Source organism: Scyliorhinus torazame, chromosome 4 (genome assembly GCF_047496885.1).
Source record: "Scyliorhinus torazame isolate Kashiwa2021f chromosome 4, sScyTor2.1, whole genome shotgun sequence".
Taxonomy (NCBI): Eukaryota; Metazoa; Chordata; class Chondrichthyes; order Carcharhiniformes; family Scyliorhinidae; genus Scyliorhinus; species Scyliorhinus torazame.
The window spans coordinates 366,333,719-366,394,666 of record NC_092710.1 but is presented as its reverse complement, the minus strand read 5'-3'; the positions used below and the strand labels follow the sequence as shown (position 1 = coordinate 366,394,666).

The following is a 60,948-nucleotide window of genomic DNA, read 5'->3' as shown; positions in this document are numbered from 1 at the left end:
AACAGTCAGTGGCCGTGGTGCACATCGGTACCAACGTCATAGGTACAAACAGGGATGAGGGCCTGGAATGTGAGCTTCAAAGCAGAATGTAGGGAGTTAGGAAGCAAGTTGAGAAATCGGACCTCAAAGGCAGTGATCTCAGGATTACTCCCAGTACCACGTGCTAGTCAGAGTCGAAATAGCAGGATATATCGGATAAATCTGTGGCTGGAGAGATGGTGTCAGGGGGAGGGGTTCAGATTCCTGGGGCATTGGGACTGGTTCTGGGGGAGGTGGGACCTGTACAAACTGGACGGGTTACACCTGGGCAGGACTGGGACTGATGTCCTTGTGGGGGGTACTTGTTGGAGCGGTTGGGGAGGGTTTAAGCTAATATGCCAGGGTATTGGGAACCTCTGGTCAGATTCAGAGCAGGGGGAAATCAAGGACTAGGGAGAAAGGCAGCAAGGTGAATAAGGAAAGCAATCGGCATTGAAATCAAGGGCCTGTATCAGATAATAAATATAATTATTAATAATCATCTTTATTATTGTCACAAGTAGGCTTACACTAACACTGCAATGAAGTTACTGTGAAAATCCCCTCGTCGCCACATTCCGGCGCCTGTTCGGTTCACAGAGGGAGAATTCAGAATGTCCAATTCACCTAACAGCACGTCTTTCGGGACTTGTGGGAGGAAACCGGAGCACCCGGAGGAAACCCACGCAGACACGAGGAGAACATAGAACATAGAACATTACAGCACAGTACAGGCCCTTCGGCCCTCGATGTTGCGCCAACCTGGGAAACCACTCTAAATCCCATCTATACTATTCCCTTTTCATCCATATGTCTATCAAATGACCATTTAAATTATCTTAGTGTTGGCGAGTCCACTACTGTTGCAGGCAGGGCATTCCACGCCCTTACTACTCTCGGAGTAAAGAACCTACCTCTGACATCTGCCCTATATCTATCTCCCCTCAATTTGAAGCAATGTCCCCTCGTGCTAGACATCACCATCCGAGGAAAAAGGCTCTCACTGCCCACCTGTGCAGACTCCACACAGACAGTGACCCAAGTCAGGAATCGAACCTGGGTCCCTGGCGCTGTGAATCAACTGTGCTAACCACTGTGCTACCGTGCTGCCCGGCGTCAGGCTCACCATAAGACCATAAGACATCGGAGCAGAATTAGGCCACTCGGCCCATCGAGTCTGCTCCGCCATTCTATCATGGCTGATATTTTCTCATCCCCATTCTCCCGCCTTCTCCCCCAATCCGCTGATCCCCTTATTAATCAAGAACCTATCTATCTCTGTCTTAAAGACACTCACTGAATTGGCCTCCCACAGCCTTCTGCGGCAAAGCGTTCCACAGATTCACCACCCTCTGGCTGAAGAAATTCCTCCTCATCTCTGTTTTAAAGGATCGTCCCTTTAGTGTGAGATGGTGTCCTCTGGTTCTGGTTTTTCTGACAAGTGGAAACATCCTCTCCATGTCCACTCTATCCAGGCCTCGCAGTATCCTGTAAGTTTCAATAAGAACAAAGAACAAAGAAACGTACAGCACAGGAACAGGCCCTTCGGCCCTCCAAGCCTGTGCCAACCATGCTGCCCGTCTAAACTAAAATTTTCTACACTTCCTGGGTCCGTATCCCTCTATTCCCATCCTATTCATGTATTTGTCAAGATGCCCCTTAAATGTCACTATTGTCCCTGCTTCCACCACCTCCTCCGGCAGCGAGTTCCAGGCACCCACTACCCTCTGTGTCATAATCCCTCCTCATCCTTCTAAACTCCAACGAGTACAGACCCAGAGTCCTCAACCGTTCCTCATACGACAAGTTCTACATTCCAGGGGACATTCTTGTGAATCCCCTCTGGACCCTTTCCAAGGTCAGCACATCCTTCCTTAGATACGGGGTCCAAAACTGATCCCAATACTCCAAATGGGGTCTGACCAGAGCCTTATATAGCCTCAGAAGTACATCCCTGGTCTTGTATTCTAGCCCTATTGACAGGAATGCTAACATTGCATTTGCCTTCCTACCTGCCGACTGAACCTGCACGTTAACCTTAAGAGAATTGTGAACAAGGACTCCCAAGTCCCTTTGTGCTTCTGATTTCCGAAGCATTTCTCCATTTAGAAAATAGACTGCCAAAATTCCCCCTTCCAAAGTGCTTAACCTCACACTTTTCCACATTGTATTTCATCTGCCACTTCATTGCCCGCTCTCCTAGCCTGTCCAAGTCCTTCTGCAGTCCCCTTGCTTCCTCAATACTACCTGTCCCTCTACAGATCTTTGTATCATCTGCAAACTTAGCAACAGTGCCTTCAGTTCCTTCTTCCAGATCATTAATGTATATTGTGAAAAGTTGTGGTCCCAGCACAGACCCCCTGAGGCACACCACTAGTCACCGGCTGCCATCCTGAAAAAGACCCCTTTATCCCCACTCTCTGCCTTCTGCCAGTCAGCCAATCCTCTATCCATGCCATGATCTTACCCTGAACACCACGGGCTCTTAACATATTTAACAGTCTCCTATGTAGCACCTTGTCAAAGGCCTTCTGGAAATCTAAATAAATCACGTCCACTGGTTCTCCTTTGTCTAATTTCCTTGTTACCTCCTCAAAGAACTCTAACAGATTTGTCAGACATGACCTTCCCTTGACGAAGCCGTGCTGACTCAGTCCTATTTTACCATGCACTTCCAAGTACTCCGCAATCTCATCTTTAATAACAGACCAATCTTACCAATGGCCGAAGTCAGGCTAACCGGCCTATAATTTCCCATCTTCTGCCTCCCTCCCTTCTTAAAAACGGTGTTACATTAACCACTTTCCAGTCCTCTGGGACCCTTCCTGCTCCACAATCTCCTCAGCTATCTCTTTCAGAACCCTGGGGTGTAGACCATCCGGGCCAGGTGACTTATCCACCTTCAGACCTTTCAGTTTCCCCAGAACCTTCTCCTTCGTAATGGTCACTGCACTCACCTCTGCCCCCTGGTTCTGGAGCTCCGGCATCCCACTGGTGTCTTCCACCGTGAAGACTGATGCAAAGTAACTATTCAGTTCCTCTGCCATTTCTTTGTTTCCTATTATCACTTCTCCAGCCACGTTTTCAATGGTCCAATGTCTATTTTTGCTTCACTCTTACCTTTTATATATTGAAAGAAACTCTTCTTATCTTCTTTTATATTACTAGCTAACTTGCATTCATATTTCATCTTCTTTCCTCTTATTGCATTTTTAGTTGTCCTCTGCTCGCTTTTAAATGATTCCCAATCCTCTGGCTTCCCCTAATACTTGCCACTTTGTCTGCTTTTTCTTTAGCTTTTATGCTGTCCTTGACTTCCCTCGTCAACCATGGACGCCTTGTCCTCCCCTGAGCATGTTTCCTCCTCCTTGGGATGAATTTCTGTTGTACCTCCCTCATAACCCCCAAAAACTCCTGCCATTGCTGTTCCACTGTCTTCCCTGCTAGGCTCCTTTTCCAATCAACTCTGGCCAGCTCCTCCCTCATGTCTTTGTAGTTACCCTTATTTCATTGTAATACCGTTACATCTGATTGCAGCTTCTCCCTCTCAAACTTCAGGGTAAATTCTATCATATTGTGGTCACTGCTCCCTAAGAGTTCCTTCACCTTAAGTTCCCTAATCAAGTCTGCCTCACTACACATCACCAAATCCAGAATTGCCTGTTCCCTAGTGGTCTCTGTCACAAGCTGCTCCAAAAACCCATCTCTTAAACATTCCACAAATTCCTTTTCTTGGGATCCACGACCAACCTGATTTTCCCAGTCCCCTGCATATTGAAGTCCCCATGATTATTGTAATATTGCCTTTTTTACATGCTTTCTCTATCTCTTGATTTATTTTCTGCCCCACATCCTGACTACTGCTCGGGGGCCTGTACATAACTCCCATCAGGGTCTTTTTACCTTTGCGATTCCTCAACTCTACCCACAGAGATTCTGTGCCTTCTGATCCTATATCGCTCCTTGCTATCGATTTAACTTCACTCCTTACTAACAATGCAACCCCGCTCCCTTTGCCCATCTGCCTGTCCTTTCGATAGGACACATATCTTGGATATTTAGATCCCAGCCCTGATCCCCTTGCAGCCACGTCTCTGTGACGCCCACAACATCGTACCGGCCAATTTCAATATGTGCAACAAGCTCATTTACCATGTTCCGTATACTGCGCGCATTTAGGTCCAACACCCTCAGTCATGCATTGACCACCTCCCGTCTCACACTCGTCACCTTTTCTGCTCTGCCTGAGGGTGATGTTCTATTATTTTTGTTCTCTATTTCCCCTTCAGTTATGACACCTTCTCAGCTCACGCTCTGGTTCCCGCCCCCATAATAGTTTAAATGATGTGGAGATACCGCCGTTGGACTGGGGTGAGCACAGTGAGAAGTCTTACAGCACAAGGTTAAAGTCCAACAGGTTTGTTTCAAATCACTAGCTTTCGGAGCACTGCTCCTTCCTCAGGTGAATATTAGTTTAATTTCTCCCGAGTGACACTAGCAAACCTCCCAGCCAGGATATTGGTGCCTCCTGCCCCAGAAGAGATCCCAATGGTCCAGAAATCTGAAACTCACTGGTCTATACTTCCCTGTTTTCTCTCTACCTCCCGTTTTGAATAGCGCCGGAGTGTGGTGACTAGGGGCTTTTCACGGTAACATCATTGCAGTGTTAATGTAAGCCTACTTGTGACAATAAAGATTATTATTATTATCATTATAGTAGCGAAGTTGCTGGAGTCCATTCTCAAGGATTTGATAGCACAGCATTTGGAAAGCAGTGGTGTAATCAGACAAAGTCAGCATGGATTTAGAAAAGGGAAATCAGGCTTGACAAACCTACCAGAATTCTTTGAGGACGTAATGAGAAGAGTTGACCAGGGAGAACTGGTGGATGCGGTTTATTTAGAATTTCAGAAGACTTTCTACAACGTTTCATAAAGCAGATTACTATGTACAGTTAACGCCCATGGGATTATGGGTAGTGCCTTGAGATGGATAGAAAGATGGTCAGCAGATAGGAAGCAAAAAGTTGGAACGAATGGGTCTTTTTCTGATTGTCAGACAGTGACTAGTGGGGTATCGCAGGGATCTGTGCTCAGACCCCAACTGTTCACATTGTATATTAATGATTTGGACAAGAGAAAGAAATGTTTTATCTCAACATTTACAGCTGATAATTAGTTACAGGGGGCGGGAGAGTGAGCTGTGAGGAGGATACAGAGATGCTTCAGTGGGATTTGGACAGGCTGAGTGAGTGGCCACATGCACGGCCGATGCAGTATAATGTGGATAAATGTGAGGTTGTCCGCTTCGGGAGCAAAAATAGGAAGGCAGATTATTATTTGAGTTTGTGTAAATTGAGAGAGGCGGATACTCAGCAAGACCTTGCTGTCCTCGTGCATCAGTCGCTGAAAGTAAACGCGCAGGTACAGCAGGCAGTAAAGAAGGCAAATGGTATGTTGGCCTTCATAGCGAGAGGATTGGAGTCTAGGAATAGAGATGTTTTACTGCAATTGTATCGGGCATTGGTGAGGCCACACCTGGAGTATTGTGAGCAGTTTTGGTGTCCTGATCTGAGGAAGGATGTTCTTGCTATGGAGGGAGAGCAGTGAAGGTTAACCAGGCTGATTCCTGGGATGGCGGGACTGTCATATGAGGAGAGACTGAGTCGGTTAGGATCATATTCATTGGAGTTTAGAGAATGAGGGGGTCTCATAGAAACTTACACAATTCTACCAGCATTAGACAGATTCAGAAAGAACGTTCCCGATGGTGGGGGAGTCCAGACCGAGGGGTCATAGTTTGAGGATAAGGGGTAAACCTTTTAGGACTGAGGTGAGGAGACATTTCTCCACCCAGAGAGCGGTGAATCTGTGGAATTCACTCCCACAGAAAGTAGTTGAGGCCAAAACGTTGTGTAATTTGAAGAAGGAATTAGATTTGCTCTCGGGGCGAAAGGGATCGAGGGATATGGGGGAAGGCGGGATCAGGGTATTGAACTTGATGATCAGCCATGATCACAATGATTAGCGGAGCAGGCTCGAAGGGCCGAATGGCCTCCTCCTGTACCTCCGTCTGTTTCAATGTCGGAATTCTATGAACCAGATCCCAAATTAAATTCCTCCCCACCCACCCAGATTGGGGAGATTTTCCAAACAGGGAAAAAATTCCCAACACCAGGTCGATGATTGATCCATGAATTGTTGAGTGTTGGCCTCTATCTCTCCAGTGATATCCCATTGACAGAGTTAGAAAGACTGCTCAGAGTGGAGTGTGACAGATTGAAGTGTCGGACTGCACGCGGTGTGAGCTGTCACCTGACCAATATGGAGCTCGCTCTCCAAGTGTCACATCTCCCAATAAATTACTCTCTGTCTCTTCATTCTTTCTCATTCTTTAACTTTACACCTCAACATCTTAACAGAATCATTTCACTGAAATGTGCAGAGTTTATCTGATATGAAACTAGTGATGTGATCAGTGACCCAGGTTTATTTGTGAGGAAGAATCTAACACGAGACCAAATGTGTAAATGCATCACCCTCTTTATTTCACAGTGAGAATTCATTCCCAGCAGTTTGAAAAACAAAAGACAAACAAAGACTAGAAGACGATGGATTATTTACTGCACCAGACAAACCTGTGAATGGGTCACCTGTTAACGGGAGTCAGATCTGAATCGATCATTTTCTCAGTCACAGATTCAGTCTGTCGATATTCCCAAAGTCAGCTCCCAGTGTGGGTTTGAGGAGATCTGAATGGAAACTTTATTCCATCTTCAGTCTCTGGATTCTAATTTTAAACTGGGATTCTTTCTCCGGTTTAAGGACCAGTTTTAAGCTGCTTCACACCTGGGTCACAAAACTCCCACTTTCACTTTCCTGACCTGGGCCCATCTGTTTCCTGAACTTGGACTGATCTGAGTCAGACCAAACCGGGTTGAGAAACAACCTTTTTTATCATCCCCACCACAATGTCCAGTGTTTGATTCTCAGGACTGGCAGGAAAAGGGAATATTTTACTGCCCACACAGGGTGTGGTCTCCATTAGCAGGTTTCTCCAGTGAGTGACGTGTTCTTCCTACAGTGTCCAGTGTCTATTCCACACAGTCTGTTATATGGTCCATTCCCATTATATTTCAGAGCACAGGACACAGAACTATTCAAACATTGAAGCAAAACCTTCCCGATGATGTGAAGAAAATCTCATTATTTTACAAATGGTGAACACACTGTCTCTTTACAGTTTAAACATTCCCTTGTAATTAAATAATTCCATCTGGAACTAACTCCGACTGAGAGAGCCCAGGAACAGTCCCACATCTGATCACTCCATGATTTCACATTTAACAGCTTCAATACTCTGTGCTCTGTAACAAATCCCAACTCTTTTCACATCAACTTGAAACATTCTGGTCAGTATGATGGACAAATATGAATATATTCCATGGCTGTGTGAAGATAGAAAATTCTGGAACTATATCTGACACTAGGACCATCTCAGTCTCAGTCTCACAATTCATTGAAAGCAAGGTGACAGAAAAAGCAAATTAGTGCAGTGATTAATCCCCGTTCCCCAATAGAGGGCCCACCACCCGGTACAATTGAGTTTTGCCCTGTATCTGTGCAGTGTGGAGACGTGTTCAGCAATGAATTTCAGACGTTGAAGGGAAACCTAATTATAAATAATATTAACGGGAAATAGAGCAGGCGGGACTCAGAGACAGTCAAATATATCAGGGCTGGAGTCACATGTACGGTTAACGTGTGGGTGGACGATCACGTGTTTGCTCCACATTTGGTTGGTTAAGTGAGTGGTTAAGAACATGGCAGGTAGAATATGATGTGGTGATGTTTGGGCTCCTTAGTTAAGGGTGGATGATCCGGGTTTAGTGGGAGTGCATTCCCTGTTTATCAGACAGATTACACACTCGAGGGACAGTGTGGGAAGGTGGAGTTAAGGTCGAAGATCAGCCATGATCTTCCTGAATGGTGGAGCGGATTGAAGAGTCTCTGTTTTTATTTAATTTTGAGGCAGACAAAACGGTCCAGACCCAGGTGAGAACCAAGATGACCGGACAATGTGGGGAGAAACTGGACATCGAGAAAAGAACATTGTTTAGAATCATTGAGTTAAATAATCAATGGGACAGTGTGTGGAAATGAGGAAGAAATGTTCACTGTTGATATGAATGTCGCTGAATAATTTTGAATCTAGAATAAATGCTGCAGTGTGTGTGTGGGAGTCATAATTACTAACTGCCAGTAGAGGGCAATATTTCTAAACAGGGTCACAGGGATTTGGAGATGGACATTGGTGGAATTGTCCAAAATGCCAATATTGACACATATACGTCACCTGTCTGATGAGCAGACATTGCGTTCCCTCAAAGGTAAATATAACCGTCTTGAGGTAAGGAGATTAAAACTATGCTCAGTATTCCAGATTAAACCCAATGGAAAGTTAAACAGTTTTAGAATAGAGTTAAGCACATCTCACTGTTTGATGCCATGAAAGGTACAGAACCTTCCAGAAAACCTTCATTCTCCTGTCTTCATAAAACCTATTTCCATTAACCCTTCTGTGTTCAAATAAGCGATGGCAAAAAATGTGCTATTGAAGGGCTGGTTGTCTTGTTCCAAATCCTTCAGGAATTGAATCACACGTTCTTCAGTTTGTTGTTCATCAACTTTTGTGTCAAAAACCCTGCAACAGGATTAAGAACAGAGGATTTAATTTTTATCCTCCTGACAAATCCTGTTTGGAAAGTCGGTTGCCAGGACAACAGGGACAGGAGTTGACCATTCAGCCCATTGAGTCGCCTGCACCAGTCAGTTAGTCCACAGCTGGGGTAAGACCATCGAGAAGCTGGCCAAATGGGCAGACAAGTGGCAGATAGAGTTTAACACAGAGAAATGTGAGGTGATGCATTTTACAGAAAGGGTGGAGATAGTCTATCCAGACTTAATGGCTCAGTTCTAAAGAGAGTGCAGTAGCAGAGGGACCTCGGGGTGCCCGCCCAGGATAGATTCTCTGCCATTCCGGTGGGAAAAACGCCAGTGTGAGAAACATTCTTCACAATGTAGTGTGCCAAAGTCAGGATGCCTGGCGCTGCCCACAGAGTTGAGGATGGAGAGTGCCCACAACCCTGGACCCTGGAGCACCACAGCAGTGGGTTGGGGGAGATTGGGCCCTTGGATCTTCTGCATTATGTGTTCTGGAGGGGGTCCTTCTGCTGGCCTGTTTCTGGGTGACCAATGTTGCTGGAAATCGATCTGCATTTTCAGGAGGTCCACCTTCTTTTGTCAACATGGCTCAGTGTTGTTGGACATCTTTTCAATATGACACCCGGGCAGGAGGGCGGACTATACACCATCCAGGCCTGACCCACTGCTGAAAACAGCGGAAAACACCCAGGTGAATAATTAATGATGGGTGGGAAGATTCGGAGTGTTTTCCGGCAAGAAGCCACAGCAGGGACATTCCACATTCCCACCCACACCACAGCACTTAGTCTCAAAACGGGAGAATCCCGCCCCAGGCTGATGTTGATACAAGAGCAGACAGAAAGGAACATCAATCACAATATATCAGTCACTAAACTCACCTGCCATACAACCAAACAGGAGGTCCAGTTTGTAATGTAACTGCTGGATCTGTTGGTTCCGGTGGATTGATGACTTCGGGAACTATCAGGACAAATACACTGAATCTTTGTTGTATTTTGCCATTTTTCAAGTATCCAAAAACTCCCCAAGATGCAGCGAGAGGAATAACGGTACCTGTAGACAGAGAGACACAGCATTTAACTGGGTGATCAGCTTACAGGGAGTAAAAAGTTACAGGTGAGGGGGCAGGGTGACTTTTTTGAAATGTGGAAAATGTTGTGATATCACTTTAAGGGAATATGCAAATGAACAAGTAGCCAGGATGTAGAGCAGCACGTGACGAACTAACTCCACCATCAACAACCAAGAAACAAATCACCCCGAAGCCCTGACAATCGTGGCTGGAGACTTCAACCAGGCCCACCTCAGGAAGGTTCCACCCAAACTCCATCAACATATCTCCTGCTCCACCAGAGGTGCAAACAGCCTGGACACTGCTACACGGGCATCAAAGGGGCCGACCGCTCCATTCCCCAACCACACTTTGGCAAATCCGAAGAAAAGCGCGCAGTGCTGGTCCGAGGAATCGGAGGACATTCTCCGCGACTGCTTGGACACTGTGGATTGGTCCATATTCAAGGCCCCGGCAGCGAACCTGGACAAATACGCAACCACCGTCACAGACTTCACCAGGAAGTGTGTCGAGGACGGTGCAGCAAAGAAGACAATAGGGGTATTCCCCAATCGGAAACCCTGCTCAACCAAAGGGTTCACTCCCCGCTGAAGTCCCGGACGGAGGCGTTCAAGTCTGAACCCCCTGACCTCGATCAGAAATCCTGGTACGACGTACGGAAACCATCAGGGACGGCAAAAGGTAATACCGGATCAAACCAGAGTCCCAGGCCAATGACACTAACCCACGGCGACTGTGGCAGGGTCTACACAAGATCACAGGCTGTAAAGCAAGGCCAGGCGGAATCTCTGGGGCTGGAGCATCTCTACTCGAGGAACTGAACAGGTTCAATGCCCGCTTTGAGCAGTCAGCCAATGTATCAGTGCCTCCCGCCCCAACAGCCCTGGACACACCCGTACCCACTATTACAGCCTCAGGGGTAAGAGCTGCCTCCTTGAAAGTGAATCCGCGGAAAGCGACGGGTCCCGACGGAGTCCCTGGGCGAGCACTCAGAGCCTGCACAGACCAGCTGGCGAGTGTATTCGCAGATATCTTCACCACCTCACTCCCCCGCTCTGAGGTCCCCACCTCCTTCAAGAAGACCACCACAATACCAGCACCAAAGAAGAACAAGGTAGCCTGCCTCAACGACTACCGACCGGTGGCCCTGACGTCTGTTATCATGAAATGCTTCGAGCGGCTCGTCATGAGACGGATCCACGCCTGCCTCCCAGACGGTCTCGATCCACTGCAGTTTGCCGATCACCGCAACCGGTCCACAGCAGATGCTGTTTCCCTGGCTCTGCAATCAACACTCGAACACCTCGACAACAAGGACACCTGTGTAAGACTGCTGGTCATCGACTACAGCTCCGCCTTCAACACCATTATCCCAACAAGACCAATAACCAAACTCCGCAACCTTGGACTTGACCCCTCCCTGTGCAGCTGGATCCTCGACTTCCTCACCAACAGACCCCAATCTGTCAGGATAGGCAACAGCACCTCCTCCACAATAGTCCCCAACACCGGGGCCCCGCAAGGATGTGTGCTCAGTCCTCTACTGTACTCCCTGTGCACACACGGCTGTGTGGCAAGATTTAACTCCAACTCAATCTGGAAGTTTGCAGATGATACGACTGTGGTGGGCCGCATCTCAAACAACGACGAATCAGACTCCAGGAGGGAGATAGATCACTTGGTTGCATGGTGTACCGAAAACAACCTCTCTCTAAACGTCGGAAAGACCAAGGAACTGATCATCAACTTCAGGAAGTGCAGCACGGCACACACTCCCGTCTGCATCAATGGCTCCGAAGTGGAGATAATAATAATATTAATAAACGCTTATTGTCACAAGTAGGCTTCAATGAAGATACTGTGAAAAGCCCCTAGTCGCCACATTCCGGCACCTGTTCGGGGAGGCCGGTACGGGAATTGAACCCGCGCTGCTGGTCTTGTTCTGCATCACAAGCCAGCTGTTTAGCCCACTGTGCTAAGCCAGCCCCTAAACCAGATGGTCGATAGCTTTAAGTTCCTGGGGGTTTACCATCACCATTACTGGTCCACTCATGTTGATGCAACAGTCAAGAAAGTCCAACAAAGTCTCTACTTCCTACGGAAGGTAAAGAACTTCAGCATGTCTGCATCGACTCTCACAAACTTCTACAGATGTGCGATAGAGAGCATCCTATCCGGCTGCATCACAGCTGGTATGGCAACTGCTCGGTCCAAGATCGCAAAAAACTGCAGAGTGTGGTGAACTCAGCCCAACGCATCACACAAGCTCGCCACCCTCACATTGATTCTGTCTACACCTCCCGCTGCCTCAGGAAGGCAGGCAGCATTATCAGAGACCCCTCCCACCCAGGCATTGCCTTCTTCCAGACCCTTCCATCAGGCAGAAGATACAGAAGTCTGAAGACTCGGACATCCAGACAGAGGACCAGCTTCTTCCCCACAGCTACTAGACTCCTCAACGACTCCCCCTCGGACTGATCTGTTCCCTGTAAGAACACTGTTCATGACGCTCTATGTTGCTCTTGTTTGGCCTTGTTCCGCAATGGAACCAATCGCTTTTTGTTGATCTACCATTTGTTCCCTTGGCCGCAGAAAAATAGTTTTCACTGTACTTAGGTACATGTGACAATAAATATCAATCAACCAATCAATGGATCAATTCTGTATCCATGCTGCCATCCCCTTCCATCACATGAGTTTAAATTTTGCTAACAGTCTATTGTAAAAATGGTAATTTGTCAAACTCGTTTTGAATGTTTACATACATAACATCATTGTACACCCTCAACCACCATAAACCATTAAACATTCGCCCTCAACCACCATAAACCATTAAACATTCACCCTCAACCACCATTAACCATCAAACATTCACCCTCAACCACCATTAACCATTAAACATTCACCCTCAACCACCATTAACCATTAAACATTCACCCTCAACCACAATTAACCATCAAACATTCACCCTCAACCACCATTAACCATCAAACATTCACCCTCAACCACCATTAACCATCAAACATTCACCCTCAACCACCATTAACCATTAAACATTCACCCTCAACCACCATTAACCATTAAACATTCACCCTCAACCACAATTAACCATCAAACATTCACCCTCATCCACCATTAACAATCAAACATTCACCCTCAACCACCATTAACCATTAAACATTCACCCTCAACCACCATTAACCATCAAACATTCACCCTCAACCACCATTAACCATTAAACATTCACCCTCAACCATCATAAACCATTAAACATTCACCCTCAACCACCATTAACCATTAAACATTCACCCTCAACCACAATTAACCATCAAACATTAAACCTCAACCACCATTAACCATCAAACATTCACCCTCAACCATCATAAACCATTAAACATTCACCCTCAACCACCATTAACCATTAAACATTCACCCTCAACCACAATTAACCATCAAACATTCACCCTCAACCACCATTAACCATCAAACATTCACCCTCAACCACCATTAACCATTAAACATTCACCCTCAACCACCATTAACCATCAAACATTCACCCTCAACCACCATTAACCATTAAACATTCACCCTCAACCATCATAAACCATTAAACATTCACCCTCAACCACCATTAACCATTAAACATTCACCCTCAACCACCATTAACCATTAAACATTCACCCTCAACCACCATTAACCATCAAACATTCACCCTCAACCACCATTAACCATTAAACATTCACCCTCAACCACAATTAACCATCAAACATTCACCCTCAACCACCATTAACCATCAAACATTCACCCTCAACCACCATTAACCATTAAACATTCACCCTCAACCACCATTAACCATCAAACATTCACCCTCAACCACAATTAACCATTAAACATACACCTTCAACCACAATTAACCATTAAACATTCACCCTCAACCACCATTAACCATTAAACATTCACCCTCAACCACAATTAACCATCAAACATTCACCCTCAACCACCATTAACCATTAAACATTCACCCTCAACCACCATTAACCATCAAACATTCACCCTCAACCACCATTAACCATTAAACATTCACCCTCAACCACCATTAACCATTAAACATTCACCCTCAACCACCATTAACCATCAAACATTCACCCTCAACCACAATTAACCATTAAACATTCACCCTCAACCACCATTAACCATTAAACATTCACCCTCAATCACCATGAACCATGAAACATTCACCCTCAACCACCATTAACAATCAAACATTCACCGTCAACCACCATTAACCACTAAACATTCACCCTCAACCACCATTAACCATTAAACATTCACCCTCAACCACCATTAACCATTAAACATTCACCCTCAATCACCATTAACCATGAAACATTCACCCTCAACCACCATTAACAATCAAACATTCACCCTCAACCACCATTAACCACTAAACATTCACCCTCAACCACCATTAACCATTAAACATTCACCCTCAACCACCATTAACCATTAAACATTCACCCTCAACCACCATTAACCACTAAACATTCACCCTCAACCATCATTAACCATTAACTTTCACCCTCAACCACAATTAGCCATTAAAAATTCACCCTCAACCACCATTAACCATTAAACATTCACCCTCAACCACCATTAACCATCAAACATTCACACTCAACCACCATTAACCATCAAACATTCACCCTCAACCACAATTAACCATTAAACATTCACCCTCAACCACCATTAACCATCAAACATTCACCCTCAACCACCATTAACCACTAAACATTCACCCTCAACCATCATTAACCATTAACTTTCACCCTCAACCACAATTAGCCATTAAAAATTCACCCTCAACCACCATTAACCATTAAACATTCACCCTCAACCATCATTAACCATTAAACATTCACCCTCAACCACCATTAACCATCAAACATTCACCCTCAACCACCATTAACCATTAAACATTCACCTTCAACCACCATTAACCATCAAACATTCACCCTCAACCACCATTAAATATTAAACATTCACCCTCAACCAGCAATAACCAAGAAACATTCACCCTCAACCACCATTACCCATTAAACATTCACCCTCAACCATTATTAACCATTAAACATTCACCCTCAACCACAATTAACCATCAAACATTCACCCTCAACCACCATTAACCATTAAACATTCACCCTCAACCACCATTAACCATCAAACATTCACCCTCAACCACCATTAACCATTAAACATTCACCCTCAACCACCATTAACCATTAAACATTCACCCTCAACCACAATTAACCATTAAACATTCACCCTCAACCACCATTAACAATTAAACATTCACCCTCAACCACCATTAACCATTAAACATTCACCCTCAACCACCATTAACCATCAAACATTCACCCTCAACCACCATTAACCATTAAACATTCACCTTCAACCACCATTAACCATCAAACATTCACCCTCAACCTCCATTAACTATTAAACATTCACCCTCAATCACCATTAACCATTAAACATTTACCCTCAACCATCATTAACCATTAAACATTCACCCTCAACCACCATTAACAATCAAACATTCACCCTCAACCAACATTAACCATTAAACATTCACCTTCAACCACCATTAACCATCAAACATTCACCCTCAACCACCATTAAATATTAAACATTCACCCTCAACCTGCAATAACAAATAAACATTCACCCTCAACCACCATTACCCATTAAACATTCACCCTCAACCATCATTAACCATTAAACATTCACCCTCAACCACCATTAACCATTCACCTTCAACCACAATTAACCATTAAACATTCACCCTCAACCAGCATTAACCATTAAACATTCACACTCAACCACCATTAACCAATAAACATTCACCCTCAACCACCATTAACCATTAAACATTCACCCTCAACCGCCATAAACCATCAAACATTCACCCTCAACCACCATTAACCATTAAACATTCACCCTCAACCACCATTAACCATTAAACATTCTCCCTCAACCACCATTAACCATTAAACATTCACCCTCAACCAGAATTAACCATCAAACATTCACCCTCAACCACCATTAACCATTAATTCTTCCTCAACCACCATTAACCATTAAACATTCACCTTCAACCACAATTAACCATTAAACATTCACCCTCAACCACCATTAACCATTAAATATTCACCCTCAACCACCAGTAACCATTAACTTTCACCCTCAACTGCCATTAATCATTAAACATTCACCCTCAACCACCATTAACCATGAAACATTCACCCTCAACCGCCATTAACCATTAAACATTCACCCTCAACCACCATGAACCATGAAAAATTCACCCTCAACAACCATGAACCATTAATGAACCATTAAACATTCACCCTCAACCACCATTAACCATTAAACAATCACCCTCAACCACCATTAAACATTAAACATTCATCCTCAACCACTATTAACCATTAAACATTCACCCTCAACCGCCATTAACCATTCACCCTCACCCACCATTAACCATTAAACATTCAACCTCAACCATCATAAACCATTAAACATTCACCCTCAACCACCATTAACCATTACACATTCACCGTCAACCACCATTAACCATTAAACATTCACCCTCAACCACCATTATCCATTCACCCTCAACCATCATAAACCATTAAACATTCACCCTCAACCACCAATAACCATTAAACATTCACCCTCAACCACCATTAACCATGAAACATTCACCCTCAACCATCATAAACCATTAAACATTCACCCTCACCCACCATTAACCATTAAACATTCACCCTCAACCATCATAAACCATTAAACATTCACCCTCAACCACCATTAACCATTAAACATTCACCCTCAACTATCATAAACCATTAAACATTCACCCTCAACCACCATTAACCATTAAACATTCACCCTCAAACACCATTAACCATGAAACATTCACCCTCAACCATCATAAACCATTAAACATTCACCCTCAACCACCATCAATCATTAAACATTCACCCTCAGCCACCATTAACCATTAAACATTCGCCCTCAACCATCATAAACCATTAAACATTCACCCTCAACCACCATTAACCATTAAACATTCACCCTCAACCACCATTAACCATTAAACATTCACCTTCAACCACCATTATCCATTCACCCTCAACCATCATAAACCATTAAACATTCACCCTCAACCACCATTAACCATTAAACATTCACCCTCAACCACCATTAACCATGAAACATTCACCCTCACCCACCATTAACCATTAAACATTCACCCTCAACCATCATAAACCATTAAACATTCACCCTCAACCACCATTAACCATGAAACATTCACCCTCAACCATCATAAACCATTAAACATTCACCCTCAACCACCATTAACCATTAAACATTCACCCTCAAACACCATTAACCATCAAACATGCACCCTCACCCACCATTAACCATTAAACATTCACCCTCAACCATCATAAACCATTAAACATTCACCCTCAACCACCATTAACCATGAAACATTCACCCACAACCATCATAAACCATTAAACATTCACCCTCAACCACCATTAACCATTAAACATTCACCCTCAAACACCATTAACCATGAAACATTCACCCTCAATCATCATAAACCATTAAACATTCACCCTCAACCATCATTAACCATCGAACATTCACCCTCAATCACCATTAACCATTAAACATTCACCCTCAACCACCATTAACCATCAGACATTCACCCTCAACCACCATTAACCACTAAACATTCACCCTCAACCATCATTAACCATTATCTTTCACCCTCAACCACAATTAACCATTAAAAATTCACCCTCAACCACCATTAACCATTAAACATTCACCCTCAACCACCATTAACCATCAAACATTCACCCTCAACCACCATTAACCATTAAACATTCACCCTCAACCACCATTAACCATTAAACATTCACCCTCAACCACAATTAACCATTAAACATTCACCCTCAACCACCATTAACAATTAAACATTCACCCTCAACCACCATTAACCATTAAACATTCACCCTCAAACACCATTAACCATGAAACATTCACCCTCAACCATCATAAACCATTAAACATTCACCCTCAACCACAATTAACCATTAAACATTCACCCTCAACCACCATTAACCATCAAACATTCACCCTCAACCACCAGTAACCATGAAACATTCACCCTCAACCACCATTAACCATTAAACATTCACCCTCAACCACCATTAACCATCAAACATTCACCCTCAACCACCATTAACCATTAAACATTCACCCTCAACCACCATTAACCATTAAACATTCACCCTCAACCACAATTAACCATCAAACATTCACCCTCAACCACCATTAACCATTAAACATTCACCCTCAACCACCATTAACCATCAAACATTCACCCTCAACCACCATTAACCATTAAACATTCACCCTCAACCACCATTAACCATTAAACATTCACCCTCAACCACAATTAACCATTAAACATTCACCCTCAACCGCCATTAACCATTCACCCTCACCCACCATTAACCATTAAACATTCAACCTCAACCATCATAAACCATTAAACATTCACCCTCAACCACCATTAACCATTACACATTCACCGTCAACCACCATTAACCATTAAACATTCACCCTCAACCACCATTATCCATTCACCCTCAACCATCATAAACCATTAAACATTCACCCTCAACCACCAATAACCATTAAACATTCACCCTCAACCACCATTAACCATGAAACATTCACCCTCAACCATCATAAACCATTAAACATTCACCCTCACCCACCATTAACCATTAAACATTCACCCTCAACCATCATAAACCATTAAACATTCACCCTCAACCACCATTAACCATGAAACATTCACCCTCAACCATCATAAACCATTAAACATTCACCCTCAACCACCATTAACCATTAAACATTCACCCTCAAACACCATTAACCATGAAACATTCACCCTCAACCATCATAAACCATTAAACATTCACCCTCAACCACCATCAATCATTAAACATTCACCCTCAGCCACCATTAACCATTAAACATTCGCCCTCAACCATCATAAACCATTAAACATTCACCCTCAATCACCATTAACCATTAAACATTCAATCTCAACCACCATTAACCATTAAACATTCACCTTCAACCACCATTATCCATTCACCCTCAACCATCATAAACCATTAAACATTCACCCTCAACCACCATTAACCATTAAACATTCACCCTCAACCACCATTAACCATGAAACATTCACCCTCACCCACCATTAACCATTAAACATTCACCCTCAACCATCATAAACCATTAAACATTCACCCTCAACCACCATTAACCATGAAACATTCACCCTCAACCATCATAAACCATTAAACATTCACCCTCAACCACCATTAACCATTAAACATTCACCCTCAAACACCATTAACCATCAAACATGCACCCTCACCCACCATTAACCATTAAACATTCACCCTCAACCATCATAAACCATTAAACATTCACCCTCAACCACCATTAACCATGAAACATTCACCCACAACCATCATAAACCATTAAACATTCACCCTCAACCACCATTAACCATTAAACATTCACCCTCAAACACCATTAACCATGAAACATTCACCCACAATCATCATAAACCATTAAACATTCACCCTCAACCATCATTAACCATCAAACATTCACCCTCAATCACCATTAACCATTAAACATTCACCCTCAACCACCATTAACCATCACACATTCACCCTCAACCACCTTTAACCACTAAACATTCACCCTCAACCATCATTAACCATTATCTTTCACCCTCAACCACAATTAACCATTAAAAATTCACCCTCAACCACCATTAACCATTAAACATTCACCCTCAACCACCATTAACCATCAAACATTCACCCTCAACCACCATTAACCATTAAACATTCACCCTCAACCACCATTAACCATTAAACATTCACCCTCAACCACAATTAACCATTAAACATTCACCCTCAACCACCATTAACAATTAAACATTCACCCTCAACCACCATTAACCATTAAACATTCACCCTCAAACACCATTAACCATGAAACATTCACCCTCAACCATCATAAACCATTAAACATTCACCCTCAACCACAATTAACCATTAAACATTCACCCTCAACCACCATTAACCATCAAACATTCACCCTCAACCACCAGTAACCATGAAACATTCACCCTCAACCACCATTAACCATTAAACATTCACCCTCAACCACCATTAACCATCAAACATTCACCCTCAACCACCATTAACCATTAAACATTCACCCTCAACCACCATTAACCATTAAACATTCACCCTCAACCACAATTAACCATCAAACATTCACCCTCAACCACCATTAACCATTAAACATTCACCCTCAACCACCATTAACCATCAAACATTCACCCTCAACCACCATTAACCATTAAACATTCACCCTCAACCACCATTAACCATTAAACATTCACCCTCAACCACAATTAACCATTAAACATTCACCCTCAACCACCATTAACAATTAAACATTCACCCTCAACCACCATTAACCATTAAACATTCACCCTCAACCACCATTAACCATCAAACATTCACCCTCAACCACCATTAACCATTAAACATTCACCTTCAACCACCATTAACCATCAAACATTCACCCTCAACCTCCATTAACTATTAAACATTCACCCTCAATCACCATTAACCATTAAACATTTACCCTCAACCATCATTAACCATTAAACATTCACCCTCAACCACCATTAACAATCAAACATTCACCCTCAACCAACATTAACCATTAAACATTCACCTTCAACCACCATTAACCATCAAACATTCACCCTCAACCACCATTAAATATTAAACATTCACCCTCAACCTGCAATAACAAATAAACATTCACCCTCAACCACCATTACCCATTAAACATTCACCCTCAACCATCATTAACCATTAAACATTCACCCTCAACCATCATTAACCATTAAACATTCACCCTCAAGCACCATTATCCATTCAACTTCAACCACAATTAACCATTAAACATTCACCCTCAACCAGCATTAACCATTAAACATTCACACTCAACCACCATTAACCAATAAACATTCACCCTCAACCACCATTAACCATTAAACATTCACCCTCAACCGCCATAAACCATCAAACATTCACCCTCAACCACCATTAACCATTAAACATTCACCCTCAACCACCATTAACCATTAAACATTCTCCCTCAACCACCATTAACCATTAAACATTCACCCTCAACCAGAATTAACCATCAAACATTCACCCTCAACCACCATTAACCATTAATTCTTCCTCAACCACCATTAACCATTAAACATTCACCTTCAACCACAATTAACCATTAAACATTCACCCTCAACCACCATTAACCATTAAATATTCACCCTCAACCACCAGTAACCATTAACTTTCACCCTCAACTGCCATTAATCATTAAACATTCACCCTCAACCACCATTAACCATGAAACATTCACCCTCAACCGCCATTAACCATTAAACATTCACCCTCAACCACCATGAACCATGAAAAATTCACCCTCAACAACCATGAACCATTAATGAACCATTAAACATTCACCCTCAACCACCATTAACCATTAAACAATCACCCTCAACCACCATTAAACATTAAACATTCATCCTCAACCACTATTAACCATTAAACATTCACCCTCAACCGCCATTAACCATTCACCCTCACCCACCATTAACCATTAAACATTCAACCTCAACCATCATAAACCATTAAACATTCACCCTCAACCATCATAAACCATTAAACATTCACCCTCAACCACAATTAACCATTAAACATTCACCCTCAACCACCATTAACCATCAAACATTCACCCTCAACCACAAGTAACCATTAAACATTCACCCTCAACCACCATTAACCATCAAACATTCACCCTCAACCACCATTAACCATTAAACATTCACCCTCAACCACCATTAACCATTAAACATTCACCCTCAACCACAATTAACCATTAAACATTCACCCTCAACCACCATTAACAATTAAACATTCACCCTCAACCACCATTAACCATTAAACATTCACCCTCAACCACCATTAACCATCAAACATTCACCCTCAACCACCATTAACCATTAAACATTCACCTTCAACCACCATTAACCATCAAACATTCACCCTCAACCACCATTAACTATTAAACATTCACCCTCAATCACCATTAACCATTAAACATTCACCCTCAACCATCATTAACCATTAAACATTCACCCTCAACCACCATTAACCATCAAACATTCACCCTCAAACACCATTAACCATTAAACATTCACCTTCAACCATCATAAACCATTAAACATTCACCCTCAACCATCATTAACCATCAAACATTCACCCTCAATCACCATTAACCATTAAACATTCACCCTCAACCACCATTAAAGATCACACATTCACCCTCAACCACCATTAACCACTAAACATTCACCCTCAACCATCATTAACCATTATCTTTCACCCTCAACCACAATTAACCATTAAACATTCACCCTCAACCACCATTAACCATGAAACATTCACCCTCAACCACCATTAACCATTAAACATTCACCCTCAACCACCATTAACCATTAAACATTCACCCTCAACCACAATTAACCATTAAACATTCACCCTCAACCACCATTAACAATTAAACATTCACCCTCAACCACCATTAACCATTAAACATTCACCCTCAAACACCATTAACCATTAAACATTCTCCCTCAACCACCATTAACCATTAAATAACTGGACGCAGTTAGTTCCACAGGATTTCTCTTTAACAAGGTAGAATTTCCTGTCACTGAGTCTCAGACAGGAGCCAGCATTCCCGCAGCATCCACTGAGCTGAGAGAGATGCAGTTTCTCAACTTCCACAAGGGTTCATGTCGACTCCAATCGCGGGTTCATGCCTGAGAAAGAGTCTTTATTACACTCGGGAAATTCAGCAACCACAGCTGGAATCTCGCTCCCAGTGCATGTGGGAAACCTTCCCGGTTTCTGGGAACATAAAGCTGGCAGGTATCAAAGAAGTAGGGCTCAGGGGATAATGGGATATGGGGGGGAAGGCGGGAACTTGGTGATCAGCCATGATGATAAAGAATGGCGGGGCAGGCTCGAAGGGCCTCCTCCTGCTTCTATTTTCTCTGTTTGTTTCTATGTATGTAAGTAGCCCAACTAGCGCCTCATCCCACGAGTCACATGTGACCGAGGAACGCTCTGGGATTGACAATTCTTTGCTCAGTGTGTCAGTCTGTACAGAAAGTTTCAAACGTGACAGGTTAAAGAGTGAATGGCTGTTTTATAATCTGTTGTTACTTTGAAGGAACATCTGACATACCTGCAACATTCCCACAACGTGCATAACTGAATAGTTTGTTCAGACCGATCGCCAGCGCACTTTTAATATCCACGGCATCAACGTCAGTTTGAACCCATTGCCGATATTCTAATTCTGCCTCATCATAATTCTGAAACAAGAAAATAAAATCCATCACCATGTGACACAACTGAACTCGCACCAAAACACATCAGTGTTGAGGGGACTGTCCTCGGTTCCCAGGTGTGGGAGCAGTATTCATGTCCTGCATGGACTGACCTGGTAAAAGAGTTTGGAATTTTTGATGGGAGTCTTGGCATCACCACTTCCAGATTGATTTCCCTGACCCCCTCATGCACTCTGTCAACTTTAGAGTTATCCTGCCCATTGGGCCTCACACCTTCCCCTTGGGCTTTCAATGAAAACAAATATAGAGAATGTTATTGAAGGCCATCGACACTGAATCATGTCCAGTAATTGTGTTTCCCTTTGGCTGTTTTACCACATTATTGAAACAGAAAGGTTTCAATGGGTTAGAAATTGGTCCTCGTATCCAGGCACTAATCCAGGATGAAAAGAAAACAATGTCATTGGACCGTAAGAAATAGGAGCTGGAATAGGCCCAATAACTCCTCAAGCCTGTTCCACCAATCAACAAGATCATGCCTCACCTTTAACCCCAACTCTACTTGCCCCACGCACTCCCCACCTGTTCCATTGTGTTGTTGTGTTGGAGAAGTTTCCGTAACTCCCAGAGACTGCTGGCTGCAGACATTCTAACTGTATTGGAACACATTTACCGTTTGGAGAACATTCCCCGACACGAGCTTCTTTTCGTGCTGCTTTCTGCGAGACTCTCAGATCACGAGTAGATGTCACTTCCTGCCAGTGACATCACAGGGTTAACCCTTCACAGGACCTGTCCGAATATACTCCATTATACTACACCCCGAGCAACCTGGAATCCTAAATTGTACCTTGTCACCTTGTCTGTTTCAATGAGATCCTCTCATTCTCCTAAATTCCAGAGAGTTCCCGACAATCTGATTCCTTTCAGTATTGGACATCTCTGTAACCCAGGAATCAACCCAGTGAATCTTCACTGCATCATCTCCAAGGAATGGACGTCCTGTTTTGGATCCGGTGCGAGCGTGCATACCCTGGTCGAGGCCAGAGTGGGCCTCCAGGACTGGCAGCGCCAGGTGGCGGGGTTGTCTCAGGGATTACCCGCACCCCAGTCCCATGGAGATGCCTGGGGGCCACCGGGCACCCCGAGGGAGGAGGAGGTGCTGGGCCCGTGCCGGTGACTCCCGCAGGGGAGGTGTCGGAACACCGCAGCCCCTCAGACTCCACCCCTCCTGTCCCTGGAGCCTCCAGTGGGCAGCAGGCAGAACAGGGCAGCACCACACCACCTGGGACACACGGGCAGAAGCCAGGCCCATCCAGGCCCGATCGCCCCAGAAGGCACCCACCGACCGGGACCCAGGTGGCAGGGCAGGAATCACAGCAGGGCCGCCTCCACTCCTGCTGGACCGTCTGGGGAACTACCTAGACGCAATGTTAGGGCTGGAAGGCCAGAACGTTAGACACCAGTTAAGTTGGCAGGGGTGCAGGGCACAGTTTCGAGTTAGGGTCTCGGGTTTTCACATTAAACACCTGTTCACACCGTTCCAACCTGCCTCGGTGCTCTGTCAGGGTGTGAGGGGTGGGCTGGGCTGGGCTGGCCATAGAGGAGGTGGGGGGGGAATGGGCGGATGTTGTGGGTGGCGTGGGCTCCCCACCGTACACCCCCCCCCACCCCCCCCCCCCACCCCACCCCACCGATGGACTGGCCAGCTGGCATGCAGGGTTCACCCAGGTGGAAGGTGCGACCGTGGGCATGAGGCAGACATTGTCAAACGATGTGGAGCACGGAGCTCATGGCAGAGCGGGCTGTCATCACCCTCCATCCCATGGCTCCGACCCGCTGTTACTGCCAACCCAGGGCCCCCAGCTCGGAGCGCCGCAGGTATGTATCACCGAGCTGCAGGCGGGGGATGTGGGGGCCTGGTGGTGGGAGGCGGTGTCCGTGCCCCAGGCCAGGTTCCCCCCCCCCCGTCTAGTTGGTGAACCTGGAGATGATCAGAGCGTCCCGTGTCCATTGGCCCCGGTGCACATGTTGTGCGGCCCCCTGAGCTGCCCATTGCAGGGGACCCTGGGGGGTCTCACTGTCACAGGGGTCTCTGTGGGGGTCTCACTGTCACAGGGGTCTCTTTGGGGGGGGGGCTTCCCTATCACAGGGAACTCTGAGGGGGGGTCTCACTATCACAGGGGTCTCTGTGGGGGGGGTCTCTCTATCACAGGGGTCTCTGGGGGGGGGGTCTTCCTCTCACAGGGGTCTCTGTTGGGGGGGTCTCCCTATCACAGGGGTCTCTGTGGGGGTCTCACTGTCACAGGGTGCTCTGTGGGGGGGGGGGGGGTCCCTATCACAGGGATCCCTGAGGGGGGGTCTCCCTATCACAGGGGTCTCTGTGGGGGGGTCTCCCTATCACAGGGGTCTCTGGGGGGGGGGCTCTCCCTATCAAAGGGGTCTCTGTTGGGGGGTCTCCCTCTCACAGCGGTCTCTGTTGGGGGGGTCTCCCTATCACAGGGGTCTCTGTGGGGGTCTCACTGTCACAGGGGTCTCTGTCGGGGTGACTCCCTATCACAGGGGTCTCTGTTGGGGGGGTCTCCCTATCACAGGGGTCTCTGTGGGGGGTCTCCCTATCACAGGCGTCCCTGGGGGGGTCTCACTGTCACAGGGGTCTCTGTGGGGGTCTCACTGTCACAGGGGTCTCTGTGGGGGTGGGGTTCTCCCTATCACAGGGGTCTCTTTGGGGGGGTCTCCCTATCACAGGGGTCTCTGTGGGGGTCTCACTGTCACAGGGTCTCTGAGGCGGTGGGTCTCCCTATCACAGGGGTCTCTGTGGGGGGGGGTTTCCCTATCACAGGGGTCTCTGGGGGGTGTCTCCCTATCACAGGGGTCTCTGTGGGGGGGTCTCCCTATCACAGGGGTCTCTGGGGAGTGTCTCCCTATCACAGGGGTCTCTGTTGGGAGGTCTCCCTATCACAGGGGTCTATGTGGGGGAGGGGGTCTCCCTATCACAGGGGTCTCTGTGAGGGGGGTCTCACTGTCACAGGTGTCTCTGTGGGAGGGTCTCCCTATCACAGGGGTCTCTGTTGGGGGGTCTCCCTATCAGCGGGGTCTCTGTGAGGGGGGTCTCACTGTCACAGGGGTCTCTGTGGGGGGGTCTCCCTATCACAGGGGTCTCTGTGGGGGGTGTCTCCCTATCACAGGGGTCTCTGTGGGTGGGGTCTCACTGTCACAGGTGTCTCTGTGGGGGGGGTCTCTCTATCGCAGGGGTCTCTGTGGGGGGTCTCTCTATCACATGGGTTTCTGTGTGGGGGTCTCCATATCACAGGGGTCTCTGGGGGGGGGCTCTCCCTATCACAGGGGTCTCTGTTGGGGGGTCTCCCTCTCTCAGCGGTCTCTGTTGGGGGGGTCTCCCTATCACAGGGGTCTCTGTGGGGGTCTCACTGTCACAGGGGTCTCTGTCGGGGTGACTCCCTATCACAGGGGTCTCTGTTGGGGGGGTCTCCCTATCACAGGGGTCTCTGTGGGGGGGTCTCCCTATCACAGGGGTCCCTGGGGGGGTCTCACTGTCACAGGGGTCTCTGTGGGGGTCTCACTGTCACAGGGGTCTCTGTGGGGGGGGGGGGTTCTCCCTATCACAGGGGTCTCTTTGGGGGGGTCTCCCTATCACAGGGGTCTCTGTGGGGGTCTCACTGTCACAGGGTCTCTGAGGCGGTGGGTCTCCCTATCACAGGGGTCTCTGTGGGGGGGGGTTTCCCTATCACAGGGGTCTCTGGGGGGTGTCTCCCTATCACAGGGGTCTCTGTGGGGGGGTCTCCCTATCACAGGGGTCTCTGGGGAGTGTCTCCCTATCACAGGGGTCTCTGTTGGGAGGTCTCCCTATCACAGGGGTCTATGTGGGGGAGGGGGTCTCCCTATCACAGGGGTCTCTGTGAGGGGGGTCTCACTGTCACAGGTGTCTCTGTGGGAGGGTCTCCCTATCACAGGGGTCTCTGTTGGGGGGTCTCCCTATCAGCGGGGTCTCTGTGAGGGGGGTCTCACTGTCACAGGGGTCTCTGTGGGGGGGTCTCCCTATCACAGGGGTCTCTGTGGGGGGGGTCTCCCTATCACAGGGGTCTCTGTGGGTGGGGTCTCACTGTCACAGGTGTCTCTGTGGGGGGGGTCTCTCTATCGCAGGGGTCTCTGTGGGGGGTCTCTCTATCACATGGGTTTCTGTGTGGGGGTCTCCATATCACAGGGGTCTCTGGGGGGGGGCTCTCCCTATCACAGGGGTCTCTGTTGGGGGGTCTCCCTCTCACAGCGGTCTCTGTTGGGGGGGTCTCCCTATCACAGGGGTCTCTGTGGGGGTCTCACTGTCACAGGGGTCTCTGTCGGGGTGACTCCCTATCACAGGGGTCTCTGTTGGGGGGGTCTCCCTATCACAGGGGTCTCTGTGGGGGGGTCTCCCTATCACAGGGGTCCCTGGGGGGGTCTCACTGTCACAGGTGTCTCTGTGGGGGGGGTCTCTCTATCGCAGGGGTCTCTGTGGGGGGGTCTCTCTATCACAGGGTCACTGTGAGGGTCACCCTATCACAGCGGACCCTGGGGGTGGGGTCTCCCTATCACAGAGGTCTCTGTGGGGGGTCTCCCTATCACAGGGGTCTCTGTGTGGGGGGTCTCCCTATCACAGGGGTCTCTGTGTGGGGGGGTCTCCCTATCACAGGGGTCTCTGTGGGGGGGTCTCCCTATCACAGTGGTCTCTGTCGGGGAGTCTCCCTATCACAGGGGTCTTAGTGGGGAGGGGGGTCTCCCTGTCACAGGGTTCTCTTTGTGGGGGGGGGGGGTGTCCCTATCACAGGGGTCTCTGTGGGGTTGTCTCCTTATCACAGGGGTCTCTGTGGGTGGGTCTCCCTATCACTGGTCTCTCTGGGAGGGGCTCCCACTTTCACAGCGGTCTTTGTGGGGGGGGGTCTCCCGATCACAGGGGTCTCTGTGGGAAGGGGGTCTCCCTATCACAGGGGTCTCTGTGTGGGGGGTCTCCCTATCACAGGGGTCTCTGTGTGGGGGGGGGGGATCCCTATCACAGGGGTCTCTGTGGGGCGGGGGGGTCTCGCTATCACAGGGGTCTACTGTGGGGGGGGGGGGTCTCCCTATCACAGGGGTCTCTGTGGGGGGTCTCCCTATCACAGGGGTCTCTGTGGGGCGGGGGGGTCTCCCTATCACAGGGGTCTCTGTGGGGGGTGGGGCTCCCTATCACAGGGGTCTCTGTGTGGGGGGGTCTCCTTATCACAGGGGTCTCTGTGGGGGCAGGGTCTCCCTATCACAGGGGTCTCTGTGGGGGGGGGGGCTCTCTCTTTCACAGCGGTCTATGTGAGAGGGGGGTCTCCCTATCACAGGGATCTCTGTGGGAGGGGGGTCTCCCTATCACATGGGTCTCTGTGTCGGGGGGTCTCCCTATCACAGGGTTCTCTGTGTGGGGGGGGTCTCCCTATCACAGGGATCTCTGTGGGAGGGGGGTCTCCCTATCACAGGGTTCTCTGTGTGGGGGGGGGTCTCCCTATCACATGGGTCTCTGTGGGGGGGGGTCTCCCTATCACAGGGGTCTCTGTGGGGGGTCTCCCTATCACAGGGGTCTCTGTGGGGGGGGGTCTCCCTATCACAGGGGTCTCTGTGGGGGGGGGTCTCCTTATCACAGGGGTCTCTGTGTGGGGGGGGTCTCCCTATCACAGGGGTCTCTGTGGGGGAGGGTCTCTCTATCACAGTGGTCTCTGTGGGGGGGGTTCTCCTTATCACAGGGGTCTCTGTGGGGGTGTCTCTCTATAACAGGGGTCTGTGTGGGGGGTGTCTCCCTTTCACAGGGGTCTCTGTGGGGGTCTCCCTATCAGAGGTGTCTCTGTGGGGGGGGGGTCTCTCTATCGCAGGGGTCTCTGTGTGGGGGTCTCCCTATCACAGGTGACCCTGGGGGTGGGGTCTCCCTATCACAGAGGTCTCTGTGTGGGGGTCTCCCTATCACAGGGGACCCTGTTGGTGGAGTCAACCTATCACAGAGGTCTCTGTGGGGGGTCTCCCTATCACAGCGGACTCTGGGGGTCGGGTCTCCCTATCACAGAGGTCTCTGTGGGGGGTCTCCCTATCACAGGGGTCTCTGTGTGGGGGGGTCTCCCTATCACAGGGGTCTCTGTGTGGGGGGGTCTCCCTATCACAGGGGTCTCTGTGTGGGGGGGTCTCCCTATCACAGGGGTCTCTGTGGGGGGGGTCTCCCTATCACAGTGGTCTCTGTCGGGGATTCTCCCTATCACAGGGGTCTCAGTGGAGAGCGGGGTCACCCTGTCACAGGGTTCTCTTTTTGGGGGGGGGTTGTCCCTATCACAGGGGTCTCTGTCGGGGAGTCTCCCTATAACAGGGGTCTCAGTGGGGAGTGGGGTCTCCCTATCACAGGGGTCTCTGTGGGGGGGGGGTCTCCCTATCACAGGGGTCTCTGTAGGGCCGGGGGGTCTCCCTATTACAAGGGTCTCTGTGGGGGGGGGTCTCCCTATCACGGGGGACTCTGTGGGGGGTGGGCCTCCCTATCAGAGGGGTCTCTGTGTGGGGGGGTCTCCCTGTCACAGGGGTCTCTGTGGGTTGGTCACCCTATCACTGGTCTCTCTGGGAGGAGCTCCCACTTTCACAGCGGTCTTTGTGGGGGGGGTCTCTCTATCACAGGGATCTCTGTGGGGGGGTCTCCCTATCACAGGGGTCTCTGTGGGGGGGTCTCCCTATCACAGGGGTCTCTGTGGGGCGGGGGGTCTCCCTATCACAAGGGTCTCTGTGGGGGGGTTGTCCCTATCACGGGGGTCTCTGTGGGGGGTGTGCCTCCCTATCAGAGGGGTCTCTGTGTGGGGGTGTCTCCCTGTCACAGGGGTCTCTGTGGGGGCAGGGTCTCCCTATCACAGGGGTCTCTGTGGGGGGGGAGCTCTCTCTTTCACAGCGGTCTCTGTGGGGTGGGTCTCCCTTTCACAGTGGTCTCTGTGGGGGTCTCCCTATCACACGTGTCTCTGTGGGGGGGGTCTCCCTATCACAGGGTCTCTGTGGGGGTGTCTCCCTATCACAGGGGTCTCTGTGGGGGGTCTACCTATCACAGGGGTCTCTGTGGGGCGGGGGGTCTCCTTATCACAAGGGTCTCTGTGGGGGCAGGGTCTCCCTATCACAGGGGTCTCTGTGGGGGGGTGCTCTCTCTTTCACAGCGGTCTCTGTGAGAGGGGGGTCTCCCTATCACAGGGCTCTCTGTGGGAGGGGGGTCTCCCTATCACATGGGTCTCTGTGTGGGTGGGTCTCCCTATCACACGGGTCTCTGTGGGGGGGTCTCTCTATCACAGGGGTCTCTGTGGGGGAGGGTCTCCCTATCACAGGGGTCTGTGTGGGGGGGGGGTCTCCCTATCACAGGGGTCTCTGTGGGGGGGTCTCTCTATCACAGGGGTCTCTGTGGGGGAGGGTCTCCCTATCACAGGGTTCTCTGTGTGGATGGGTCTCCCTATCACAGGGGTCTCTGTGGGGGGTCCCCATATCACAGGGGTCTGTGTGGGGGGGGGGGGGTCTCCCTATCACAGGGGTCTCTGTGGGGGGTCTCCTTATCACAGGGGTCTCTGTGTGGGGGGGGGGTCTCCTTATCACAGGGGTCTCTGTGTGGGGGGGTCTCCCTATCACAGGGATCTGTGCGGGGGGTGTCTCCCTTTCACAGGGGTCTCTGTGGGGGGTCTCCCTTTCTCAGGGGTCTCTGTGGGGGTCTCCCTATCACAGGAGTCTCTGTGGGGGGGGGGGGTCTCTCTATCGCAGGGGTCTCTGTGTGGGGGTCTCCCTATCACAGGGGACCCTGGGGGTGGGGTCCCCCTATCACAGAGGTCTCTGTGGGGGGTCTCCCTATCACAGGGGACCCTGGGGGTGGGGTCCCCCTATCACAGAGGTCTCTGTGGGGGGTCTCCCTATCACAGGGGTCTCTGTGTGGGGGGTCTCCCTATCACAGGGGTCTCTGTGTGGGGGGGTCTCCCTATCACAGGGGTCTCTGTGGGGGGGGGGTCTCCCTATCACAGTGGTCTCTGTCGGGGAGTCTCCCTATCACAGGGGTCTCAGTGGGGAGGGGGGTCTCCCTGTCACAGGGTTTTCTTTTTGGGGGGGGGATGTCCCTATCACAGGGGTCTCTGTGGGGTGGTCTCCTTATCACAGGGGTCTCTGTGGGGAGGGGGGTCTCCCTGTCACAGGGTTCTCTTTGTGGGGGGGGGGGTGTCCCTATCACAGGGGTCTCTGTGGGGTGGTCTCCCTATCACTGGTCTCTCTGGGAGGGGCTCCCACTTTCACAGCGGTCTTTGTGGGGGGGTCTCCCTATCAGAGGGGTCTCTGTGGGGGGGGTCTCCCTATCACAGGGGTCTCTGTGGGGGGGGTCTCCCTATCACAGGGGTCTCTGTGGGGGGGTCTCCCTATCACAGGGGTCTCTGTGTGGGGGGTGGGTCTCCCTATCACAGGGGTCTCTGTGGGGGTCTCACTGTCACAGGGGTCTCTGTCGGGGTGACTCCCTATCACAGGGGTCTCTGTTGGGGGGGTCTCCCTATCACAGGGGTCTCTGTGGGTGGGTCTCCCTATCACAGGGGTCCCTGGGGGGGTCTCACTGTCACAGGGGTCTCTGTGGGGGTCTCACTGTCACAGGGGTCTCTGTGGGGGGGGGGGGGTTCTCCCTATCACTGGGGTCTTTTTTGGGGGGGGGTCTCCCTATCAGAGGGGTCTCTGTGGGGGGGTTTCCCTATCACAGGGGTCTCTGGGGGGTGTCTCCCTATCACAGGGGTCTCTGTGGGGGGGTCTCCCTATCACAGGGGTCTCTGGGTAGTGTCTCCCTATCACAGGGGTCTCTGTTGGGAGGTCTCCCTATCACAGGGGTCTATGTGGGGGGCGGGGTCTCCCTATCACAGGGGTCTCTGTGAGGGGGGTCTCACTGTCACAGGTGTCTCTGTGGGAGGGTCTCCCTATCACAGGGGTCTCTGTTGGGGGGTCTCCCTATCACCGGGGTCTCTGTGAGGGGGGTCTCACTGTCACAGGGGTCTCTGTGGGGGGGTCTCCCTATCACAGGGGTCTCTGTGGGGTGGTCTCCCTATCACAGGGGTCTCTGTGGGTGGGGTCTCACTGTCACAGGTGTCTCTGTGGGGGGGGGGGTCTCTCTATCGCAGGGGTCTCTGTGGGGGGGTCTCTCTATCACGTGGGTTTCTGTGTGGGGGTCCCCATATCACAGGGGACGCTGGGGGTGGGGTCTCCCTATCACAGGCGTGTCTGTGGGGGGGTCTCTCTATCACAGGGTCACTGTGGGGGTTACCCTATCACAGCGGACCCTGGTGGTGGGGTCTCCCTATCACAGAGGTCTCTGTGGGGGCGTCTCGCTATCACAGGGGTCTCTGTGTGGGGGGTCTCCCTATCACAGGGGTCTCTGTGTGGGTGGGTCTCCCTATCACAGGGGTCTCTGTGGGGGGGTCTCCCTATCACAGTGGTCTCTGTCGGGGAGTCTCCCTATCACAGGGGTCTTAGTGGGGAGGGGGGTCTCCCTGTCACAGGTTTCTCTTTGTGGGGGGGGGGGTGTCCCTATCACAGGGGTCTCTGTGGGGTGGTCTCCTGATCACAGGGGTCTCTGTGGGTGGGTCTCCCTATCACTGGTCTCTCTGGGAGGGGCTCCCACTTTCACAGCGGTCTTTGTGGGGGGGGGGTCTCCCTATCACAGGGGTCTCTGTGGGGCGGGGGGGGGGGGCTCGCTATCACAGGGGTCTACTGTGGGGGGGGGGGGTCTCCCGATCACAGGGGTCTCTGTGGGAAGGGGGTCTCCCTATCACAGGGGTCTCTGTGTGTGGGGTCTCCCTATCACAGGGGTCTCTGTGTGGGGGGGGGGGGGGGGCTCCCTATCACAGGGGTCTCTGTGGGGCGGGGGGGGGGGGCTCGCTATCACAGGGGTCTACTGTGGGGGGGGTCTCCCAATCACAGGGGTCTCTGTGGGGGGTGGGCCTCCCTATCACAGGGGTCTCTGTGTGGGGGGGGGGTCTCCCTATCACAGGGGTCTCAGCGGGGAGGGGGGTCTCCCTATCACAGGGTTCTCTGTGGGGCGGGGGGTCTCCCTATCACAGGGGTCTCTGTGGGGGGTGGGCCTCCCTATCACAGGGGTCTCTGTGTGGGGGGGGGTCTCCCTATCACAGGGGTCTCAGTGGGGAGGGGGGTCTCCCTATCACAGGGTTCTCTTTTTGGGGGGGGTGTCCCTATCACAGGGGTCTCTGTCGGGGAGTCTCCCTATCACAGGGGTCTCAGTGGGGAGGGGGGTCTCCCTGTCACAGGGTTCTCTTTTTGGGGGGGGGGTGTCCCTATCACAGGGGTCTCTGTGGGTTGGTCTCCCTATCACTGGTCTCTCTGGGAGGGGCTCCCACTTTCACAGCGGTCTTTGTAGGGGGGTCTCTCTATCACAGGGGTCTCTGTGGGGGGGGTCTCCCTATCACAGGGGTCTCTGTGGGGGGGTCTCCCTATCACAGGGGTCTCTGTGGAGCGGGGGGTCTCCCTATCACAAGGGTCTCTGTGGGTGGGTTCTCCCTATCACGGGGGTCTCTGTGGGGGGTGGGCCTCCCTATCAGAGGGGTCTCTGTGTGGGGGGGTCTCCCTGTCACAGGGGTCTCTGTGGGGGCAGGGTCTCCCTATCACGGGGGTCTCTGTGGGGGGGGTGCTCTCTCTTTCACAGCGGTCTCTGTGGGGTGGGTCTCCCTTTCACAGTGGTCTCTGTGGGGGGGGTCTCCCTATCACACGTGTCTCTGTGGGGGGTCTACCTATCACAGGGGTCTCTGTGGGGCGGGGAGGTCTCCCTATCGCAGGGGTCTCTGTGGGGGGTGGGCCTCCCTATCACAGGGGCCTCTGTGTGGGGGGGGGTCTCCTTATCACAGGGGTCTCTGTGGGGGCAGGGTCTCCCTATCACAGGGGTCTCTGTGGGGGGGTCTCCCTATCACAGGGGTCTCTGTGGGGGCAGGGTCTCCCTATCACAGGGGTCTCTGTGGGGGGGTGCTCTCTCTTTCACAGCGGTCTCTGTGAGAGGGGGGTCTCCCTATCACAGGCGTCTCTGTGTGAGGGGGGTCTCCCTATCACATGGGTCTCTGTGGGGGTCTCCCTATCACAGGGTTCTCTGTGGGGGGGGGTCTCCCTATCACATGGGTCTCTGTGGGGGTCTCCCTATCACTGGGGTCTCTGTGGGGGTCTCCCTATCACAGGGTTCTCTGTGGGAGGTGGGTCTCCCTATCACAGTGGTCTCTGTGGGGGGGGGTCTCCCTATCACAGGGGTCTCTGTGGGGGGTCTCCCTATCACAGGGGTCTCTGTGGGGGGGGGGTCTCCCTATCACAGGGGTCTCTGTGGGGGGTCTCCTTATCACAGGGGTCTCTGTGTGGGGGGGGTCTCCCTATCACAGTGGTCTCTGTGGGGGAGGGTCTCTCTATCACAGTGGTCTCTGTGGGGGGGGGTTCTCCTTATCACAGGGGTCTCTGTGGGGCTGTCTCTCTATAACAGGGGTCTGTGTGGGGGGTGTCTCCCTTTCACAGGTGTCTCTGTGGGGGGTGGGCCTCCCTATCAGAGGGGTCTCTGTGTGGGGGGGTCTCCCTGTCACAGGGGTCTCTGTGGGGGCAGGGTCTCCCTATCACAGGCGTCTCTGTGGGGGGTCTCCCTATCACAGGGGTCTCTGTGGGGGGGGTCTCCCTATCACAGGGGTCTCTGTGGGGGCAGGGCCTCCCTATCACAGGGGTCTCTGTGGGGGGTCTCTCTCTTTCACAGCGGTCTCTGTGGGGGGGGGGGGGTCTCCCTATCACAGGGGTCTCTGTGGGAGGGGGGTCTCCCTATCACAGGGGTCTCTGTGGGGGGGGCCTCCCTATCACAGCGGTCTCTGTGGGGGCAGGGTCTCTCTATCACAGTGGTCTCTGTGGGGGGGGGGGTCTCCTTATCACAGGAGTCTCTGTGGGGGGGTCTCCCTTTCACACGTGTCTCTGTGGGGGGGTCTCCCTATCACAGGTTCTCTGTGGGGGTGTCTCCCTATCACAGGGGTCTCTGTCGGGGTGTCTCCCTATCACAGGGGTCTCTGTCGGGGAGTCTCCCTATCACAGGGGTCTCTGTGGGGTGGTCTCCCTATCACTGGTCTCTCTGGGAGGGCTCCCACTTTCACAGCGGTCTTTGTGGGGGGGGTCTCCCTATCACAGGGGTCTCTGTGGGGGGGGAATCTCCCTATCACAGGGGTCTCTGTGGGAGGGGGGTCTCCCTTTCACAGGGGTCTCTGTGGCGGTCTCCCTTTCACAGGGGTCTCTGTGGGGGTGTTTCCCTATCACAGGGGTCTCTGTGGGAGGGGGGTCTCCCTATCACAGGGGTCTCTGTGTGGGGGGGGGCTCCCTATCACAGGGGTCTCTGTGGGGGGGGTCTCCCTATCACAGGGTCTCTGGGGGGTGTCTCCCTATCACAGGGGTCTCTGTGGGGGGTCTCCCTATCACAGGGGTCTCTGTGGGGGGGGGGTCTCCCTATCACAGGGGTCTCTGTGGGGGGTCTCCCTATCACAGGGGTCTCTGTGGGGGGGGGGTCTCCCTATCACAGGGGTCTCTGTGGGGGGTGTCTCCCTTTCACAGGGGTCTCTGTGGGGGGTCTCCCTTTCACAGGGGTCTCTGTGGGGGTCTCGCTATCACAGGTGTCTCTGTGGGGGGGGGGTCTCTCTATCGCAGGGGTCTCTGTGTGGGGGTCTCCCTATCACAGGGGACCCTGGGGGTGGGGTCTCGCTATCACAGAGGTCTCTGTGTGGGGGTCACCCTATCACAGGGGACCCTGTTGGTGGAGTCTCCCTATCACAGAGGTCTCTGTGGGGGGTCTCCCTATCACAGGGGACCCTGGGGGTCGGGTCTCCCTATCACAGAGGTCTCTGTGGGGGGTCTCCCTATCACAGGGGTCTCTGTGTGGGGGGGTCTCCCTATCACAGGGGTCTCTGTGTGGGGGGTTCTCCCTATCACAGGGGTCTCTGTGGGGGAGTCTCCCTATCAAAGGGGTCTCAGTGGGGAGGGGGGTCTCCCTGTCACAGGGTTCTCTTTTTGGGGGGGGGTGTCCCTAGCACAGGGGTCTCTGTCGGGGAGTCTCCCTATCACAGGGGTCTCAGTGGGGAGGGGGGTCTCCCTATCACAGGGGTCTCTGTGGGGGGGGGGTCTCCCTATCACAGGTGTCTCTGTGGGGCCGGGGGGTCTCCCTATCACAAGGGTCTCTGTGGGCGGGGGGTCTCCCTATCACGGGGGTCTCAGTGGGGGGTGGGCCTCCCTATCAGAGGGGTCTCTGTGTGGGGGGTGTCTCCCTGTCACAGGGGTCTCTGTGGGGGCATGGTCTCCCTATCACAGGGGTCTCTGTGGGAGGGGGGCTCTCTCTTTCACAGCGGTCTCTGTGGGGGTGTCTCCCTTTCACAGTGGTCTCTGTGGGGGTCTCTCTATCACAGGGGTCTCTGTGGGGGGGGTCTCCCTATCACAGGGGTCTCAGTAGGGGGGTCTCCCTATCACAGGGGTCTCTGTGGGGGGAGGGCCTCCCTATCACAGGGGTCTCTGTGTGGGGGAGGGTCTCCTTATCACAGGGGTCTCTGGGGGGGGGGGGTCTCCCTATCACAGGGGTCTCTGTGTGGGGGGGTCTCCCTATCACAGGGGTCTCTGTGGGGGGGGTCTCCCTAACACAGTGGTCTCTGTCGGGGAGTCTCCCTATCAAAGGGGTCTCAGTGGGGAGGGGGGTCTCCCTGTCACAGGGTTCTCTTTTTGGGCGGGGGTGTCCCTATCACAGGGGTCTCTGTCGGGGAGTCTCCCTATCACAGGGGTCTCAGTGGGGAGGGGGGTCTCCCTATCACAGGGGTCCCTGTGGGGGGGGTCTCCCTATCACAGGGGTCTCTGTGGGGCCGGGGGGTCTCCCTATCACAAGGGTCTCTGTGGGGGGGGTCTCCCTATCACGGGGGTCTCAGTGGGGTGTGGGCCTCCCTATCAGAGGGGTCTCTGTGTGGGGGGGTCTCCCTGTCACAGGGGTCTCTGTGGGGGCAGGGTCTCCCTATCACAGGGGTCTCAGTGGCGTGTGGGTCTCCCTTTCACAATGGTCTCTGTGGGGGTGTCTCCCTATCACAGGGGTCTCTGTGGGGGGTCTCCCTATCACAGGGGTCTCTGTGGGGCGGGGGGGTCTCCCTATCACAGGGGTCTCTGTGGGGGTGGGCCTCCCTATCACAGGGGTCTCTGTGGGGCGGGGGTCTCCTTATCACAGGGGTCTCTGTGGGGGCAGGGTCTCCCTATCACAGGGGTCTCTGTGTGGGGGGGTCTCCTTATCACAGGGGTCTCTGTGGGGGTCTCCCTATCACAGGGGTCTCTGTGTGGGGGGGTCTCCCTATCACAGGGGTCTCTGTGTGGGGGGGTCTCCCTATCACAGGGGTCTCTGTGGGGGGGGTCTCCCTATCACAGTGGTCTCTGTCGGGGAGTCTCCCTATCACAGGGGTCTCTGTATCGGGGGGTCTCCCTATCACAGGGGTCTCTGTGGGGGGTCTCCCTATCACAGGGGTCTCTGTGGGGCGGGGGGGTCTCCCTATCACAGGGGTCTCTGTGGGGGTGGGCCTCCCTATCACAGGGGTCTCTGTGGGGCGGGGGTCTCCTTATCACAGGGGTCTCTGTGGGGGCAGGGTCTCCCTATCACAGGGGTCTCTGTGTGGGGGGGTCTCCCTATCACAGGGGTCTCTGTGGGGGTCTCCCTATCACAGGGGTCTCTGTGTGGGGGGGTCTCCCTATCACAGGGGTCTCTGTGTGGGGGGGTCTCCCTATCACAGGGGTCTCTGTGGGGGGGGTCTCCCTATCACAGTGGTCTCTGTCGGGGAGTCTCCCTATCAAAGGGGTCTTAGTGGGGAGGGGGGTCTCCCTGTCACAGGGTTCTCTTTTGGGGGGGGGTGTGCCTATCACAGGGGTCTCTATCGTGGAGTCTCCCTATCACAGGGGTCTCTGTGGGTCCGGGGGGTCTCCCTATCACAAGGGTCTCTGTGGGGGGGGAGGGGGTCTCCCTATCACGGGGGTCTCAGTGGGGGGTGGGCCTCCCTATCAGAGGGGTCTCTGTGTGGGGGGGGTCTCCCTGTCACAGGGGTCTCTGTGGGGGCAGGGTCTCCCTATCACAGGGGTTTCTGTGGGGGGGGCTCTCACTTTCACAGCGGTCTCTGTAGGGGGGGTCTCCCTTTCACAGTGGTCTCTGTGGGGGTCTTCCTATCACAGGTTCTCTGTGGGGGTGTCTCCCTAATACAGGGGTCTCTGTCGGGGAGTCTCTCTATCACAGGCGTCTCAGTGGGGAGGGGGGTCTCCCTTTCACAGGGTTCTCTTTGTGGGGGGGGGGGGGTGTCCCTATCACAGGGGTCTCTGTGGGGTGGTCTCCTTATCACAGGGGTCTCTGTGGGTTGGTCTCCCTATCACTGGTCTCTCTGGGAGGGGCTCCCACTTTCACAGCGGTCTTTGTGGGGGGGGGTCTTTCTATCACAGGGGTCTCTGTGGGGCGTGTCTCCCTATCACAGGGGTCTCTGTGGGGGGGTCTCCCTATCACAGGGGTCTCTGTGGGGCGGGGCGTCTCCCTATCACAAGGGTCTCTGTGGGGGGTTCTCCCTATCACGGGGGTCTCTGTGGGGGGTGGGCCTCCCTATCAGAGGGGTCTCTGTGTGGGGGGGTCTCCCTGTCACAGGGGTCTCTGTGGGGGCAGGGTCTCCCTATCACAGGGGTCTCTGTGGGGGGTCTCTCTCTTTCACAGCGGTCTCTGTGGGGGGGGGGGTCTCCCTATCACAGGGGTCTCTGTGGGAGGGGGGTCTCCCTATCACAGGGGTCTCTGTGGGGGGGGCCTCCCTATCACAGCGGTCTCTGTGGGGGCAGGGTCTCCCTATCACAGGGGTCTCTGTGGTGGAGTGTCTCTCTATCACAGTGGTCTCTGTGGGGGGGTGGGGGGTCTCCTTATCACAGGAGTCTCTGTGGGGGGGTCTCCCTTTCACACGTGTCTCTGTGGGGGGGTCTCCCTATCACAGGTTCTCTGTGGGGGTGTCTCCCTATCACAGGGGTCTCTGTCGGGGAGTCTCCCTATCACAGGGGTCTCTGTGGGTTGGTCTCCCTATCACTGGTCTCTCTGGGAGGGGCTCCCACTTTCACAGCGGTCTTTGTGGGGGGGGGTCTCTCTATCACAGGGGTCTCTGTGGGGGGGTCTCCCTATCACAGGGGTCTCTGTGGGGGGTCTCCCTATCACAGGGGTCTCTGTGGGGCGGGGGGTCTCCCTATCACAAGGGTCTCTGTGGGGGGTTCTCCCTATCACGGGGGCCTCTGTGGGGGGTGGGCCTCCCTATCAGAGGGGTCTCTGTGTGGGGGGGTCTCCCTGTCACAGGGGTCTCTGTGGGGGCAGGGTCTCCCTATCACAGGGGTCTCTGTGGGGTGTCTCCCTATCACAGGGGTCTCTGTGGGGGTCTCCCTATCACAGGGGTCTCTGTGGGGGGGTCTCCCTATCACAGGGGTCTCTGTGGGGGCAGGGTCTCCCCATCACAGGGGTCTCTGTGGGGGGTCTCTCTCTTTCACAGCGGTCTCTGTGCGGGGGGAATCTCCCTACACAGGGGTCTCTGTGGGAGGGGGGTCTCCCTATCACAGGGGTCTCTGTGTCGGGGGGTCTCCCTATCACAGGGGTCTCTGTGGGGGGGGCCTCCCTATCACAGTGGTCTCTGTGGGGGGGGGGGGTCACCTTATCACAGGGGTCTCTGTGGTGGGGGTCTCCCTTTCACAGGGGTCTCTGTGGCGGTCTCCCTTTCACAGGGGTCTCTGTGGCGGTCTCCCTTTCACAGGGGTCTCTGTGGGGGTCTCCCTATCACACGTGTCTCTGTGGGGGTGTTTCCCTATCACAGGGGTCTCTGTGGGGGGGGTGTCCCTATCACAGGGGTCTCTGTGGGGGGGTCTCCCTTTCACAGGGGTCTCTGTGGGGGTGTTTCCCTATCACAGGTGTCTCTGTGGGGGTCTCCCTATCACAGGGGTCTCTGTGTGGGGGGGGCTCCCTATCACAGGGGTCTCTGTGGGGGGGGTCTCCCTATCACAGGGTCTCTGGGGGGTGTCTCCCTATCACAGGGGTCTCTGTGGGGGGTGTCTCCCTATCACAGGGGTCTCTGTGGGGGGGGGTCTCCCTATCACAGGGGTCTCTGTGGGGGGTCTCCCTATCACAGGGGTCTCTGTGGGGGGGGGGTCTCCCTATCACAGGGGTCTCTGTGGGGGGTCTCCCTATCACAGGGGTCTCTGTGGGGGGGGTCTCCCTATCACAGGGGTCTCTGTGGGGGTGACTCTCTATAACAGGGGTCTGTGTGGGGGGTGTCTCCCTTTCACAGGGGTCTCTGTGGGGGGTCTCCCTTTCACAGGGGTCTCTGTGGGGGTCTCGCTATCACAGGTGTCTCTGTGGGGGGGGGTCTCTCTATCGCAGGGGTCTCTGTGTGGGGGTCTCCCTATCACAGGGGTCTCAGTGGGGCCGGGGGGTCTCCCTAACACAAGGGTCTCTGTGGGCGGGGGGTCTCCCTATCACAGGGGTCTCTTTTTGGGGGGGGTGTCCCTAGCACAGGGGTCTCTGTCGGGGAGTCTCCCTATCACAGGGGTCTCAGTGGGGCCGGGGGGTCTCCCTAACACAAGGGTCTCTGTGGGCGGGGGGTCTCCCTATCACAGGGGTCTCAGTGGGGGTTGGGCCTCCCTATCAGAGGGGTCTCTGTGTGGGGGGTGTCTCCCTGTCACAGGGGTCTCTGTGGGGGCAGGGTCTCCCTATCACAGGGGTCTCTGTGGGGGGTGGGCCTCCCTATCAGAGGGGTCTCTGTGTGGGGGGTGTCTCCCTATCACAGGGGTCTCTGTGGGGGCATGGTCTCCCTATCACAGGGGTCTCTGTGGGAGGGGGGCTATCTCTTTCACAGCGGTCTCTGTGGGGGTGTCTCCCTTTCACAGTGGTCTCTGTGGGGGTCTCCCTATCACACGTTTCTCTGTGGGGGTGTCTCCCTATCACAGGTTCTCTGTCGGGGAGCCTCCCTATCACAGGGGTCTCTGTGGGGAGGGGGGTCTCCCTGTCACAGGGTTCTCTTTGTGGGGGGGGGGGGTGTCCCTATCACAGGTGACTCTGTGGGTTGGTGTCACTATCACTGGTCTCTCTGGGAGGGGCTCCCACTTTCACAGCGGTCTTTGTGGGGGGGGTCTCTCTATCACAGGGGTCTCTGTGGGGGGGGTCTCCCTATCACAGGGGTCTCAGTAGGGGGGTCTCCCTATCACAGGGGTCTCTGTGGGGGGTGGGCCTCCCTATCACAGGGGTCTCTGTGTGGGGGAGGGTCTCCTTATCACAGGGGTCTCTGTGGGGGGGGGGTCTCCCTATCACAGGGGTCTCTGTGTGGGGGGGTCTCCCTATCACAGGGGTCTCTGTGGGGGGGGTCTCCCTAACACAGTGGTCTCTGTCGGGGAGTATCCCTATCAAAGGGGTCTCAGTGGGGAGGGGGGTCTCCCTGTCACAGGGTTCTCTTTTTGGGCGGGGGTGTCCCTATCACAGGGGTCTCTGTCGGGGAGTCTCCCTATCACAGGGGTCTCAGTGGGGAGGGGGGTCTCCCTATCACAGGGGTCCCTGTGGGGGGGGTCTCCCTATCACAGGGGTCTCTGTGGGGCCGGGGGGTCTCCCTATCACAAGGGTCTCTGTGGGGGCAGGGTCTCCCTATCACAGGGGTCTCTGTGTGGGGGGGTCTCCTTATCACAGGGGTCTCTGTGTGGGGGGGTCTCCCTATCACAGAGGTCTCTGTGGGGGTCTCCCTATCACAGGGGTCTCTGTGGGGGCAGGGTCTCCCTATCACAGGGGTCTCTGTGTGGGGGGGTCTCCCTATCACAGGGGTCTCTGTGTGGGGGGGTCTCCCTATCACAGGGGTCTCTGTGGGGGGGGTCTCCCTATCACAGTGGTCTCTGTCGGGGAGTCTCCCTATCAAAGGGGTCTTAGTGGGGAGGGGGGTCTCCCTGTCACAGGGTTCTCTTTTGGGGGGGGGTGTGCCTATCACAGGGGTCTCTATCGTGGAGTCTCCCTATCACAGGGGTCTCAGTGGGGAGGGGAGTCTCCCTATCACAAGGGTCTCAGTGGGGAGGGGGGTCTCCCTATCACAGGGGTCTCTGTGGGGGGGGGGGTCTCCCTATCACAGGGGTCTCTGTGGGTCCGGGGGGTCTCCCTATCACAAGGGTCTCTGTGGGGGGGGAGGGGGTCTCCCTATCACGGGGGTCTCAGTGGGGGGTGGGCCTCCCTATCAGAGGGGTCTCTGTGTGGGGGGGGTCTCCCTGTCACAGGGGTCTCTGTGGGGGCAGGGTCTCCCTATCACAGGGGTTTCTGTGGGGGGGGCTCTCTCTTTCACAGCGGTCTCTGTAGGGGGGGTCTCCCTTTCACAGTGGTCTCTGTGGGGGTCTTCCTATCACACGTGTCTCTGTGGGGGGTTCTCCCTATCACAGGGTCTCTGTGGGGGGTCTCCCTATCACAGGTTCTCTGTGGGGGTGTCTCCCTAATACAGGGGTCTCTGTCGGGGAGTCTCCCTATCACAGGCGTCTCAGTGGGGAGGGGGGTCTCCCTTTCACAGGGTTCTCTTTGTGGGGGGGGGGGTGTCCCTATCACAGGGGTCTCTGTGGGGTGGTCTCCTTATCACAGGGGTCTCTGTGGGTTGGTCTCCCTATCACTGGTCTCTCTGGGAGGGGCTCCCACTTTCACAGCGGTCTTTGTGGGGGGGGGTCTTTCTATCACAGGGGTCTCTGTGGGGGGTGTCTCCCTATCACAGGGGTCTCTGTGGGGGGGTCTCCCTATCACAGGGGTCTCTGTGGGGCGGGGCGTCTCCCTATCACAAGGGTCTCTGTGGGGGGTTCTCCCTATCACGGGGGTCTCTGTGGGGGGTGGGCCTCCCTATCAGAGGGGTCTCTGTGTGGGGGGGTCTCCCTGTCACAGGGGTCTCTGTGGGGGCAGGGTCTCCCTATCACAGGGGTCTCTGTGGGGGGGGGGCTCTCTCTTTCACAGCGGTCTCTGTGGGGTGTGTCTCCCTTTCACAATGGTCTCTGTGGGGGTCTCCCTATCACACGTGTCTCTGTGGGGGGGGTCTCCCTATCACAGGGTCTCTGTGGGGGTGTCTCCCTATCACAGGGGTCTCTGTGGGGGGTCTACCTATCACAGGGGTCTCCGTGGGGCGGCGGGGGTCTCCCTATCACAGGGGTCTCTGTGGGGGGTGGGCCTCCCTATCACAGGGGTCTCTGTGTGGGGGGGGTCTCCTTATCACAGGGGTCTCTGTGGGGGCAGGGTCTCCCTATCACAGGGTCTCTGTGGGGGGTGCTCTCTCTTTCACAGCGGTCTCTGTGAGAGGGGGGTCTCCCTATCACAGGGGTCTCTGTGGGGGTGTGCTCTCTCTTTCACAGCGGTCTCTGTGAGAGGGGGGTCTCCCTATCACAGGGGTCTCTGTGGGAGGTGGGTCTCCCTATCACATGGGTCTCTGTGTCGGGCGGTCTCCCTATCACAGGGTTCTCTGTGTGGGGGGGGGGGTCTCCCTATCACACCGGTCTCTGTGGGGGGTCTCCCTATCACAGGGGTCTCTGTGGGGGGGGTCTCCCTGTCACAGGGGTCTCTGTGTTGGGTCTCCTTATCACAGGGGTCTGTGTGTGGGGGGGGTCTCCTTATCACAGGGGTCTCTGTGGGGGTGTCTCTCTATAACAGGGGTCTCTGTGGGGGGTGTCTCCCTTTCACAGGGGTCTCTGTGGGGGGTCTCCCTTTCACAGGGGTCTCTGTGGGGGTCTCCCTATCACAGGTGTCTCTGTGGGGGGGGGGTCTCTCTATCGCAGGGGTCTCTGTGTGGGGGTCTCCCTATCACAGGGGACCCTGGGGGTGGGGTCTCCTTATCACAGAGGTCTCTGTGTGGGGGTCACCCTATCACAGGGGACCCTGTTGGTGGAGTCTCCCTATCACAGAGGTCTCTGTGGGGGGTCTCCCTATCACAGGGGACCCTGGGGGTGGGGTCTCCCTATCACAGAGGTCTCTGTGGGGGGTCTCCCTATCACAGGGGTCTCTGTGTGTGGGGGTCTCCCTATCACAGGGGTCTCTGTGTGGGGGGGTCTCCCTATCACAGGGGTCTCTGTGGGGAGGGTCTCCCTATCACAGTGGTCTCTGTCGGGGAGTCTCCCTATCACAGGGGTCTCAGTGGGGAGGGGGGTCTCCCTGTCACAGGGTTCTCTTTTTTAGGGGGGTGTCCCTATCACAGGTCTCTGTGGGGTGGTCTCCTTATCACAGGGGTCTCTGTGGGGAGGGGGGTCTCCCTGTCACAGGGTTCTCTTTGTGGGGGGGGGGGGTGTCCCTATCACAGGGGTCTCTGTGGGGTGGTCTCCTGATCACAGGGGTCTCTGTGGGTGGGTCTCCCTATCACTGGTCTCTCTGGGAGGGGCTCCCACTTTCACAGCGGTCTTTTTGGGGGGTGGTCTCCCTATCACAGGGGTCTCTGTGGGGGGGGGTCTCCCTATGACAGGGGTCCCTGTGGGGGGGGTCTCCCTATCACAGAGGTCTCTGTGGGGGGTCTCCCTATCACAGGGGTCTCTGTGTGTGGGGGTCTCCCTATCACAGGGGTCTCTGTTTGGGGGGGTCTCCCTATCACAGGGGTCTCTGTGGGGAGGGTCTCCCTATCACAGTGGTCTCTGTCGGGGAGTCTCCCTATTACAGGGGTCTCAGTGGGGAGGGGGGTCTTCCTGTCACAGGGTTCTCTTTTGGGGGGGGGGGCTGTGCCTATCACAGGGGTCTCTATCGTGGAGTCTCCCTATCACAGGGGTCTCAGTGGGGAGGGGAGTCTCCCTATCACAAGGGTCTCAGTGGGGAGGGGGGTCTCCCTATCACAGGGGTCTCTGTGGGGGGGGGGTCTCCCTATCACAGGGGTCTCTGTGGGGCCGGGGGGTCTCCCTATCACAAGGGTCTCTGTGGGGGGGGAGGGGGTCTCCCTATCACGGGGGTCTCAGTGGGGGGTGGGCCTCCCTATCAGAGGGGTCTCTGTGTGGGGGGGGGTCTCCCTGTCACAGGGGTCTCTGTGGGGGCAGGGTCTCCCTATCACAGGGGTTTCTGTGGGGTGGGGCTCTCTCTTTCACAGCGGTCTCTGTAGGGGGGGTCTCCCTTTCACAGTGGTCTCTGTGGGGGTCTTCCTATCACACGTGTCTCTGTGGGGGGTCTCCCTATCACAGGGTATCTGTGGGGGGGGTCTCCCTATTACAGGGGTCTCTGTCGGGGAGTCTCCCTATCACAGGCGTCTCAGTGGGGAGGGGGGTCTCCCTGTCACAGGATTCTCTTTGTGGGGGGGGGGGTGCCCCTATCACAGGGGTCTCTGTGGGGTGGTCTCCTTATCACAGGGGTCTCTGTGGGTTGGTCTCCCTATCACTGGTCTCTCTGGGAGGGGCTCCCACTTTCACAGCGGTCTTTGTGGGGGGGGGTCTTTCTATCACAGGGGTCTCTGTGGGGGGTGTCTCCCGATCACAGGGGTCTCTGTGGGGGGGTCTCCCTATCACAGGGGACTCTGTGGGGAGGGGCGTCTCCCTATCACAAGGGTCTCTGTGGGGGGTTCTCCCTTTCACGGGTGTCTCTGTGGGGGGTGGGCCTCCCTATCAGAGGGGTCTCTGTGTGGGGGGGTCTCCCTGTCACAGGGGTCTCTGTGGGGGCAGGGTCTCCCTATCACAGGGGTCTCTGTGGGGGGGGGGGCTCTCTCTTTCACAGCGGTCTCTGTGGGGTGTGTCTCCCTTTCACAATGGTCTCTGTGGGGGTCTCCCTATCACACGTGTCTCTGTGGGGGGGGTCTCCCTATCACAGGGTCTCTGTGGGGGTGTCTCCCTATCACAGGGGTCTCTGTGGGGGGGGGTCTCCCTATCACAGGGGTCTCTGTGGGGGTGACTCTCTATAACAGGGGTCTGTGTGGGGGGGGTCTCCCTATCACTGGGGTCTCTGTGGGGGTCTCCCTTTCACAGGGGTCTCTGTGGGGGGTCTCCCTTTCACAGGGGTCTCTGTGGGGGTCTCGCTATCACAGGTGTCTCTGTGGGGGGGGGTCTCTCTATCGCAGGGGTCTCTGTGTGGGGGTCTCCCTATCACAGGGGACCCTGTTGGTGGAGTCTCCCTATCACAGAGGTCTCTGTGGGGGGTCTCCCTATCACAGGGGACCCTGGGGGGGGGGTCTCCCTATCACAGGGGTCTCTGTGGGGGGTCTCCCTATCACAGGGGTCTCTGTGTGGGGGGGTCTCCCTATCACAGGGGACCCTGGGGGTCGGGTCTCCCTATCACAGAGGTCTCTGTGGGGGGTCTCCCTATCACAGGGGTCTCTGTGTGGGGGGGTCTCCCTATCACAGGGGTCTCTGTGTGGGGGGTTCTCCCTATCACAGGGGTCTCTGTGGGGGAGTCTCCCTATCAAAGGGGTCTCAGTGGGGAGGGGGGTCTCCCTGTCACAGGGTTCTCTTTTTGGGGGGGGTGTCCCTAGCACAGGGGTCTCTGTCGGGGAGTCTCCCTATCACAGGGGTCTCAGTGGGGCCGGGGGGTCTCCCTATCACAAGGGTCTCTGTGGGCGGGGGGTCTCCCTATCACAGGGGTCTCAGTGGGGGTTGGGCCTCCCTATCAGAGGGGTCTCTGTGTGGGGGGTGTCTCCCTGTCACAGGGGTCTCTGTGGGGGCAGGGTCTCCCTATCACAGGGGTCTCTGTGGGGGGTGGGCCTCCCTATCAGAGGGGTCTCTGTGTGGGGGGTGTCTCCCTGTCACAGGGGTCTCTGTGTGGGGGGGGTCTCCCTGTCACAGGGGTCTCTGTGGGGGCAGGGTCTCCCTATCACAAGGGTCTCTGTGTGGGGGGTGTCTCCCTATCACAGGGGTCTCTGTGGGGGCATGGTCTCCCTATCACAGGGGTCTCTGTGGGAGGGGGGCTATCTCTTTCACAGCGGTCTCTGTGGGGGTGTCTCCCTTTCACAGTGGTCTCTGTGGGGGTCTCCCTATCACACGTGTCTCTGTGGGGGTGTCTCCCTATCACAGGTTCTCTGTGGGGGTGTCTCCCTATCACAGGTTCTCTGTGGGGGTGTCTCCCTATCACAGGGGTCTCTGTGGGGAGGGGGGTCTCCCTGTCACAGGGTTCTCTTTGTGGGGGGGGGGGGGGTGTCCCTATCACAGGTGACTCTGTGGGTTGGTGTCACTATCACTGGTCTCTCTGGGAGGGGCTCCCACTTTCACAGCGGTCTTTGTGGGGGGGGTCTCTCTATCACAGGGGTCTCTGTGGGGGGGGTCTCCCTATCACAGGGGTCTCAGTAGGGGGGTCTCCCTATCACAGGGGTCTCTGTGGGGGGTGGGCCTCCCTATCACAGGGGTCTCTGTGTGGGGGAGGGTCTCCTTATCACAGGGGTCTCTGTGGGGGGGGGTCTCCCTATCACAGGGGTCTCTGTGTGGGGGGGTCTCCCTATCACAGGGGTCTCTGTGGGGGGGGTCTCCCTAACACAGTGGTCTTTGTCGGGGAGTATCCCTATCAAAGGGGTCTCAGTGGGGAGGGGGGTCTCCCTGTCACAGGGTTCTCTTTTTGGGCGGGGGTGTCCCTATCACAGGGGTCTCTGTCGGGGAGTCTCCCTATCACAGGGGTCTCAGTGGGGAGGGGGGTCTCCCTATCACAGGGGTCCCTGTGGGGGGGGTCTCCCTATCACAGGGGTCTCTGTGGGGCCGGGGGGTCTCCCTATCACAAGGGTCTCTGTGGGGGGGGTCTCCCTATCACGGGGGTCTCAGTGGGGTGTGGGCCTCCCTATCAGAGGGGTCTCTGTGTGGGGGGGTCTCCCTGTCACAGGGGTCTCTGTGGGGGCAGGGTCTCCCTATCACAGGGGTCTCAGTGGCGTGTGGGTCTCCCTTTCACAATGGTCTCTGTGGGGGTGTCTCCCTATCACAGGGGTCTCTGTGGGGGGTCTCCCTATCACAGGGGTCTCTGTGGGGCGGGGGGGTCTCCCTATCACAGGGGTCTCTGTGGGGGTGGGCCTCCCTATCACAGGGGTCTCTGTGGGGCGGGGGTCTCCTTATCACAGAGGTCTCTGTGGGGGCAGGGTCTCCCTATCACAGGGGTCTCTGTGTGGGGGGGTCTCCTTATCACAGGGGTCTCTGTGTGGGGGGGTCTCCCTATCACAGGGGTCTCTGTGGGGGTCTCCCTATCACAGGGGTCTCTGTGGGGGCAGGGTCTCCCTATCACAGGGGTCTCTGTGTGGGGGGGTCTCCCTATCACAGGGGTCTCTGTGTGGGGGGGTCTCCCTATCACAGGGGTCTCTGTGGGGGGGGTCTCCCTATCACAGTGGTCTCTGTCGGGGAGTCTCCCTATCAAAGGGGTCTTAGTGGGGAGGGGGGTCTCCCTGTCACAGGGTTCTCTTTTGGGGGGGGGGGTGTGCCTATCACAGGGGTCTCTATCGTGGAGTCTCCCTATCACAGGGGTCTCAGTGGGGAGGGGAGTCTCCCTATCACAAGGGTCTCAGTGGGGAGGGGGGTCTCCCTATCACAGGGGTCTCTGTGGGGGGGGGGTCTCCCTATCACAGGGGTCTCTGTGGGTCCGGGGGGTCTCCCTATCACAAGGGTCTCTGTGGGGGGGGAGGGGGTCTCCCTATCACGGGGGTCTCAGTGGGGGGTGGGCCTCCCTATCAGAGGGGTCTCTGTGTGGGGGGGGTCTCCCTGTCACAGGGGTCTCTGTGGGGGCAGGGTCTCCCTATCACAGGGGTTTCTGTGGGGGGGGCTCTCTCTTTCACAGCGGTCTCTGTAGGGGGGGTCTCCCTTTCACAGTGGTCTCTGTGGGGGTCTTCCTATCACACGTGTCTCTGTGGGGGGGTCTCCCTATCACAGGGTCTCTGTGGGGGGTCTCCCTATCACAGGTTCTCTGTGGGGGTGTCTCCCTAATACAGGGGTCTCTGTCGGGGAGTCTCCCTATCACAGGCGTCTCAGTGGGGAGGGGGGTCTCCCTTTCACAGGGTTCTCTTTGTGGGGGGGGGGGTGTCCCTATCACAGGGGTCTCTGTGGGGTGGTCTCCTTATCACAGGGGTCTCTGTGGGTTGGTCTCCCTATCACTGGTCTCTCTGGGAGGGGCTCCCACTTTCACAGCGGTCTTTGTGGGGGGGGGTCTTTCTATCACAGGGGTCTCTGTGGGGGGTGTCTCCCTATCACAGGGGTCTCTGTGGGGGGGTCTCCCTATCACAGGGGTCTCTGTGGGGCGGGGCGTCTCCCTATCACAAGGGTCTCTGTGGGGGGTTCTCCCTATCACGGGGGTCTCTGTGGGGGGTGGGCCTCCCTATCAGAGGGGTCTCTGTGTGGGGGGGTCTCCCTGTCACAGGGGTCTCTGTGGGGGCAGGGTCTCCCTATCACAGGGGTCTCTGTGGGGGGGGGGCTCTCTCTTTCACAGCGGTCTCTGTGGGGTGTGTCTCCCTTTCACAATGGTCTCTGTGGGGGTCTCCCTATCACACGTGTCTCTGTGGGGGGGGTCTCCCTATCACAGGGTCTCTGTGGGGGTGTCTCCCTATCACAGGGGTCTCTGTGGGGGGTCTACCTATCACAGGGGTCTCCGTGGGGCGGCGGGGGTCTCCCTATCACAGGGGTCTCTGTGGGGGGTGGGCCTCCCTATCACAGGGGTCTCTGTGTGGGGGGGGTCTCCTTATCACAGGGGTCTCTGTGGGGGCAGGGTCTCCCTATCACAGGGTCTCTGTGGGGGGTGCTCTCTCTTTCACAGCGGTCTCTGTGAGAGGGGGGTCTCCCTATCACAGGGGTCTCTGTGGGGGTGTGCTCTCTCTTTCACAGCGGTCTCTGTGAGAGGGGGGTCTCCCTATCACAGGGGTCTCTGTGGGAGGTGGGTCTCCCTATCACATGGGTCTCTGTGTCGGGCGGTCTCCCTATCACAGGGTTCTCTGTGTGGGGGGGGGTCTCCCTATCACACCGGTCTCTGTGGGGGGTCTCCCTATCACAGGGGTCTCTGTGGGGGGGGTCTCCCTGTCACAGGGGTCTCTGTGTTGGGTCTCCTTATCACAGGGGTCTGTGTGTGGGGGGGGTCTCCTTATCACAGGGGTCTCTGTGGGGGTGTCTCTCTATAACAGGGGTCTCTGTGGGGGGTGTCTCCCTTTCACAGGGGTCTCTGTGGGGGGTCTCCCTTTCACAGGGGTCTCTGTGGGGGTCTCCCTATCCCAGGTGTCTCTGTGGGGGGGGGGTCTCTCTATCGCAGGGGTCTCTGTGTGGGGGTCTCCCTATCACAGGGGACCCTGGGGGTGGGGTTTCCTTATCACAGAGGTCTCTGTGTGGGGGTCACCCTATCACAGGGGACCCTGTTGGTGGAGTCTCCCTATCACAGAGGTCTCTGTGGGGGGTCTCCCTATCACAGGGGACCCTGGGGGTGGGGTCTCCCTATCACAGAGGTCTCTGTGGGGGGTCTCCCTATCACAGGGGTCTCTGTGTGTGGGGGTCTCCCTATCACAGGGGTCTCTGTGTGGGGGGGTCTCCCTATCACAGGGGTCTCTGTGGGGAGGGTCTCCCTATCACAGTGGTCTCTGTCGGGGAGTCTCCCTATCACAGGGGTCTCAGTGGGGAGGGGGGTCTCCCTGTCACAGGGTTCTCTTTTTTAGGGGGGTGTCCCTATCACAGGGGTCTCTGTGGGGTGGTCTCCTTATCACAGGGGTCTCTGTGGGGAGGGGGGTCTCCCTGTCACAGGGTTCTCTTTGTGGGGGGGGGGGTGTCCCTATCACAGGGGTCTCTGTGGGGTGGTCTCCTGATCACAGGGGTCTCTGTGGGTGGGTCTCCCTATCACTGGTCTCTCTGGGAGGGGCTCCCACTTTCACAGCGGTCTTTTTGGGGGGTGGTCTCCCTATCACAGGGGTCTCTGTGGGGGGGGGGTCTCCCTATGACAGGGGTCCCTGTGGGGGGGGTCTCCCTATCACAGAGGTCTCTGTGGGGGGTCTCCCTATCACAGGGGTCTCTGTGTGTGGGGGTCTCCCTATCACAGGGGTCTCTGTTTGGGGGGGTCTCCCTATCACAGGGGTCTCTGTGGGGAGGGTCTCCCTATCACAGTGGTCTCTGTCGGGGAGTCTCCCTATTACAGGGGTCTCAGTGGGGAGGGGGGTCTTCCTGTCACAGGGTTCTCTTTTGGGGGGGGGGGCTGTGCCTATCACAGGGGTCTCTATCGTGGAGTCTCCCTATCACAGGGGTCTCAGTGGGGAGGGGAGTCTCCCTATCACAAGGGTCTCAGTGGGGAGGGGGGTCTCCCTATCACAGGGGTCTCTGTGGGGGGGGGGTCTCCCTATCACAGGGGTCTCTGTGGGGCCGGGGGGTCTCCCTATCACAAGGGTCTCTGTGGGGGGGGAGGGGGTCTCCCTATCACGGGGGTCTCAGTGGGGGGTGGGCCTCCCTATCAGAGGGGTCTCTGTGTGGGGGGGGGTCTCCCTGTCACAGGGGTCTCTGTGGGGGCAGGGTCTCCCTATCACAGGGGTTTCTGTGGGGTGGGGCTCTCTCTTTCACAGCGGTCTCTGTAGGGGGGGTCTCCCTTTCACAGTGGTCTCTGTGGGGGTCTTCCTATCACACGTGTCTCTGTGGGGGGTCTCCCTATCACAGGGTATCTGTGGGGGGGGTCTCCCTATTACAGGGGTCTCTGTCGGGGAGTCTCCCTATCACAGGCGTCTCAGTGGGGAGGGGGGTCTCCCTGTCACAGGATTCTCTTTGTGGGGGGGGGGGGTGCCCCTATCACAGGGGTCTCTGTGGGGTGGTCTCCTTATCACAGGGGTCTCTGTGGGTTGGTCTCCCTATCACTGGTCTCTCTGGGAGGGGCTCCCACTTTCACAGCGGTCTTTGTGGGGGGGGGTCTTTCTATCACAGGGGTCTCTGTGGGGGGTGTCTCCCTATCACAGGGGTCTCTGTGGGGGGGTCTCCCTATCACAGGGGACTCTGTGGGGAGGGGCGTCTCCCTATCACAAGGGTCTCTGTGGGGGGTTCTCCCTTTCACGGGTGTCTCTGTGGGGGGTGGGCCTCCCTATCAGAGGGGTCTCTGTGTGGGGGGGTCTCCCTGTCACAGGGGTCTCTGTGGGGGCAGGGTCTCCCTATCACAGGGGTCTCTGTGGGGGGGGGGGCTCTCTCTTTCACAGCGGTCTCTGTGGGGTGTGTCTCCCTTTCACAATGGTCTCTGTGGGGGTCTCCCTATCACACGTGTCTCTGTGGGGGGGGTCTCCCTATCACAGGGTCTCTGTGGGGGTGTCTCCCTATCACAGGGGTCTCTGAGGGGGGTCTACCTATCACAGGGGTCTCCGTGGGGCGGCGGGGGTCTCCCTATCACAGGGGTCTCTGTGGGGGCAGGGTCTCCCTATCACAGGGGTCTCTGTGGGAGGTGGGTCTCCCTATCACATGGGTCTCTGTGTCGGGCGGTCTCCCTATCACAGGGTTCTCTGTGTGGGGGGGGGGGTCTCCCTATCACACGGGTCTCTGTGGGGGGTCTCCCTATCACAGGGGTCTCTGTGGGGGGGGTCTACCTGTCACAGGGGTCTCTGTGTTGGGTCTCCTTATCACAGGGGTCTGTGTGTGGGGGGGGTCTCCTTATCACAGGGGTCTCTGTGGGGGTGTCTCTCTATAACAGGGGTCTGTGTGGGGGGTGTCTCCCTTTCACAGGGGTCTCTGTGGGGGGTCTCCCTTTCACAGGGGTCTCTGTGGGGGTCTCCCTATCACAGGTGTCTCTGTGGGGGGGGGTCTCTCTATCGCAGGGGTCTCTGTGTGGGGGTCTCCCTATCACAGGGGACCCTGGGGGTGGGGTCTCCTTATCACAGAGGTCTCTGTGTGGGGGTCACCCTATCACAGGGGACCCTGTTGGTGGAGTCTCCCTATCACAGAGGTCTCAGTGGGGGGTCTCCCTATCACAGGGGACCCTGGGGGTGGGGTCTCCCTATCACAGAGGTCTCAGTGGGGGGTCTCCCTATCACAGGGGACCCTGGGGGTGGAGTCTCCCGATCACAGAGGTCTCTGTGTGGGGGTCTCCCTATCACAGGGGACCCTGTTGGTGGAGTCTCCCTATCACAGAGGTCTCAGTGGGGGGTCTCCCTATCACAGGGGACCCTGGGGGTGGGGTCTCCCTATCACAGGGGTCTCTGTGTGGGGGGGTCTCCCTATCACAGGGGTCTCTGTGTGGGGGGGTCTCCCTATCACAGGGGTCTCTGTGTGGGGGGGTCTCCCTATCACAGGGGTCTCTGTGGGGAGGGTCTCCCTATCACAGTGGTCTCTGTCGGGGAGTCTCCCTATCACAGGGGTCTCAGTGGGGAGGGGGGTCTCCCTGTCACAGGGTTCTCTTTTTTAGGGGGGTGTCCCTATCACAGGGGTCTCTGTGGGGTGGTCTCCTTATCACAGGGGTCTCTGTGGGGAGGGGGGTCTCCCTGTCACAGGGTTCTCTTTGTGGGGGGGGGGGGGTGTCCCTATCACAGGGGTCTCTGTGGGGTGGTCTCCTGATCACAGGGGTCTCTGTGGGTGGGTCTCCCTATCAGTGGTCTCTCTGGGAGGGGCTCCCACTTTCACAGCGGTCTTTTTGGGGGGTGGTCTCCCTATCACAGGGGTCTCTGTGGGGGGGGGTCGCCCTATGACAGGGGTCCCTGTGGGGGGGGTCTCCCTATCACAGAGGTCTCTGTGGGGGGTCTCCCTATCACAGGGGTCTCTGTGTGTGGGGGTCTCCCTATCACAGGGGTCTCTGTGTGGGGGGGTCTCCCTATCACAGGGGTCTCTGTGGGGAGGGTCTCCCTATCACAGTGGTCTCTGTCGGGGAGTCTCCCTATTACAGGGGTCTCAGTGGGGAGGGGGGTCTTCCTGTCACAGGGTTCTCTTTTTTGGGGGGGTGTCCCTATCACAGGGGTCTCTGTGGGGTGGTCTCCTTATCACAGGGGTCTCGGTGGGGAGGGGGGTCTCCCTGTCACAGGGTTCTCTTTGTGGGGGGGGGGGGTGTCCCTATCACAGGGGTCTCTGTGGGGTGGTCTCCTGATCACAGGGGTCTCTGTGGGTGGGTCTCCCTATCACTGGTCTCTCTGGGAGGGGCTCCCACTTTCACAGCGGTCTTTTTGGGGGGCGGTCTCCCTATCACAGGGGTCTCTGTGGGGGGGGTCTCCCTATGACAGGGGTCCCTGTGGGGGGGGGTCTCCCTATTACAAGGGTCTCTCTGGGAGGTGGTCTCCCTATCACGGGGGTCTCTGTGGGGGGTGGGCCTCCCTATCAGAGGGGTCTCTGTGTGGGGGGGGTCTCCCTGTCACAGGGGTCTCTGTGGGGGCAGGGTCTCCCTATCACAGGGGTCCCTGTGGGGGGGGGCTCTCTCTTTCACAGCGGTCTCTGTGTGGGGGGGTCTCCCTTTCACAGTGGTCTCTGTGGGGGTCTCCCTATCACACGTGTCTCTGTGGGGGGGTCTCCCTATCACAGGTTCTCTGTGGGGGTGTCTTGCTATCACAGGGGTCTCTGTCGGGGAGTCTCCCTATCACAGGGGTCTCAGTGGGTAAGGGGGTCTCCCTGTCACAGGGTTCTCTTTGTGGGGGGGGGGTGTGTCCCTATCACAGGGGTCTCAGTGGAGTGGTCTCCTGATCACAGAGGTCTCTGTGGGTTGGTCTCCCTATCACTGGTCTCTCTGGGAGGGGCTCCCACTTTCACAGCGGTCTTTGTGGGGGGGGTCTCCCTATCACAGGGGTCTCTGTGGGCGGGTCTCCCTATCACAGGGGTCTCTGTGGGGGGTTCTCCCTATCACAGGGGTCTCTGTGGGGGGGTCTCCCTATCACAGGGGTCTCTGTGGGGGGTGTCTCCCTATCACAGGGGTCTCTGTGGGCGGGTCTCCCTATCACAGGGGTCTCTGTGGGGGGTCTCCCTATCACAGGGGTCTCTGTGGGGTGGGGGGTCTCCCTATCACAAGGGTCTCTGTGGGGCGGGGAGGTCTCCCTATCACAGGGGTCTCTGTGGGGGGTGGGCCTCCCTATCAGAGGGGTCTCTGTGTGGGGGGGTCTCCCTGTCACGGGGTCTCTTTGGGGGCAGGGTCTCCCTATCACAGGGGTCTCTGTGGGGGTGTCTCCCTATCACAGGGGTCTCTGTGGGGGGTCTCCCTATCACAGGCGTCTCTGTGGGGGGTCTCCCTATCACAGGGGTCTCTGTGGGGGCAGGGTCTCCCTATCACAGGGGTCTCTGTGGGGGGGTCTCTCTCTTTCACAGCGGTCTCTGTGGGGGGGGGTCTCCCTATCACAGGGGTCTCTGTGGGAGGGGGGTCTCCCTTTCACAGGGGTCTCTGTGGGGGGGGGTCTCTCTCTTTCACAGCGGTCTCTGTGGGGGGGGTCTCCCTATCACAGGGGTCTCTGTGGGAGGGGGTCTCCCTCTCACAGGGGTCTCTGTGTCGGGGGGTCTCCCTATCACAGGGGTCTCTGTGGGGGGGGTCTCCCTATCACAGGGGTCTCTGTGGGGGCAGGATCTCCCTATCACAGGGGTCTCTGTGGGGTGGTCTCTCTCTTTCACAGCGGTCTCTGTGGGGGGGGTGGTCTCCCTACCACAGGGGTCTCTGTGGGAGGGGGGTCTCCCTATCACAGGGGTCTCTGTGTCGGGGGGTCTCCCTATCACAGGGGTCTCTGTGGGGGGGGTCTCCCTATCACAGAGGTCTCTGTGGGGGCAGGATCTCCCTATCACAGGGGTCTCTGTGGGGGGGTCTCTCTCTTTCACAGCGGTCTCTGTGGGGGGGGTGGTCTCCCTATCACAGGGGTCTCTGTGTGTGGGGGGTCTCCCTATCACAGGGGTCTCTGTGTGGGGAGGGTCTCCCTATCACACGGGTCTCTGTGGGGGAGTGTCTCTCTTTCACAGCGGTCTCTGTGGGGGAGTGTCTCTCTATCACAGTGGTCTCTGTGGGGGGGGGGTCTCCTTATCACAGGGGTCTCTGTGGGGGGTCTCCCTTTCACAGGTGTCTCTGTGGGGGGTCTCCCTATTACAGGGGTCTCTGCGGGGGGGTCTCCCTATCACAGGGGTCTCTGGGGGGGTGTCCCTATCACAGGGGTCTCTGTGGGGGGGTCTCCCTATCACAGGGTCTCTGGGGGGTGTCTCCCTATCACAGGGGTCTCTGGGGGGGTGTCCCTATCACAGGTGTCTCTGTGGGGGGTCTCCCTATCACAGGGGTCTCTGTGTGGGGGGGGCTGCCTATCACAGGGGTCTCTGTGGGGGGGGGTCTCCCTATCACAGGGTCTCTGGGGGGGGTCTCCCTATCACAGGGGTCTCTGTGGGGGGGGGGTCTCCCTATCACAGGGTCTCTGGGGGGGGTCTCCCTATCACAGGGGTCTCTGTGGGGGGGGGTCTCCCTATCACAGGGGTCTCTGTGGGGGGGTCTCCCTATCACAGTGGTCTCTGTGGGGGTCTCCCTATCACAGGGGTCTCTGTGGGGGGGGGGGTCTCCCTATCACAGGGTCTCTGGGGGGGTCCCTATCACACGTGTCTCTGGGGAGGGTCTCCCTATCACAGGGGTCTCTGTGGGGGGTCTCCCTATCACAGGGGTCTCTGTGGGGGGGGGCCTCCCTATCACAGGGTCTCTGGGGGGATCTCCCTATCACACGTGTCTCTGGGGGGGTCTCCCTATCACAGGGTCTCTGTGGGGGGGTGGTCTCCCTATCACAGGGTCTCTGGGGGGTCTCCCTATCATAGGGGTCTCTGGGCGGTGGAGGCGATGTATCTCCCCTGTATTTGTGGGTTGGGGGCGTCACACACAATCCGGTGGACGGGGGCTGCTTTCTGGGGTGAAGGGTGGGGTTTGGTATGAGGGGAGTGGGGTTGAGCTTCGGATGGGCTCAGATGTCACGGTAGCACAGTGGTTAGCACTGTGGCTTCACAACTCCAGGGTCGCAAGTTCGATTCCCGGCTTGGGTCACTCTCTGTGTGGAGTCTGCACGTTCTCCCCGTGTCTGCGTGGGTTTCCTCCGGGTGCTCCGGTTTCCTCCCACAAGTCCCGAAAGACGTGCTGTTGGTGAATTGGACATTCTGAATTCTCCCTCTGTGACCCGAACAGGCGCCGGAATGTGGTGACTAGGGGCTTTTCACAGCAACTTCATTGCAGTGTTAATGTAAACCGACTTGTGACAATAAAGATTATTATTATCCTGACCATGTCCCTCATAATCTTGTAGCCATCGATCAGATCGTCCCTCAGTCTTCTCTACTCCAGCGAAAACAGCCCAAGCCCCAACCTCTCTTCATAACTGAAATGTTCCGTCCCAGGCACCATCCTGGTAAATCTCCTCTGCACCCCCTCCAGTACAGTCACATCATTCCTATAATGTGGTGCCCAGAATTACACACAGTACTCCAGCTGTGTCCTCACCAATGTTCTGTACAACTCCAACATCACCTCCCTGCTGTTGTAATCTATGTCCCGATTGAGAAAAGCCAGTGTCCCATTTGCCTTTTCCACCCCCCTATTAACCTGCCTTCAGAGACCACCCTCAGCTTCCTGCCTCTCAGCCAATTGTGGGTCCAATGTGTCACTTTGCCTTGGGTGCCATGGGCCCTGACTGGATCAGTCTGCCACGAGGGACCCGATCAAAAGCCTGGCTTAAGCCCATATCGACCACTCCAAATGCATTCCCCTCATCAACACCCCTGCTCACCGCCTCAAATAATTCAACTGTGTTTGTCAAGAAAGACCTTCCCTTAACAAATCCACACTGACTATCCCTGATTAATCCGTGTCTAAAGTACAGATAGATTCTGCTCCTCAGAATACTTTCCTGATCCCAGCCTTGAATTTAGAAATCATTAACTGTGTAAGTGCCGGGTCCCGGGATGTGTGAACCGCCCGGGGCAGATATTTCACTGTTTATTCCAGTTCACACACTCAGCATTGACCCCCCTGCCTGAGTTAGACAGGAAATGTGAACCGCCCGGGGCAGATATTTCACTATTGATTCCAGTTCACACACTCAGCATTGATCCCCCTGCCTGAGTTAGACAGGAAATGTGAATCGCCCGGGGCAGATATTTCACTATTGATTCCAGTTCATACACTCAGCATTGACCCCCCTGCCTGAGTTAGACAGGAAATGTGAACCGCCCGGGGCAGATATTTCACGATTGATTCCAGTTCACACACTCAGCATTGATCCCCCTGCCTGAGTTAGACAGGAAATGTGAACCGCCCGGGGCAGATATTTCACTGTTTATTCCAGTTCACACACTCAGCATTGACAACCCTGCCTGAGTTAGACAGGAAATGTGAACCGCCCGGGGCATATATTTCACTATTGATTCCAGTTCACACACTCAGCATTGACCCCCCTGCCTGAGTTAGACAGGAAATGTGAACCGCCCGGGGCAGATATTTCACTATTGATTCCAGTTCACACACTCAGCATTGACCCCCCCGGCCGGAGTTAGACAGGAAATGTGAACCGCCCGGGGCAGATATTTCACTGTTTATTCCAGTTCACACACTCAGCATTGACAAGCCTCCCTGCCTGAGTTAGACAGGAAATGTGAACCGCCCGGGGCAGATATTTCACTGTTTATTCCAGTTCACACACTCAGCATTGACAATCCTCCCTGCCTGAGTCAGACAGATGTTTGACAGTAAAGAGAGTAAAGGGGACTCAACCCAAAAACACAGGCATTAAATAATTTCCACTGGTACGAACATTACAGGATGCAGTAAACTCTGAACGATACTCACCTTGTCCTGAATGATGACTGCGGCTTTAAGGCAGTCCTCTTGATCACAGAGTTCGATCACCTCGTCTAACGCATCCTGTGCAGCGAGTTGGTTCCAGAAGAGGACAGACACGGTTAAGAAGATTCTCAGCATCTTGGTGTCGGTACAGGTCACTGGTGAATTCACTGAATGACCCTCAGCACCTTCAGCTCGATCTGCAGTTTGAGCAGAGAGCTCAGGGATTTTTATACAGTTTTAAGGGGATGATTTTGAATAAGGTTTAGCTACGGGAACATCAGATGTTGAAGAAACGCCCCAGCTTATTAACTATGGAAATGTTTTTTGGGCCCAGCCTTGAATTTAGAAATAATTTGGAAATCATGATCTCTGTGATGCAGATATTTCACTATTGATTCCAGTTCACACACTCAGCATTGATCCCCCTGCCTGAGTTATACAGGAAATGTGAACCGCCCGGGGCAGATATTTCACTATTGATTCCAGTTCACACACTCAGCATTGATCCCCCTGCCTGAGTTAGACAGGAAATGTGAACCGTCCGGGGTAGATATTTCACTATTGATTCCAGTTCACACACTCAGCACTGATCCCCCTGCTGAGTTATACAGGAAATGTGAACCGTCCGGGGCAGATATTTCACTATTGATTCCAGTTCACACACTCAGCATTGACCCCCCTGCCTGAGTTAGACAGGAAATGTGAACCGCCCAGGGCAGATATTTCACTATTGATTCCAGTTCACACACTCAGCACTGATCCCCCTGCCTGAGTTATACAGGAAATGTGAACCGCCCGGGGCAGATATTTCACTATTGATTCCAGTTCACACACTCAGCACTGATCCCCCTGCCTGAGTTATACAGGAAATGTGAACCGTCCGGGGCAGATATTTCACTATTGATTCCAGTTCACACACTCAGCATTGACCCCCCTGCCTGAGTTAGACAGGAAATGTGAACCGCCCGGGGCAGATATTTCACTATTGATTCCAGTTCACACACTCAGCATTGACCCCCTGCCTGAGTTAGACAGGAAATGTGAACCGCCCGGGGCAGATATTTCACTATTGATTCCAGTTCACACATTCAGCATTGACCCCCCCTGCCTGAGTTAGACAGGAAATGTGAACCGCCCGGGGCAGATATTTCACTATTGATTCCAGTTCACACACTCAGCATTGACCCCCCTGCCTGAGTTAGACAGGAAATGTGAACCGCCCGGGGCAGATATTTCACTATTGATTCCAGTTCACACACTCAGCATTGATCCCCCTGCCTGAGTTAGAGAGGAAATGTGAACCGCCCGGGGCAGATATTTCACTATTGATTCCAGTTCACACACTCAGCATTGACCCCCCTGCCTGAGTTAGACAGGAAATGTGAAGCGCCCGGGGCAGATATTTCACTATTGATTCCAGTTCACACACTCAGCATTGATCCCCCTGCCTGAGTTAGACAGGTAATGTGAACCGCCCGGGGCAGATATTTCACTATTGATTCCAGTTCACACACTCAGCATTGACCCCCCTGCCTGAGTTGGACAGGAAATGTGAACCGCCCGGGGCAGATATTTCACTATTGATTCCAGTTCACACACTCAGCATTGACCCCCCTGCCTGAGTTAGACAGGAAATGTGAACCGCCCGGGGCAGTTATTTTATTATTGATTCCAGTTCACACACTCAGCATTGACCCCTCTGGCTGAGTGAGACAGGAAATGTGAATCACCCGGGGCAGATATTTCACTATTGATTCCAGTTCACACACTCAGCACTGATCCCCCTGCCTGAGTTAGACAGGAAATGTGAACCGCCCGGGGCAGATATTTCACTATTGATTCC

The 60,948-nt window shown here is 54.3% G+C and overlaps 1 protein-coding gene across 1 annotated transcript; it reads right to left on the bottom strand.

Moving 5' to 3' along the window:
* Positions 1-6,544: 6,544 nt before the first annotated feature.
* On the bottom strand, positions 6,545-59,338 carry LOC140411774 (uncharacterized). Its single transcript, XM_072500758.1, has 4 exons — positions 59,109-59,338; positions 23,332-23,461; positions 9,623-9,797; positions 6,545-8,721 (listed from the first exon to the last, which is right to left on the bottom strand). The coding sequence occupies exons 1-4, from the start codon at positions 59,238-59,240 to the stop codon at positions 8,556-8,558; spliced, it is 603 nt and encodes a 200-aa protein (XP_072356859.1). The 5' UTR covers positions 59,241-59,338; the 3' UTR covers positions 6,545-8,555.
* Between the last annotated feature and the right edge of the window lie 1,610 nt (positions 59,339-60,948).

What these genes read in the sequence shown, in the direction of transcription:
- LOC140411774 (XM_072500758.1), bottom strand. Translation starts at nt 59,240, where the DNA reads ATGCTGAGAATCTTCTTAACCGTGTCTGTCCTCTTCTGGAACCAACTC. An exon ending in CAGTCATCATTCAGGACAAG is followed by an intron (nt 23,462 to 59,108) that starts GTGAGTATCGTT and finishes TTCTTGTTTCAG; the next exon opens with AATTATGATGAGGCAGAATT. An exon ending in CCTGTTTGGTTGTATGGCAG is followed by an intron (nt 8,722 to 9,622) that starts GTGAGTTTAGTG and finishes ATCCTGTTGCAG; the next exon opens with GGTTTTTGACACAAAAGTTG.